The sequence below is a fragment of the Zingiber officinale genome, chromosome 9B (genome assembly GCF_018446385.1).
Source record: "Zingiber officinale cultivar Zhangliang chromosome 9B, Zo_v1.1, whole genome shotgun sequence".
NCBI lineage: Eukaryota > Viridiplantae > Streptophyta > Magnoliopsida > Zingiberales > Zingiberaceae > Zingiber > Zingiber officinale.
In genome coordinates, this window is record NC_056003.1 from 47490104 (window position 1) to 47562192 (window position 72089).

Below are 72089 nucleotides of genomic sequence, written 5' to 3' on the forward strand. Positions count from 1 at the left end.
ACCCGCGAGAGGACGACCGCTAAGTTAACCACGTACTGACAATGGATGCGTCAAAACTATGATAAGAAGATGATCCCCCATTTCTTCGAAGAAGGGGATTTGGTATAGAAAAGGATCAGACCAGTAGGAGAGGTAACTAAGTTATCACCTCAGTGGGACGACCCTTATAAGGTCATTAAAAAACTAGCGTCTAGTGCCTATTACCTACAGGGCGCTCAGGGTAGAAAGTTCAACAACCCATGGAGTACTAATTACCTTCAACCTTATCATGTCTGAAAATGTTACTCTTTGTACGAACAGTTATTTGAGAGAAAGATCCACGGTCAGGGAATGAGTACTACAGGCATATGCACAAAGTACCTGATCAAGTAAACTCGGCCAAGATTATGCTTAAGTCTTTTATGCCCTTTCTCCTTGTGCAAGCCCCAAGTAGAGCTCTTCTAGACCTCGCCTAATCGCCCAAGTTCGGTCTGGCAAGGATCTAAAAATCTCATTCACGATTAGCTCTTGTAGCTCTTAGCATAAGGAGTTCCTCTCACTTGAGCATGCAATAACTCGAAGGTACTCCTACAACGAGATCTAGCTTGAAGAGAAGTCATGAAGCAGGAATGAAAAATGAGGACAAAAGAACTAGAATAAGCCTTTATAGACAAAGGAAGTAAAAGAAAAATGAAACAACAAATGTGTTGGACAAGAAGTCACTTGAACTCTGAAAAAATATCATCGAACATTTCTTTGATGATTCGACGATAGTCTAGGAAATCCGCTGGAGGGTTAGATGATAGGTACTCTCCTTCTCTGAGCTGTTGGACTGCTCCTATCGTGCCATACATGAACGACCTGACAAAGCGATCTCCTACTTGGGAGCCAAATTCTGAAGAACGCAGGTATTCTTCTCAGCTTGTCCGAAGACAGTCGCTCTCCCTTGCCTTATAAGCTTCTAAGGTGATGGAAGAGTTGGATAGGACAGCTTGTGCTTGAGATAGCTCCATCTGTAAGGAACCTAGTTCTATGGTATGGGATTCCAAATCTTTTTGATATTCCATTAGGAGCAGGTCTTTGGCATTGAGCTCATTAGTCCAATGGTCCATCTCTTGCTTGTGTGTGAGCTTAAGGTTGTCCAGAGCCTCTGTCTGCCGGGTTGGTTCTGACAATGCCTTCTCCTTAAGGGCTAGCTCCTCATGATACCTGGCGTCGACTGTCCGGTGGATGGCTTCAAGCTTTTTCTTACCATCCCATAGAAGGCTGGACTCTAGTAAGGCTTCACTGCGATTTTGTTCTTGGGCTGCATTTAACTTCTTCAAAGACTCCACTTCCTTCTTGAGTTGGCACACTTCTGGAGTGGAGTCAAAAGGATGAGATTTCATGTCTTCAATGTGATCTTTCAGGATTTTGTTCTGCCAGTACATGTTCATGGACACCTGGCTCAAGTGCAACCCCTTGGTAAAAAGCTAGCCATAAAAAGGGTCAGTCAAAATCAGAAGGGAAGAGCAATAAAGGAAGGTGAAGGCTTACCGCAACAGAGTTTTCAAAGAATAGGTCCACTTGGTCAGGAAGTTAAATAACATCTAGTTGCTCCACAGATTCCTTCCAAGCGTTTGTCAGTTTTCCCCACAGCAAAACGGTGCCAGGATAAGGAAGGGGGTCTTCATGTAGACCCTGCTGGGAAGGCATAGTGGCATGAAAGCGAAACAGTCGCGACCTAGAAGAGCTAGGAGCAGTCCCGCTGGTAACAGGATGGGCGGAAGTGGAAGGTTGAGGAGAGGAAGTCCTGACAGGGGCAGCCGGTGAAGATCGCCTCTCTGGAGTGCTCTTCTCCTGATTGACCGGGGCTTTCCCTCGGTCAGGCATTATTTTATCTTTCTAAAGAACAGTAGGGCCACCCGAAGGTCTGGACTCTGAAGCGAGGGTGGAAGCAGGCCGATGTAACTGGGTAGCTGGGGAGGCTTTAGCAGGCCTGCGCCTTAGTTGACGTACGAGCGGCTGCTCGTCTAAATCTGACCCCTCTTCTGGGGTTGAGGGGTGACGAGTGTGAGAAGCAAGTGGAGTTTGCCGAGTAGGAACAAGAGTACAACAGATGGGTTCTGTCGCTTGAGGGGAGTAAGGACGAGAGGTAGAAGTATCTGTGGCCATCTAGGGAGTATTTGAAATGGAGTGCTGGATGCTTTGATCGGCCAAAATTATTCATCTGCGGTGATTTATTTCCAAAGCACTCAACGGAAGAGGCCTAATCGCAGACGCCCGGCAATAGTATCCACTGCAGAAAAGTAAGGATCAGAATGAGAAAGCATAAGAGGACTAAAGCTGGGGTAGTACTTACCCATAGAGTGCGGCAGCTCTAATGGCACGAAGCTTAGCTCAAATAGATACAGGACGTCCTCTGTCAGTAGCACACGCAAATCAAATTGCCAGCCCATTGGTTGCACTGATGCCTCTATAAATACGGGGTGTGAGTGATAGTCTCCCAGAAAAGGTGTAGAAGGGAGAGCGGTCTGGGGCCCGGTCGGCCATGCTATAGTAGAGGAAAAACGGAGGAAGAAATAGCTCTCCTTCCACTCTAGCTCTTAGGAGGGTAAAGGAGTGAAAAAGGTAGTCCTGGGGCGAGCCTGGAAATGAAAGAGGCCTTCACTGTGATGACGAGTGGTGAATAAACAGTGAAACAACAAGGAGTCCAGCGGATGTCACACAAGTTACATATGAGGACGAACCCACATAGAATCTAGATGGAATTAGGAGTGAGATAAGAAAGGAAAATGTGAAAATAATGGCTCACGTCGGAGAAAGGGTGGATGGGAAAATGAAGACCTACTATGATCTACTCCTTAAAGAAAGTCACATAACCTTGAGGAGGCTGGTAAAAGTGATGGATCTTAGAGGGTATCATAATATGCATGGCATAGATATTTCCTATGAGAAATGAAGATCGTCTAGATCTATGCCGCTAAAAGTCGACACTCCGAGAGCGTACCCAGACTCTAACGGATCCATGAAGATGTTACACAAGGGAGCGAGGAAGGCAAAGTCAAGAAGAGAGGAGAGAAGGGAAGATGCCTCTAACTATCAACGACAAGTCCCAAAGAAAGGTGAAGGAGACTATTTATAGCCAGCAGAAGGAGCGCAAGGTGTGGGGCCTTGACATCAGCACCAATCATACGATCATAGTAAAAGTGGATGGCGTCAGAAGGTTATGTCAGTCGTTGGATCATCATAAAAAATTACTCCAAAGTTTGTCTTGATTGGAAGAAGGGAAGCAGATACCCACGTGCTAGAAGGAGAATGGAAGCCTTTATGACATCAAAAATATACGAGGCTACAGTAATCTTGCTCGGGCAAGTAGGATGACTCTGGAATCACGAAACTTTATGAACAGACGGTCGATTGACAGTAACATAGGGTGACCTGCCCGAGAAAAGAGAGTGACTGATGTTCCTAGTTAGGTACGACCAGGGGGAGCGATCCTCCCTTGAAATAGTACCTGCTCGGGTAGATGGGTCGACCAGGCATCCACCGAGTGGTTAGACACTTAACTTATCACTTAGCCATAAAAGGGTAGTGCTAAAGGCCTTAGGTAGGCCTCGCAAACATTAAAGTAACACAGTTCGCTAACAACATATCCAATACAATAACCATAGTGCAAAGGTTCAATAGAAAATCCACGACATTACATCATATAATAGAGAAAGATAGCAACAGGATGCGCTAGACTATTCAAAAATAGGGAAAGCCTCCTCAGGTAGCACTTTGATTAGACGAGTGCGGTCTAGAAATTCTTCAGGCAGAATTGATCGGAGTAGACCTTTCTCTTGTAGTTGCACCAGAGCTCCTTCGCCACCATAGCATAACATCTGGTCTATAAGGTGGCCCATCTTAGCCCCGAAATCTTTGGAGGCTAGGAAGGAAGTCTTATGGGTTGTAAGGTGAGAGTCCTCCCCCGCTTGGTAATCCTTCAACTCTTTATGGACCTTGCACCTCTCATCTCAAGCTCCAGCCAATTCTTGACAGGCAGTCGCTGCCTCAGTCTTAGCTGCCGAGAGTACTGCCCGCAAAGACTTGAGTGTAGCCTGAGCTACATCCACTTGTTTCTGAAGGGCGGCTTCCCGATTAGCGCTGGGGAACTGGTCAGTCGTTTTAGCTGCCAACTTTGTCCACAAGGAGGAATGGGCCTCCTGGAGGTCCAGTAGTTGTGAGGAGAGGTTGGTAACCTCTGTGTCCTTCACCTCAAGGTCAGCCAAGATTTAAACTCACCTCAAGTCCTCAGACTTAAGCTTAGTAGCGTTGGTCTTCAGGGCGGCCTCCAGGGATTTCACCTTATCAAACTCGACACAGGCTAGATCTCGAGCGGCGCGAGTTTGGTCCTCTACCATCTGCAGGTGAGATTGAATTAAGCTCTCAGGGGTCATCAGGTCAAAAATGCGACTAGCGGTCGTAAGAGATGCCAACTCTTGAATTTGAGCCCTCAAAGACTCATTTTCCCGCTGGAGAGTAGCTACAAACTGAGAGACACTCAGTCCCATGATGCAAACCTATAGAAAACACAAGATTAGTAATGCTTCGAGGATACGAAGAGGGAGTAGATAAACTTACCGACACCAGCCGTTAGGAGAACTCATCTGCCAAGTCCAGTGAAGGGCATTTAAAATTAGTCAACAGTGTTCTTCTAGAAGTCGACCAAGGCATGCAGTTGGATCTAGCCATAGTTGGAGGAAGTGCTGGAAGAAGGAGCTATGCCCAGCACTTGGAGGGATGGTAGTTGAAAGGAGGAAGTAAGCACATACCGCCTCTTCTAGCGGTCCTTGGAGTAGGAGAAAGGAGCAGGAGCTGCTGACGACGGTTGAGCCACGGACGTTGGAGGTAGAGAGGGTGTGGAAGTTGTGGGTTGCCCCCCCCCGATCAGGAGGAGGTCTGGTTTGTGACTTGAGCAAGGACTAGAGAGGAGACTGTGGCCTCCGAGGAGGCAGGAGTGCTGGTCCGGGAAGGAGTATGGGTTTAGGCAGATACCTGCAGCAATGGTGGCCTCTTGGGAGAGGACTGGACTGAAGGAGTCACGCGTCACCTCTTGTGTTCAAGGCGTAAGGGGCGCTCGGCCGCTAGAGAAGAAGTCCTCTCACTAGACGCAGCGACGACAGATGGTTCCATTGAAGGGAGAGACTCCTCTTCAAGGGCCTCATGTTCTCTTGTTTGCTAAGAGGAGACTCCTACGGAGGCGCTGGCTTGGGGAACCTCCTGGCCCGATATGATCTCTTTTCTGTATTTCCGTAGAATATCACTGGGCAGAGTGGAGGAGTCGAGGGCGAAAGCTCTAATCATGATGACTTCTGTAAGTAAAAGAAAATACCTCAGTTAGTGAAGATATGAAGGAAGAGTCGTTTGATCTTACCAAAAGGTGTGTTCAAGGGAGTCCAGATGGGGCTCATTCCAAAGGTGTACAACACGCTTTCTAGTAGCAGGGAAGGGAGTTGGAGTTGCACCCCACCCAATTTCCCGGAAGCCATGAAACAATTTGGCCCATGCTGATGGTCACGTAACTCAGAAGTAGGGAGAAGGCTTGAATGCCACTAAGTGGGTCAAGCCACAGACTCGGGTAGTTGTATATAGAAGAAACGGGACTTCCAGCCTTTATTGGAAAAAGGCATGCCCTGGAAGAATTATACCCAGTCCTAGACTGCACAATAAAAATACTCGGCTCTGATCGTTTGAGAGAAAATAAATGATGAAAGAGTTGAGGAGTTAAAGGAATGTCGTACAGACAACACAAAATTACCATCCCATACATGACATAGAAGACATTGGGAGCAAACTGAGATAAAGGAATACAAAAATAGTGACTCATCGTCGAGAAGAAATAAGGGATGGAAAAACGCAGACCACCAAGAAGCTGATCCTTGAAGAAAGTCACAAAACTAGGGGAGGATAACAAGGATGGTTGCCAGGTCCAGGAATGCAAAGCTTATATGTTTCGAAAAGCTGCAAGCTAGCATGCACCAACTTAAGGTCATTCCTATCAAAATCGGAGCGTGAGAAAGCATACCAGGGGACTAAAGTCTCTCCGGCCATAATCGAATTGAAAAACGCAGGAGCAGGGGGGAGATGGAGAAGAAGCACTTACAAATGAGATGTATGAAGGGTGACATGAACAAGCAAAGAAGGAAAGGTTAGAGGAAGAAGAAGCGTCGATGAACAGCCACTTGAGGCTTTTAGGCTTTTAAACCACAAACCTTAAGGAGCATAGGAATGTGAGCTGGACAATTGGAACAATGTTGCATATGGTAGCCGTTGGATCAAAGGAGATGAAGCACCATTGAGTCCCATGCAAAAAGCATGTGTCAACCATCGTATCAAAGGAAATTAGTCTGGTGCATGTCATCTTCTTATGAAAGGGCATTTATGATAAAAAAGACAAGGACATCATGAGGCTAATTTGGTGAGACTGGTACCATGCCTTGAGGATAAAAAATTCTATGCGGCTACCTCGGGAAAAGGATTAGAAGGTGGCAGAAATCGCTGATCAGAACTTGGCGCCTCACCCCAACCTCGGAATAAGGAGAAGATTCAAATTTGGTCACAAAGGTTAAGTCCACGGGCGCATCTCCTTTGATCGCCAACGTCCTCTCGATCGACGTTCCAGACTCTCGCCTCAGTGCGAATTATAAGTGAAAATGCTTTCACGACCAACGACCTCTCGGTCGGCTTTTCAGACTCTCGCCCCAATGCGAGTTATAAGTGAGCATGCTTTTACGACCAACGACCTCTCGGCCGATTTTCTAAACTCTTGCCCCAGCGCAAGTTACAAGTGAGCATGCTCTCACGACCAACGACCTCCCGATCGGCGTTTTAGACTCTCGCCCCAGCGCGAGTTATAAATGAGCATGCTCTCACGACCAACGACCTCTTGGTCGATGTTCTAGACTTTCACCCTAATGTGAGTTATAAGTGAGCATTCTCTCACGAACAACGACCACCCGGTCGACATTCTAGACTCTCGCCCCAGTACGAGTTATAAGTGAGCATGCTCTCACGACCAATGACCTCCCGGTCGGCGTTCCAGACTCTTTCCCTAGCGCGAGTTATAGGTGAACATGCTCTCACGACCTACGACCTCTCGTTCGGTGTTCTAGACTCTCGCCCCAACATGAGTTATAACTGAGCATGCTCTCATGATCAATGACCTCTTTTCGACATTCAAGACTCTCAACCTAGTGCGAGTTATAAGTGAACATACTCTCACGACCAATGACCTCCCGGTCAGCATTCCAGCGCGAGTTATAAATGAGCATGCTCTCACGACCAACGACCTCTCGGTTGATGTTCCAAACTCTCGCCCCAGCGCGAGTTATAAATAAGCATGCTCTCACGACCAACGACCTCTCGGTTGATGTTCCAAACTCTCACCCAACGTGAGTTATAAATGAGCATGCTCTCACGACCAACGACCTCCCTATCGGTGTTCCAAACTCTCACCACAGTGCGAGTTATAAGTGAACATACTCTCACAACTAACGATCTCCCGGTCAGTGTTTCAGACTCTCACCCTAGCGCGAGTTATAAATGAGTATGCTCTCACAACCAATGACCTCCCGATCGGCATTCCAGACTCTCGCCCCGGTGCGAGTTATAAGTGAGCTTGCTCTCACGACCAACGACCTCCCGGTCGGCCTTCCAGACTCTTACCCCAGTGCAAGTTATAAGTGAGCATGCTCTCACCACCAACGACCTCCCGGTCAGCCTTCCAAACTCTTACCCCAGTACAAGTTATAAGTGAGTATGCTCTCAAAACCAATGACCTCTCAGTCGGCATTCCAGACTGTTACCCCAGCGGAAGTTATAAGTGAGTATGCTCTCACGACCAATGAACTCCTGGTCGACGTTCCACACTCTCTCCCTCGCGCGAGTTATAAATGAGTATGCTCTCACATCCAATGACCTCTCGATCGGCGTTCCAGACTCTTGCCCCAACGCGAGTTATAAGTGAACATGCTCTCACGACCAACGACCTCTCGGTCGGCGTTTCAGACTCTCGTCCCAGCGCGAGTTATAAGTGAGCATGCTCTCATGACCAATGGCCTCCTGGTCGACTTTCCAGACTTTCACCTCAGTGCGAGTTATAAGCGAGTATGCTCTCGCGACCAACGACCTCTCGGTCAGGCTACTAACTCCCACCCCGGCGCAAGGTATGACCCAACACTACTCTTGCAAACACTTGTCAACATCCTGAGCATTTGGATCGTCTTCATCTGTTCTAACATCGCCTGGCCAATGGCGATATTCTGACTCGCCACTTTCATTGGGCCAATAGTGGCACTGTGACAAGGATATAGGTTTCAGTCTTTGCAAAGATAATCAGCTACACGCTAGTCCCTTATATGCAGGCGGAGTCGCAAGCATGTTAGGGTCTAGTCAGTCGAACTTGAACCTCATTCGACTAGACTTAGAGGGGATGCTTGTGATATGGTGCATAAAGGTGGGGCCCGATAAGGCTAGGTAGTCAATAGTCAAGGGGACGTGGCAGTAAAAAGTCAAGGGGACGTAGCAGTCGATAGTCAAGGGGATGTGACAGTCAAAAGTCAAGGGAACGTGGTAGTCAACAATCAGGAGAAAGAGGGAGTTAAACCACCCCATGTCACTAGTCGCATAATTCCTGGTCAATCGTCATCAAGCCAGGCCCTCAAATCTGAGACATAAGACTGTTGGTTGCTACTCGGAAAACCTAATGGTTCCTCTGTACAAAAATTTTGTACAAGATCTGAACCTTTCCTGGCTACCATGTGTTCTTTTAAATTAAACTTGGATCGCCTGCGGAACTTAACACGTTTGATCCCAAGTTTAACTTATATGTTCTTTTAGGTTTACATTTGGATCTCCTGCGGAACTTAACACGTTCGATCCAAATCACCTAGGTCACAAAGTTGATTAAATATTAATTTCCAAATTTGGCTTCCAGGACTGCATGGCGAGGCACATGGCCTTCTTGGATATGGGAGCAACCACCACCGCCTAGACAAAGCCTTTTAAGGAAAGTTAATATTTAATTTCCTTAAATAACTCTAGGTTAACCAAAAAGAATAATCGAAGCACAAGTTAGAAAAGAAAACAAAAGAACACAACATCGAAAACTAATTCGAAACCTAGAATCACATACCTCTTGTATTTGGTATTTTTACAAAGAAATAAAACTAGTATGATGCGAAAAATAATTACTAGTTATACCTTTATTTGTGAACTTTCAATGACCTTTTGATCTTCTACCGTATTCCTCTTCTAACCTCGGACATTGTGTGGGCAATGATCTTCCGAGATGAGAACCACCAAGGCACCTTCTTCTTCCTTCATTCAAGTTTCGGCCAAGCAAAAACTTCCAAAGGATGAAGAACTTTTTCCACCAACCAAGCTCCAAGGGATGCAAGAAACAAGCCTCCTTTCTCTCCTTTTCTCCAAGCTAGATCCAGCCACTTCTACGTCTCCAAGAGGTGATGAAGTCTCGGCCACAAGAAGGAGAAGAGAGAAAGGGAAGGGGAACCTCTAGGGGCCGGCCACAACTAGGAAGAAAAGAGAGGAAGAAAAAGAATAGAGTCGTTAGCTATTAAGGCACCTCTACCCCCTATTTTATAATCCTTGGTCTTGGCAAATAAGGAAATTTTAATAAAAACTTCCTTAATTCTTTTGTCATGAAAAAGAAAAATTAATTAATTAAAAATCAATTTTCTTTTTCTAATTTTCTTGGCCGGCCACTTTCTCCCCAAAACAAGGAAAATTTTAATTAAAACAAGAATTAAAACTTCCTAATTTGTTTCCCCTTCATGATTGGTTAATAAAAAGGAAATTAAAATCTTTCTTTTAAACATGTGGATAATTTCCAAAAAGAAAAGTTATCTCTAAAAAATTAAAATCTCCTTTCAATCTACAAATAAGGAAAGATATTAAATCTTTTCTTAATCTTTTGTAGAAACTAATAAAAGAGAATTTTTAATTTTTAAACTTTCTTTTAAATCATGAACATGATTAAAAGGAAAGTTTTTACCAAAATTAAAATCAACCTTTTAATCTACAAATAAGAAAAGAGATTTAGTTCTTCTCTTAATCTTTTGTAGAATCTTATAAAAGGAAAGATTTAAATTTTTAAACTCTCTTTTAAATCATGTTATCAACATAAGAAAAAATTTTAAAATTAAAATTCCTTTTTATTTTAATAGGGCCGGCCACCTATGCTTGAGTTCAAGCTAGGGCGAGCCACATGAATTCACCCATGAACCAAGCCATGGCCGGCCCTAGCTTGGTCTCCAAGCTAGCTTGGCTGGCCCCTATAGGATGGGTAAGAAGGTGGGTATAGGTGGGTATAGTACTCTATAATTAAGAGGCTACGATAGGGACCGAGAAGAGGAATTGGTTTTGGTCTCCTGATAAAATTAAGCATCCCGTGTTCGCCCCGAACACACAACTTAATTTTATCAATAATAATTCATTCCACTAGATTACTATTATTGAACTACCGCACCAATCCCAAATTACATTTTTGGGTTCCTTCTTATTATGAGTGTATTAGTCTCCTTGTGTTTAAGATGTCGAATGTCCACTAATTAAGTGAGTTACTGACAACTCATTTAATTAATATCTTAGTCCAAGAGTAGTATCACTCAACCTTATCGTCATGTCGGACTAAGTCCACCTGCAGGGTTTAACATGACAATCCTTATGAGCTCCTCTTGGGGACATTATCAACCTAGAGTACTAGGACACAGTTTCCTTCTATAATTAACAACACACACTATAAGTGATATCATTTCCCAACTTATCGGGCTTATTGATTTATCGAACTAAATCTCACTCATTGATAAATTAAAGAAATAAATATCAAATATATGTGCTTGTTATTATATTAGGATTAAGAGCACACACTTCCATAATAACTGAGGTCTTTGTTCCTTTAAAAAGTCAGTATAAAAGAAACGACCTCTAATGGTCCTACTCAATACACTCTAAGTGTACTAGTGTAATTATATAGTTAAGACAAACTAATACCTAGCTACACGACGATCTTCCAATGGTTTGTTCCTTTCCATCTTGATCGTGAGCTACTGTTTATAATTTATAAGGTACTGATAACATGATCCTCTGTGTGTGACACCACACACCACGTTATCACTACAAGAAAATTGAGATTCTACAACACTTAAACGACAACGCTTTTTATAAAAAGCGTTGTCTATTTTTTTTAACAACGCTTTTAGTGAAAAGCGTTGTCTATTTCATTATTTTCTTATTAATAGACATCGCTTTTCTAAAAACCGTTGTCTATTAGTGATTTTTACGGGTCAAAAACAACGCTTCGTAAAAAGCGTTGTCTATTAGACTGATTTTTAGTGTCTACAACAACGTTTTATAAAAAGTGTTGTGTATGTTTAAAATCTCATCTAAATCTTGATTAATACAAACCATTGGATCTAAATCTTGATTAATATAAACCGTTGGATCTAGGTAAGGAGTAGAAAACCCGAACCCTTCTCCCAACTTCTATCTTCCGATCATTTTTTATCCCGAACCCTTCTCCCAACTCCTCATCTCACGCGGCCTTCTCCATCCAACGGCAAACCCCTCTCTGGCACTGCTTCGTAAGATCAAGGACAGGGGGATGGTGGTGAAGGATTGGGTAGAGCAGGCGGAGATCCTGCGGCACCGGGCGGTGGGAGGCTTCGTGAGCCACTACGGCTGGAACTCAGTGACGGAGGCGGCACTGTATGAATACCGCCGCTCCGCCCCCAAATCTTGGTGAGTCTTCCCTAATCCAAGCTCGCTTTCATGTTATGCGATCGTGTTTTCTTCTTCGCCGTGGAAATCTGTCTTCGATTCGCGTTTTGATCTTGACGCAATACGCGCAGATCGTTCATTTTAGGATAAAATCGTCGACCAATGTGGAACCCTAACCCTAGATTAGTTCCGGAGGGCCAAGATTTGAACTTTTTTGTTTGGCTGGCCGCAAATTTTACTGGGATGTTTTTTTTTATGGTTGCAGGAGGATGGATCTGAACCTCTATTTGGGTCTGCCTCGTTCTCCGCCTTCTCACAGTCGCGATCTAGGGTCTGATCTCTCACTCAACTCGTTGCCCTGGTCATCTCCTACCACCACCGTCGAGGAAAGGGGTTCTTCGATTCCTATGTCTGGCGCTATGGAACCATCGGAGTCGCATCCTCCGTACTCTCCCTCCCACAAGGAGTACAACCCTGAGCTGCTGGTTGCTCTTCCGAAGGATAGTGATGGCACTCCGTACTTGTGAGAATTTGAGACCTTTTGTGAAATTTTGAGATCTTTCTCAAGCTCCCTTCTTTGGTCTTGTTTCTTTTTCCTTCTTGTTGTCCTTTGTCTTGCCATTGCATTCGAGTCCCAAATCAGCAATATAAATTGATTAATCTATATGTCTCAGAAAAGTAGATATAAGACGACATTGACATGTTCAGTATTTGATTGAATCTTGCTCAAGAATGCTCTGAAGGAGATCCTACTGGTCCCTCTCAGATCTTTTATTCCCTTTTAGCAACGAAAACAACATGATGATTTTCTTGTCAGTGAGAAGCCATTCTTTTTCAGATCTCCAAATGCCTTGATCAATCAAGCTGATTCTCAACTTGGAGTGCTAGTACATAATCATCCTTGTCCAACTCAAGCAATCTCCAGGCAAAATCAATACCAAACTTGCATCGTGGTCTAATTGCATGCCAGAGATGATCTCTCTTCTTTTCCTTTTGCCGCTTTATCTTTCCCTTTCTTTTTTACCGTCACTGCTTGCTGCAAATTTCAGACATTCCTGGCCATGTTTGTGGCTCAAAGATCCCAAAAGCCAGCTTGGACTCGTCAATGGCCACCTCCACATCTCAGATGCCCACCACGCCCCCTCTCTCTTTTCCTCAGAGCAAACGTTGATCCTTGAGCTCGGCACAATCCCCTCCTCCTCGATCCTCTTGTTGCCTTGTTCCTAGGTATGCTTTCCTTTAGAAAAGCAACAAACAAAGATGCTCTCATTCCCTTGCTGAACTCCTGGAATCAATGGGAACAACTTTGCCTGCACACTATATAACCAACACTAATCTCATAATAGTTTTACTGGTTCCCTTTGTTTTCATGTGATTATTCGCTTCTCGCACACACAGAATCATCCTCTGCTTATTGCAACCTAGGAGTTTGTATGGAGGTAATTAATACTAGTGTGTAAGATATGATTTCCTAAAGTTTTCAGGACTTTGAGGATATAGAATCATATTCTTATTCACAGAACTCATGCTAATGTATGTTTCAATGGCACAGACTATAGAGCTAAAGGTGGACATGGTAGCATTACATGAGAAGAGATTGAGGAAATGTTTGTCCAAAGTGAAAGGTAAATAGTTACTTATAACATATATTTTAATGTGTATGTTTATCATTAATAATTTGTCTCTAATTTTTATGGTTCCTCGACAACAAGATGTCAAATAATGTGGTTACTATGTGATGTGATTTATGAGACAAATTGTTGAAGAAGTTGAAATTATCGAAAGAGATTCACTACGATCTATAGTAATGTTTACTTGCTTATGTCTCAAATTATTTGAAATAAACTATTTAAAATATGCAAAGTCAATGTTGATTTTTTTTTCCTCATTAATGTTCACAGTTCACACAAGCAGAGTATTCTCGAGAAGAAATTGATGAGGTGCGATCGGAGTTGGCAGAATGTATACAAGATCATATTTATGAGTAGGTGCGTTCAAGTTTATGTAAGTTCATTACCTTGTTTTAGCTAAGGCTTATGTAATTAAGTTCATTATCTTTAGCAAGAAGCAACTTTTTGCTTCTTTAGAATCCATTTTCAGCTATGAGATGCATTTTCAGCTATGAGATGTAATCTACCCTTGTTTGTTATTCTCAGTTTAATCTGTGATAAAGAGTCTTCTTGGTCATTAACTGAATTATATAAGCTGAATGCATTTTAGAATGGAGAAATACTGAGATGTGCTCCCTCAACTTCTAATTTTGACAATTGTTTGCTTAATTTTTTATATCAGTTGTAGCCATATGATAGTCCACTTGCTCAATTCTTCTGTTATTTCAATAACCTGGAGAGTTTAGATGAATCATATTGTCACGTCAACAATAATAATATGGTATACATGAAGGGATATAATGCATATGTTCTTAGCTACGATATATATGTCTATTCTCTATCGTGGCAGTATTAAAAATGTAAACACTTCATTCTGTTAAATTATGGAGAATCTTTTAAGTGGACTAATTGATGGTTTGATTGTTACAAATGAAATCATTTGTGCACACAATTTGGGAAATAAAAAGTCTTTATTGCAGATAGCTGCATTCATTCAGGTTTTGATTATAAATACTTTTTAATCTGAACATCCTACCTTTCACACGTTAATATATGCACTGCAAAAAATGTTAAGTACTGTATAAGTTCAATTTCCTGTATTATATGAAAAGTACTATATTTTCTGTTTTCCTATAATTGATTATAGTTTTAAGTTGACTGATTTGCTGTGATATTTGATAGCTCCACTCTGTTTTGCTTGAATTCTGGATTAATGCTACTTTTGTAGGTGGATACAAGACAGTCGAGATCAGTACACTAAGGAGCGTCTGGATTCAGTAATTGATCAGTACACTAAGCGTCTGGATTCAGCAACTACTGTACTATTTTGAGTAAATAGATTGTTGGCTACTTCAGTATTCAGTATTCAGTAAACAGATTGTTGGCTAAACAGATTGTAGCTGTTCAAAACAAATTTTTTGTGCTCTTTTGTTTTATATGTGAATATCACTATATACTTTGAAATAGAATTAGTGTTAATTTTGATATTTACTAGCTTCTCATGTAATAAATTACTAATATTATTTCAACGTCAGATTTCTATTATTTTGATGAGTTTGAAATCATTAACTGAGTTGATTATATGTAAAATTCGAATCTAGACATGGTAAAAGAAAATTAATAGTTTTGTAAATATAAAAATAATGATTTTTAAATAATTTTTTTTAAAAATTTTTTCTTTAAAACGACAACGCTTTTAAAACGTTGCAAAAAGTATTGTCTTTGTAAAAAAACAACAACTCTTTTAAAGCGTTGTAATAGTTGTCTTTGCAAAATATGACTACGCTTTTAAAGCGTTGCAAAAGCGTTGTCTTTTCTACCAAAAATAACGCTTTAAAAGCGTTGCAAAACGTTGCCTTTGCATAAAACGACAACGCTTTTAAAGCGTTGCAAAAGCGTTGTCTTTGGTACAAACGACAACGCTTTAAAAGCGTTGTCGTTGAGCAAACTTTTAACAACAGTGCCTTTAACAACGCTTTTTCAGGCACAAAGACAACGCTTTAAAAGCGTTGTCTATTAGCTTTTTTGTTGTAGTGTATGTACAATATAAATTAATTGAACAACTACATTTATCATAAATGTAGACATTTGACCAATGTGATTCTTATTTCTAGATAAATGTTTATACCAAAAGCTAGGCTTTTAGTATACATCCTAACAATCTCCCACTTATACTAAAAGACTAAGCTGCTATATCTGCTGCCATACATCTGATTCCCAACCCTTCAACATGCCTATCAAAAACTCTTGCCTTAAGAGCCTTAGTGAAAGGATCTTCCAGGTTATCACTTGATGTAATCTAAGCAGCAACAACTTCTCCTCGTTATACGATTTCTCGTATTGGGTAGTACTTGCGCTCTATTGTGTTTTACTTGTCTTATAGACTCATGGTTTCTTCGAGTTTGCAACTGCACCACTATTATTACAATAAATTGTAATAATCTTTGGATAAACCAGAAATCATATCTAAGTCTATCTTGAGGTTATTGAGTCATTCAGCTTTTATGGCTATCTCAGAGGCTGCCATATATTCAGTTTCTATGGTGGAGTCCAGAAAAACACCTATGCTTATCACTCTTCCATAGTTATGACTTTACCTCCTAAAGTAAATACAAAACTCCGAGGTTGACTTACTATTGTCCCTATCCGATTGGAAGTCAAAATCCGTGCAACCCACAGGGACCAAATAACTGCCTTGTAAGCTAGCATATAATCTTTAGTGCCTCTAAGGTACTTCAATATATGTTTTACTGCAGTCCAATGTCCTTGTCTAGGGTTACTTTGATATCTGCTAACTATGCCCTTGGCAAAACAAATTTCTGATCTCGTGCATAGCATACATTAGGCTTCCGACAGCCGAAGCATAAAGAACTGCCTTCATTTTCTCTATCTACTTTGATGTCTTCGGAGACATCTCTTTAGATAAAGTTACTCCATGCTAAAAAGGTAAGAAACCTTTCTTGGAGTTTTGCATGCTTAAAACGAGCAAGGATTTTTTTTTTCGATATATGAAGCTTGGGATAAGTAAAATATTCTTTTCTTGCGATCCCTTATTACTTTGATCCCAAGAATATATACATTCTCCCAAGTCCTTCATATCGAATTGTTTGGACAACCATACCCTTACTTCTGACAACACTTTGATATTGTTTCCAACTACCAAAAATGTTATTTACGTATAGTACAAGAAATACCACCACGTTTCCATCACACCTTTTGTATACACAAGACTTATCCGGTTACTAAATAAATTCATAGGTCCGGATTACTTTGATAAACCGGATGTTCCAAGACCTTGAAGCTTTGCCTCAGTCCATAGACTGATTGAGCTTGCACACAAGATGCTCTTTGCCCTTTGCAATGAACCCTTATGGTTGCTTTATATGGATGTTTTCTTCAAGACTTCCATTAAGGAATGTTGTCTTGACATCCACTTGCCAAATAGATAAAAGAATCTGGATAGACTTAAGCATGGCTACCAGTGAAAAAGTTTCCTTTTTCATCAAGCCTTGCTTTGAAAGTTTTCACCTTCCTGTCTATCCATCTTTTCCTATTGTAGACCTATTTTTACCCAATGGCTTTTACACCATCTGGTGGTTCTACAAGCTTCCAGATTTTATTAGAATACATATATTCTAATTCTGTATTCATTGCTCTTTGCCAAGATGCTGCATCTTTATCTTGGAGTGATTCATCATATGTCCGGGATTAGGCTCATGTTCATTTGGGATCAAGTCCAAAAACTCTCCCAAAACATGAATCTTTTAGGTTTGCTTGACAACCCTCCCACTACGATGAGCCACTGTCTGTAATTGTGTATCATTTATGATACGTGTTGCAGTTTCTTGTGATATTTCATCTTGTACAGTTGGTACTAGATTAGACATGTCCTTTATAATTTCTTTAAGAATAAATTTACTTATGGGCTTATGGTTTATTACATAGTCCTTTTCTAAAAATCGGTCATTAATGCTAACAATGACCTTCTGATTTTTAAGACTATAAACCTACTTTCGTTTCTTTAGGATAACCCACAAACAAGTGAATTCCTGTCCAATTTTATCAGTGTCTCTCATGTGCTAGACCACCCAAATCCGAATATGTTTCAGACTAGACTTACGCCCAATCTGTAATTCTATGGGAATAGAGAGTTCTGACTTAGAAGGTACTATGTTCACTTCCGTTTCCAGTGTATATCCTTAAAATAAATTTGGTAATTTTCTGAATAACTCATCATCGATCTAATTATTCCATAAGAGCCTTATACCTTCTTTCTACTACATCATTCTGTTGGGGTGTACCAGGTGCAGTTAGTTGAGATTAAATCCCGTCTTCTGATAAGTGACTCCTAAACTCTCCTAAGAGGTTCTCGCCACTATGATCTAACCGTAGTGTCTTGATACTTTTACCTTGACATTACTCCACATCAGCCTAGTACTCTTTGAACTAATCAAAGCACTTAGACTTGCGGCACATCAAGTAAATGTATCCGTATCTCAAATAGTTGTATATAAAATAGACGAAATATTCGAAACAACCTCTTGCCTGGATAATCAAAGGTCTTTACAAATCAGAATGAACCTATTCCTATATATCTTTGGCTCCAAACCCCTTAGACTTAAAAAGCTTCTTGGTTATTTTTCCTTCCAAGTAAGACTCGCAGGTTGGAAAATTTTCCTCTACCAGTGAACCCAAGAGTTCATCGATTATTATTCTTTGAATCCTACTCAAGTTAATATAACCTAGCCTTAGATGCCAAAGATATGTTTGGTTCATTTTGAAGGTTCTTTCTCTTATTAAAGTTAGAGGATGTGTTATCAATTTTCATTTATTGCATCGTGGGAGTTATTGGATTATAAATTGTCAACCAACGTACCAGAATAAATATATTTTCTATTTTCTTGATAACAACTTTCTTATCAAAAATAGACACAATATCTATTATTTAATAGTTTAGAAACTGAAAACAAGTTCTTTCTAAACTTAGTACGTAAAGACAATTTCTAAAATCCATATTTTATTCTTATCAGAGGATAAGCATCTCCCACTGCAATAGCTACCACTTTTTGCAGTAGTGCCCATGTAGACGGTGATTTACCTTTCATATAGTTATCGGGTTTCCTGGAACCCCTGCAATGAATTGCAGACATGATCAGTGGCTCCTGTATCTACACACCAGGTACCGGTAGATAATACCACTAAACATGTATTAACTAATGAATAAAATACACCTATCTTGTTCTTAATTCTAAGAGGACAGTCTACCTTAATATCCAAGTCCTATTTCCAATCATTATAATTGGGACTACTAAGTCTTTTCTATAGTATAACAACTAGGGGATTGACAAACATTTTAAATCCTAAGAATCACAAAAATATTTGGTCAAGACCAACACTTTTAAAATCCCCGTGAATTTTGTATGCCACGATAGTATGGACGTATACAAATTCAAAAGGAGATTTTGTCCATTAATTTTATTATCTCGTCATTTTATCTTTATGACAAATAAAATTAATAGTTGGTCTATCTTAGATCAAATATTTTGGTCAAAACTTTGAATTTAAAATAACATTGATTCTTCAAATAATATATTTAAATTCACCAACACCTCAAACACCGTGAATTTTGCATGCCACGATAGTGTGGACGTATACAAATTCAAACATTTGTAAGAGGAGGGTTTTACCCATTAATTACCTTGTCAAAAAAAAAACTTTATGACAAATAAAATTACCTCAAACACCGTAAATTTTGTATGTCACAATAGTGTGGACGTATACAAAATCAGACATTTGTAAGAGGGGTTTTAATTTTATTATCTTGTCAACTTATCTTTTTGGCAAATTAATAGTTGGTTTTGCTTTGGTCACACAAATAATAGCAGTGACTCTGATGGGGAGGATACTATTAGATGTGCCTAAGTGTATACCATTACTTGACACTTAGTCTATCAAATAAGATTGTGCCCCTTCCGATGGGGAAGATCACACGCTCTTAGCTAATTTCCTATAGTCATCCAAAATGGAAGTTTACTCTAGTGATCTGCAAACAAGCTCATCCGATATGGAGAAAGGCACTCAGAGCCAACGCGTAAGCTTGTTGCATCACTTATAAACCAATAATGGAGACCGTGGAATTTATTTAAAAAATAAATCCCTCTCCCACTTAGTTATTTAAAGTGAGGAATTTTAACTATGCTAGCCTACTTAACATGCATACTAACAAGCACACACATCACAACATAAAAAGCAATAAATAGAAAAACTAATTTTCAACTATTATGGATTTTATCTATTGCTGTCCTCCGTGTGTCGTCAACCCTAGCTGCTGCCATCTTTGGCCACCGCCACCGGGTCTAGTTATCGCATCCATCTTGCTCCTTGTTCCGCTGCACCTCTGGTCCTCAAAAGGTTCCACACCTTGCAAGATTCGATCCGCGACATAAATAGAATTTTACATTTTTCGATCCTATATTCCTCGAAGGAATGTATATGTAAACTAGATCGAACATAAAATAAAATTTACATCCATCGATCCTATATTCCATAAAAGAAATGTACATGTAACTAGATCAAAAAATAAAATCCTAATAAAACTAAATACAGCTCCTGCTGTATTTTATAATATAATCAAGCACGCACAATAAAATGCCCTTGACATGTCCAAGGGTCCAATCACACACACAATATCTATAAGCCATAATAGTTGGATCCTGCATCCACAAAGTTAGCACATCCTACTATTATCCTACCTAAATTATGTATGACATGTGCATAATTAAACTAATACCAAATACACAGAGGCAAAACCCTAGCTCTGATACCAATTGTTGGTTGCTACTCGGAAAACCTAATGGTTTCTCTGTACAAAAATTTTGTACAAGATCTGAACCTTTCCTAGCTACCATGTGTTCTTTTAAATTAAACTTGGATCGCCTGCGGAACTTAACACGTTTGATCCCAAGTTTAACTTATATGTTCTTTTAGGTTTACATTTGGATCTCCTGCGGAACTTAACACGTTCGATCCAAATCACCTAGGTCACAAAGTTGATTAAATATTAATTTCCAAATTTGGCTTCCAGGACTGCATGGCGAGGCACATGGCCTTCTTGGATATGAGAGCAACCACCACCGCCTAGACAAAGCCTTTTAAGGAAAGTTAATATTTAATTTCCTTAAATAACTCTAGGTTAACCAAAAAAAATAATCGAAGCACAAGTTCGAAAAGAAAACAAAAGAGCACATCATCGAAAACTAATTCGAAACCTAGAATCACATGCCTCTTGTATTTGGTATTTTTACAAAGAAATAAAACTAGTATGATGCGGAAAATAATTACTAGTTATACCTTTCTTTGTGAACTTTCAATGACCTCTTGATCTTCTACCGTATTCCTCTTCTAACCTCGGATATTGTGTGGGCAATGATCTTCCGAGATGAGAACCACCAAGGCACCTTCTTCTTCCTTCCTTCAAGTTTCGGCCAAGCAAAAACTTCCAAAGGATGAAGAACTTTTTCCACCAACCAAGCTCCAAGGGATGCAAGAAACAAGTCTTCTTTCTCTCCTTTTCTCCAAGCTAGATCCGACCACTTCTATGTCTCCAAGAGGTGATGAGGTCTCGACCACAAGAAGGAGAAGAGAGAAAGGGAAGGGGAACCTCTAGGGGCCGGCCACACCTAGGAAGAAAAGAGAGGAAGAAAAAGAATAGAGTCGTTAGCCATTAAGGCACCTCTACCCCCTCTTTTATAATCCTTGGTCTTGTCTAATAAGGAAATTTTAATAAAAACTTCCTTAATTCTTTTGTCATGAAAAAGAAAAATTAATTAATTAAAAATCAATTTTCTTTTTCTAATTTTCTTGGCCGGCCACTTTCTCCCCAAAACAAGGAAAGTTTTAATTAAAACTTCCTAATTTGTTTCCCCTTCATGATTGGTTAATAAAAAGGAAATTAAAATCTTTCTTTTAAACATGTGGATAATTTCCAAAAAGAAAAGTTATCTCTAAAAAATTAAAATCTCCTTTCAATCTACAAATAAGGAAAGATATTAAATCTTTTCTTAATCTTTTGTAGAAACTAATAAAAGAGAATTTTTATTTTTTAAACATTCTTTTAAATTATGAACATGATTAAAAGGAAAGTTTTTATCAAAATTAAAATTAACTTTTTAATCTACAAATAAGGAAAGAGATTTAGCTCTTCTCTTAATCATCTTTTGTAAAATCTTATAAAAGGAAAGATTTAAATTTTTAAACTCTCTTTTAAATCATGTTATCCACATAAGAAAAACTTTTAAAATTAAAATTCCTTTTTATTTTAATAGGGCCGGCCACCTAAGCTTGAGTTCAAGCTAGGGCCGGCCACATGAATTCACCCATGAACCAAGCCATGGCCGACCCTAGCTTGGTCTCCAAGCTAGCTTGGTCGGCCCCTATAGGATGGGTAAGAAGGTGGGTATAGGTGGGTATAGTACTCTATAATTAAGAGGCTACGATAGGGACCGAGAGGAGGAATTGGTTTTGGTCTCCCGATAAAATTAAGCATCCCGTGTTCGCCCCGAACACACAACTTAATTTTATCAATAATAATTCATTCCACTAGATAACTATTATTGAACTACCGCACCAATCCCAAATTACATTTTTGGGCTCCTTCTTATTATGAGTGTGTTAGTCTCCCTGTGTTTAAGATGTTGAATGTCCACTAATTAAGTGAGTTACTGACAACTCATTTAATTAATATCTTAGTCCAAGAGTAGTACCACTCAACCTTATCGTCATGTCGGACTAAGTCCACCTGCAGGGTTTAACATGACAATCCTTATGAGCTCCTCTTGGGGACATTATCAACCTAGATTACTAGGACACAGTTTCCTTCTATAATCAACAACACACACTATAAGTGATATCATTTCCCAACTTATCGGGCTTATTGATTTATCGAACTAAATCTCACCCTTTGATAAATTAAAGAAATAAATATCAAATATATGTGCTTGTTATTATATTAGGATTAAGAGCACACACTTCCATAATAACTGAGGTCTTTGTTCCTTTAAAAAGTCAGTATAAAAGAAACGACCTCTAATGGTCCTACTCAATACACTCTAAGTGTACTAGTGTAATTATATAGTTAAGACAAACTAATACCTAACTACACTACGATCTTCCAATGGTTTGTTCCTTTCCATCTTGATCGTGAGCTACTGTTTATAATTTATAAGGTACTGATAACATGATCCTCTGTGTGTGACACCACACACCACGTTATGTACAATATAAATTAATTGAACAACTACATTTATCATAAATATAGACATTTGACCAATGTGATTCTTATTTCTAGATAAATGTTTATACCAAAAGCTAGGCTTTTAGTATACATCCTAGCAAAGACAAGCGATCAATTCGTGAAAGATGGGTCCCTCGCCATAGTTTCAGATAAAACCTGGGTGGGTCGACACAGCTCATCCTCCTCATCAAGACTCAAGTCAGGTGGTACATCTAAACGGTCATTCCTAGCTGTCCGTAGCTAAACTCGGGCGGGACGGAAAGCGCTAAGCGACAACAATGTCAGGGAATCGTAACCTCCTGTCACAAAATAACTGTCATACGTCAGGGAATATTCTAATGGTCTACTATCATCTATGAATGTAACCTTCCTTCCACCAATAGGAGGTCACCGTACATCCTCTCTCACCCGAAGGCCCTGACACCCGACATGCTCTGACAACAGGCAGGCTCTGAAGGTATGCAGCGTCATATAAAAAGGGAGGTCCTCTTCCTTAGCCAGGGACGCTCACATACACACTCGTCTTCAACAATTCTTTTTCTTTACTACACTGTTCTTCTGGGGAAAAGGACATGACTTGAACGTCAGAGGGCCTGCGCCGGGGACTTTTACCCTAGTTTCTGGTCTCTAATACTCTGGGTGCTTGTCTGAGTGTGTGCAGAGTTCAGGTACTACCCATCCTCAAACTATAGATCAGGGAGTTCCACTTGGGGGTTTGCTTTTCGGACGTGCATACACCAGGTGTGTCAAAGTTGTCTCTTCATCAACACCAATGCCATCTGCGTCGGCCTCCATTTGACTTAGTTTTCGAACAAGATCATCGGTCAATAGACAATAAGAATATTTTTTTAAAAAATGATAAATCGAGTTAGCATGACTGATCCCGTTCTACGGAATTTTTTTATCGATTACTAGGATAAATCAAGAAGTGCTCATGACGGACGATCAAGAAGTCCAATATTTTTTAGCTGCACACCCCATTTAGAGAAAATTTTCTATAAATTCATCATAGCTGGGATCAAATTATGAATACTTGGATAATAATTTGAATACTATGTCGTTGCACCATAGCCACAGGGGCAACAATAAGCATATAAACCTAATATTGAGTTGTTGTCAATTAAAAAAATATTTCTATTTGATACTCGGGTAATAATTCTCCGTCACTTCAGCGGATTCAAACTAGATGGCTCCATTCCAATAACTAGTTAGGGTTTAGATATTGAAGTCAACCGTATGAGTATGGGAACTTGATATTTAACTTTGTCTCGAGACTATGCTAAGGGGAAAAGTAATAAATTGTCATATAAATATCCATAATCCCTTGCTCATCTAAATATAAATGGTTCAATCTCTAATTATGATACATTTATATTATTTTTCCTTTCAAATGAGGTGCATAATTATAAGATAATGAGCGTTTGAGCCGTCAACCATGAGTATTTTGTAATCTATCTTAATAACTGTTAAAAAAACTTCTTTAAAATTGGGCCCGTCATTCTAAATTTACTGTTGCCTATATATTTAACTTTAATCTAGTTTTTTTTCTACATTCTTATTGATTTTATTTCTTCACATCAGTGATAATTTAAGCATTAGAGTGGTTTGCATGATGACTCTCATGCGATGTCAATATGAAATTTGGGGTTCAAATTTTATTATAGTTAAGGCAAATATCTTCTCATGCGTCAATTATTATTTTAAGGCTAGTATCCATCTATGATTTACCTTCTCTATAATAGTTCTCGGATGAATTAGCAAGGGCGAGGGGCGATTGCTTCATTATTGATTTTTTGTTTTTAGCACCATGTATTTAATCTAAATATATTTAATCTTTTGGATTAATTAATTTAGAAGGTAATCGATTTGACTCATATAAATATCGTTAAGATAAATTCAAAAGTCCTCGTAATGAGTAGACTAAAGGTATTTATAGTTTGATCTCTAGTTATGATAAATTTATAGAATTTTTTTTCTAAGTGGAACATGCAACCAAAAGATACTGGACTTCTTGTCCATATACCTAAAGTACTTTCTAATGAATAATAAAAAATTTTATGAGATCGAATCGACTATTCTAAGATTAGTCAATAACCTAATTAAATTTATCTTTTTATATATATATAATTAGAAATCGAATCCTAAATATCTAAACGACTACAAGAATGTCGTGCCTCTACTTTAATATCAAGCACGTATCTTTTAAATACAGAGGCCATGACGATGATTTTATTAATTTTTCTCGACAGTGGGACTAGTAGTACTTATTATGAGATTTTTTTTATTATATATTAGAAAGTTCTTTCTAATTTATCTATTAGATAAATTTAGAATAAAGTGACCTCTGAAATATTCATCCACCAGGATTTAAACCTTATGAGCTACAGAAGTTGGGCCGCTCAGTTTCTAATAAATGAGATGCAAAATCTTTATTTTAACTCTTCTCAAAGGCAGTTTTAACTTTATTTTAAAAGTACCAAATGTGTTCCTAAAACTAGGGAACAATGGTTACATCATCCAAATGATTAATTAAATATGTAAAATTTTAATCTTAATTGTGATGGACTGTGAGAATTTTCTTTCAGAGATGATAAATTTAAGAACAATGGTTGTTTGGATAAATCTATATTATTAGGATCATGAGAGATAGAAGGGAGATGAATAGTTCGTTTCACATTCTTCGAATTTAAAGTTAAAATACAAACTTAAAGCAAGATAGACAAACCGTTAATACCTCCGATTTACTTGGTATCTATCTTCTTAACGCAACTAATCTAAGGGTTCACTTCTAACTATTCACTTCTAGTAAATATTCTCCTTCTCGGACCAAAATCGAAAGATTTTAAGGCAAAATTACACGGCTCCACGAATGAAATAGCAACAAGAGAGAAGTAAAGAAGAGTGCAAGTTTTAGCTTAGTTCTCCTTCTCTTGGTTACTTGAAGATCTTGTCGATGAGTGCTTGACATTGAAGATAAGCAGAATAATTGCAATGGAATAGTAGTCTTTTCTTGTGCCCTAAGTCCTTTTTAATTTAAACACCTCAAAATTAGACTGTTTCTCTATTTCTTTGTCTCCACCAATCGATTGATATAAACACACCGATCAATTGTTGACCGTTTAACTATCTGTTGAACGATCACTAACTCTCGATCAACGACTGAGATTATTTTATTTTGAATCTCAATCACCAATCGATTGACAATGCTTAATTAATTGACTAATTGATTTGACAGTTTTCTATTTTCTCACAAAACTTTTGTATGCTCTAAATTGGTTATCAATCGATTGATAATACGTATCAATTGATTGATACACCACTTGCCTAAATCCGAAATTCGGAGTTTACATTAATCAATTGTGCTAATCGATTGGTGTTGCAAAATCTAGAATTGAGATTTAGGTTTTAGTTCACTAATTAATTAGTATAACTCACCAATCGATTGGTGAATTCTAAAATAAGGTTTTTCATCCATAAACCCTCAAACGCACGCCTCCTTTTAACGTCCCAATTGATCTCATTTACCTTATGTTAGATGAATCCCTTGTTCCTTGAACTTTATGTCTGGAGCTTTCTCATCTCTAGGTCTTCATCTACTCTTGAATTCGATCTCGCAATTTGCTCGGGTTTCTTTCTTTTGCTAAGAATTCAGTTCTTGACCGTCTTTATTTTTCTTTGTTTTGCATCTTGTCTTCCAGCCTACATGAACTTTTTCTTACTAAGAATCTGATCCTTAACCTTCTTGACATTTCCTTGCATTGCATCTAGTCTTCTGACATATATAGAATTTTTGTAGCTAAGAATCCGACCATCGACCTTTTTGAACTTCCTTTATCTTGTGTATTCATAACTTAAGTGAGATTTAACATATTAAGCTAAACTTAAACAATTTGTAATCATTAAAACTTCTCATTTGTGGCATGATTGCATAAATATTTATGATTGCATTGCTAAGATTAGTTATTTAGATTATCAAAAATAATAAACAAACAAATAAATAAATAAAAGTACCAAATGTGAGTAAAGTTTTGGCTGTTTTTGAAATTTTAAAAGAAAATTACTAAAGATAAGCCACAATTTCATAATGATTCCATGGCCCAATGGATAAGGCGCTGGTCTACGGAACCAGAGATTCTGGGTTCGATCCCCAGTGGAATCGATTGTTAATATTATTTATTTTTTAAAAATCGGAAAAAGTAATCATTTTCGATGTATAAAATCCATCGCAACTCCTAGCCTAGTTTTTGATCTTTTTTGAAATCGAAGGTCCCACATATCGACTGATGGGTACAACGACGGGTAAGAAAATTTTAAATACTAAACCATGGTTGAAGACGTGTTGTCTCATCCACTAGCACTTCGCCACGTTGACAGATATCGACTACTTATTTCCTCCTGAGGGATAGAATATTCTTTCCTTATACGTTTACTGATCGCTTCGTCGTCTCCGCCTCTCTATCGATTTCTGGTCTCGATCGAGATCTCTCTTCAATGGCGACCATCAAGGTTCCGCCGATTGTCCCTTCCCCCGCCGAGGACTGCGAGCAGCTTCGCAAGGCCTTCCAAGGTAGTATTTTTCCAGCCCCTGAAATTTTCTTCCTTCACGTTTGCTTCGCCTCTCTCTCTCTCCATTCGATGTCTGTGCCAGATCGTTGACGGTTCTTTGATCGCCGTCTGATGCAGGTTGGGGCACGAATGAGCTATTGATCATAGCTATCTTGGCGCACCGTACGGCCGCCCAGCGCCGAGCCATCCGAACCGCCTACGCGCAGACCTACGGCGAGGAACTCCTCAAGTCCCTCGATGACGAGATCTCCGGAGATTTCGAGGTCCGTTCTCCTAGAAAATGATCCTTTTGGGGGGAAACGGATTATGATTTGTTTTTCTTCTTATTTTTCTCGGATCGGGGCAGAGAGCGGTGGTGCTGTGGACCATGGATCCGGAGGAGCGCGATGCGCAACTGGCCAACGAGGCAGTGCGTAAATGGAGCCAAAGCAACGTATTAGTGTTAGTCGAGATCGGGTGTACTAGGCGCTCCGAGGATCTGTACCAAGTGAGGCGAGCGTACCATGAGCGCTATAAGCTATCGCTTGAGGAGGATGTGGCCGCGCACACCTCAGGAGATTTCCGTAAGGTAAAATTTACTTATTTCTTAATGTTTGTCTCAGATGCTAAAAAATCTGTATGTTTTTGTTTCTTTCTACACGAGTTTGATGGCTGCAAATTTCACAATTTTCTCTCATTTTCTGCAACTGAATGGACTGTCGTCATTCCTGATATCAGTAAACTACTTCAGCTGTGCAGACAATTGTACCAATTTTCCTTGAAATTATATGTTTTGACACAATTTCCTCACCAAGAAAAGTATCACATTGAAAGACCTTTGTCATGTATGTAGTCTAAACTTTTGGCGAATAGTATGCTTTTTTGTTTCCAGATCCTTGTCAATTTTCTTCTTAGCTGAATCAGATCGAGTTGTATTTTTTTTAAGTAATCGGCTTGATTCCATCGAAAAAACTTAGCCCAATATAAGAACCTAACACTCAACAAGCATCCAATGGAGTCTTAATCAGCTTGAGGGCACATTGCCACCATTATGGACTGTCACAGATGGCTAGTTCAATTTAACTTGTTTTCAACCGGAAAAGCATTTTTACCAGTTTCTGTTACTCATTCTATCAATGTTCCCTTTATTTGTTTCAGCTGTTAGTGCCACTTGTGAGTGCATACCGCTACGAGGGGTTAGAGGTGGACCAGAAGCTAGCAAAGTCGGAGGCCAAGTTGCTTCATGAAAAGATCACGGAGAAGGCTTACGGCAATGACGAGCTCATCAGAATTATCACCACTCGGAGCAAAGTTCAATTGACTGCAACATTCAATCAGTACCATAATGAGTTTGGGAAACCCATCAACAAGGTATAAGTACTTTCTCTGATGAAAAATTTCGTCTTTGAGGATTATACTGTGGAGCTGCCTAGCTGTTTGCATTCTTAAACTTGAATTTTAGTGTCCTTGTATGATTTGCTGTATCCATCTTTTTGTATCTACTTTTCTTCCTATCCTGGTGTACTAATCTTTCCACACAAACTCTAAATCCTTCATGAAAACCACAATGTCAATGAACTTTATGTTTGAGTCCAGTAGATCCAACTTTATCATTGATACAAAATGAAAATCCTTCACAACTAATCTGAGTTGAATCTTTTGCATGTTTCAACATGAGGTACTTCCACTACAGTTTGCAAAGGTATCCCAAATCAACTTCTTCCTTGTTTCCTCTTTAGTTTATAACTTCTGAGCTCATTTCTGTACGCGCATTAATGAGGAAGATCTTGATGGTTGAAGTTAGTTTGTCAAATTCAGAGAATTTTCTTTAACCTATTTATATCAAAATGTTCGTCCGACCTTCTTATGCATTTTCGATTAAGATTAGCATTCATAAGAAATGTTTGATTCGTCCGCAAAGTATCAAGTGCAAGAATTCTTTTTTGTTTCTTGTGTGACCTTAAGTCATATGCAAAATCTTTCTTATGGTAATATAAATGCATTAATGCCTAGAAAGCTATTTCTTTAACCTGTTTCTTATTTTTTACTTGCACTTTGCCCTCCAGGACTTGAAATCTGATCACCAAAATGACTTCCTCGCCGCACTCAGGGCAGTCATCCGTTGCATATATTGCCCAGAGAAGTACTTCGCAAAGGTAATACGGAATGCAATCGACGGGCTGGGTACAGATGAGAATGCCCTCACTCGAGTAATCACCACGCGCGCCGATGTTGATCTGAAGGTGATCAAAGAGGCCTACTACAAGCGTACTAGTGTGCGGCTGGGCCATGCAATCAAAGGCGACACATCGGGAGATTATGAGGATATCCTCATTGCCTTACTAGGACATGATGATGTTTGAGTTTGAGAAAGCTTGGGGATGTTTTAGGAGGTTTTATATTTGATCTATTATCTGCTGATGGTTAGGTTCTTTCCCACTATTTCAATTCTACCGTATGGATAAGACCTATCATTTGCTTGATATGGTAATAATGAAACGTCAAATGCATAATTGGTTCATCAACAATTAGACTAAAAAATGGATTTTGTGCGGTGGTAAAGCACTTAGGCGAATTCCAACAGGAAAAAAACATTCCGTTAGTCTCATTAATTATCCGATTAATTTAGTTTTATAGAAATTTTTCATCTGTTATTAGAATAAATCAAGAAGTATATATGATGGTTAATTCAAAAGTCTAACATCTTTTGATTGAATCTTCCATTTGAAGGAAATTTTTTTATAAATATGCTATATACTTACGTGAATCCCAACAAGGATAATGTTTTGGAGGTCATTATATAAATTGAGTTTTGGATTTATCCGACAGACTATTCAGGAAGAAAGTCGTTTACTTTTTAGGATTAGTAGGAATGATCAAAAACAAAAAAAATGGACCAAAAATGAAATTATTTCAATGGAAAAAATAAAATCAATAAGCATGCAACACTAAATTGGCTAGATCCTTCTTTCGATGAAAGAAAGAAGAAAATGAAGAATACCTATTTATGCATATTGAAACTGTCAGCATCTGGCTCGTCTCGGGTCAGCTGGATGCTCGTCTCAGGTCAGCTGGGTGCATCTCCTGATAGAAAAATTGGATTGAAAAATCTTAACACAAAATTTATGTATTCTATTCAATTCTTAAGAAATTATAAATAGAATAGATAAAATTATGGAAGCGTACCAGAATCCATAATATGTAATCGATTTTAGGCAAGATTTTCAATTTACGGATTTTCCTTAGTATCCAGAGAGTTTTGACGATAAGGAAACAAAACAAAAGCATCATCTGCAAACTGGGACAATAATCCTTATTTATAGAAACATAAGTTTGTCTATTTCTAATTTGGCCCCTCAACAAATTAGAAATTGCACATGATATCCATATTAATTTATTCATAACAATTAAACCCTTAAATTATATTCCTTAATCATAAATTTGATCATATTAAATTATGATTTATTTAATTGATGACATTAGACATTTATAATTATAATTATGGTCTCAAAATTCTAACAATCTCCCACTAGACCATATGTATAAACTTCTAAATATTAACCTTAATGAGCTCATAACTTTTGTCATCATAGCTGTAGGGTTTCCTTAACAATCTAGTCCATTAATTATATAGACATAGGATCAATGTAGTCTTCGTTGTATCTTTCACAACTAAACCATCAATGGTCACGTACATCAATTTTTTTTATCAAATGGCATAGATCAATTATGAATATGTGGCATGAAAATTACATGCAAGGTGATCTATTCATGTCAATTTTCAACTATTCCTCCTTATAACCAAAGTGAGATAAAAAATTTAACTTAAGGTATACAAAGTGTAATGAAGTAAACATTGAACTTTATATCTGATCAGATAATCTCCAAATACATAAGTTTCATCAACATAATTAAACATATATAGAAAACATATATAGTACAAACTCCCACTAGATCTAGATTTCACCAAACTGAATAATATCCATATGAGTGGTATGCTCATAGAAGACATTGGGTGGTAAACTCTTTGTAAAAGGATCTGCTATCATGGAGTTTGTGCCTATGTGTTCTATCGAAATTTGTCCACTTTGTACTCTTTCTTTCACAACAAGGAACTTGATATCGATGTGCTTCGATTTTTATCGAGCTCCTATTGTTGTTAGAATACAATACAGCTGATCGATTGTCACAACATAACTTCAGTGGTCTTTTAACCTTTCCCAAAATACGTAGCCCAATGATAAAAAATTTTAGCCATATTCCATGATTAAATGCCTCATAACATGCTATAAACTCTGCTGCCATGGTGGAAGAAGCTGTTAGTGCCTGTTTGGCACTTTTCCAAGAAATAGCTCCACCGGCCAACATAAAAACATAACCTGAAGTGGATCTCATGCTATCTTGGCATCTCGCAAAATCAGAGTCAGAATATCCCATGATCTCAAGAGTATCTGACCTCTTATATGTGAGCATGTAATCAATTGTTCTCTTTAAATATCTCATTACTCTCTTTGCTACTTTCCAATGATCCATTCCTGGGTTGCTTAAATATCTACCCAATACTCCAACAATGTACGCAATATCCGAACGCGGACAAACTTGAGCATGCATAAGACTTCCTACAACCGAAGCATAGGGAATCTTTTGCATTTCTTGAGTCCCGAGGATTCCTTTAGGGCATTGTTTAAGACTAAACTTGTCTCCTTTAGCGACTGGGTATTACTTGGTTTGCAATCTTGCATGCCAAATCTTTTAAGCACCTTATCGATATAGTTCTTTTGCGATAATCCAAGAATACCTCGAGAACGATCTTGATGTATTTGGATTCCTAATACAAAAGATGTGTTACCAAGATCTTTCATTTCAAAATATCTAGATAGAAATCTCTTGGTATCATTTAACATACCTATATCGTTTGTGGCAAGCAAAATGTTATCAACATATAGAACCAGGAAGATATGCTTACTCCCACTGAACTTATGATACACACAATCATCTACCACATTTACCTCAAAACCAAATGAGATTATTATTTGATGAAATTTGTGGTATCATTAACGAGATGCTTGTTTTAACCCATAGATGGACTTCTTAAGTTTGCAAACCATACTCTTTGGATCTCCTGATACAAAGTATTCTGGTTGCACCATATAGATTGTTTCCTCAATGTCTCCATTGAGAAAAGTTATCTTGACATCCATCTGATGGAGTTCCATATCGAAGTGTGTAGCAAGTGTCATGATTGTCCTTAAAGAGTCCTTCGTTGAAACTGGAGAAAATGTCTCTTTAAAGTCAATCACATATTTTTTAGTATAGCATTTAGCTACAAGACGTGCTTTATACCTTTCCACATTACCATTTGAATCCTGTTTGGTTTTAAAAATCCACTTACAACCAATGTGTTTCACACCTTCAGGTAATAGGACAAGTTCCCAAACATTATTATCTTGCATTGACGTATACTCCTCATTCATTGCCTCAATCCACTTTTGAGAATTTGAATCTTGCATGGCTTGATGAAAGTTGATTGGATCATCCTCCGCCATATCATCATTTTCCTCATGTTATTGAAGTAGTACTATGTAATCATTCGAAATAACACTCTTCCTTTCTCTAGTGGCACTTGTTCTACATACACTGGTTCTTGAGGTTGTTGAGTTAGTTCTTCTGGGAGTTGATTAACAATGTCTTGTTGTTCTGGTATTGCATCCTGATCATTGACAGAAATGAAATCCTGATCATTATTAGAAGCAATCATAGGAATATAAACCATTTCCTCTTGAAGAGTAGTGGGAATACATTCCTTCTCAAAGATAAGGTCAGTTACTTTATTCTTCCCCCCAGACTCAATATCCTCAAAGAACGTTGTTGTTCCCATCTCAAAGGTGATCTTTAATTTGAGATCATAAAACTTATAGACCCGTGATCGCTCAGAATATCTAATAAAGTAGCTACTCACAGTTCTGGAGTCCAATTTCTTTTCATGTGGCCTATACAGTCTAGCCTCAGCTGGACATCCCCAAATATGAAAATGTCTGAGACTTGGCTTTTGTCTTGTCCAAAGCTCAAAAGATGTTTTAGTAGCTGTTTTAGTGGGTACTCGATTTAGAATGTAAGCTGCTATCTTTAATGTTTCTCCCTAGAGTGACATTGGTAAGGTTGAATGACTAATCATACTCTTTACCATATCCTTAAGAGTTCGATTACGTCGTTCAGCTACACCATTCATGCTTGGTGAGTCTGGCATTGTGTACTGTGGGGGCAATTCCACACTCCTCTAAGTATTGAGCAAAAGGTCTTGGACGTTGCTCACCTGGACCATCATATCTACCATAGTATTCACCACCACGACCAGATCTAACTTTCTTAATTCTTTTGTCTAGTTGATTCTCAACTTCATCCTTGAATGATTTGAAAACGTCCAATGTTTGAGCCTTCTCATAAATAAGAAATAGATATGCATATCGAGAATAATCATCAATGAATGATACAAAATATTGTTGACCATTCCAAGAATGTGTTGGAAATGGTCCACAAATATCTGTATGTATCAATTCCAATACTTCTGTAGCTCTATATACACCCTCTTTCTTTCTTTTGGCTTGTTTGTCCTTAATGCATTCAACACAAACATTTAGGTTTGTAAAATCAATGGAGTGTAAAATTTCATCTAATACAAGTCGTTCAACTCTATTTCTAGAGATGTGTCATAAACGTTTGTGTCATAAGACACCTGAGTTTTCATTATTAAATTTATGCTTAGTACCATGTGATTCCACATTCAGAGTTTCAATATAAGAAGTATTTATATCAAACATATATAGATTGTCATAAACTATAAGTGAACTGGTTCCAACAACAATAGAATTAATAGATAAACTGAACTGACCGTTTCCAAACGAACAACAGTAACCTAATTTGTCCAAATGAGAAACAGAAATCAAATTTCGTCTAAATTACGGTACAACAAAAGTATCTATTAAGTCTAAATAATAACCAATGTTTAACAACAATCTAAAATAGCCTATTGCTTCCACCTCAACCGACTTGTCATCACCCACATAAATGCATCTTTCAGCATCAGTTGGCTTTCGGTAGCTCAGGCAACCATGCATAGAAACACTGATGTTAGTAGTAGCACCAGAGTCTAACCACCAAGTGTTTCGAGGTACTGAAGCTAAATTTACTTCAGAACAAACCAAATTGAAAAATATACCCTTTTTCGTATGTCATGCATGGTACTTAGGACATTCTTTCTTGACATGATTAGGCTTGTTACAGAAGAAACAGCCTTTCTTGTCAGTATCCTGCTTTTGTTTCTTCACATAAGGATCTTTAGTAGTCTCATTCTTTCTTTTCTTGCCCTTATCTTTAAGGGTGCTTGCCAAATAGACACTTTCAGCTTTGATTTGCTTCAACCTCTCTTCCTCTTGAACACAATATGAAATGATCTCATTAAGAGTCTATTTCTCCCTTTGATAGTTCTAATTGATCTGAAACGAACTAAACTGGTTCGGAAGAGAAATAAGCACTAAATGCACAAGCATGTCATCCGACAATTCAAGATTAAGTGCCTTCAATTTTGATGCAAGGTGGGGCATTTCCATAATATATTCCCGAATATTTCCCTTGCTTTTATACTTCATGGAAATCAAACTCTTTAGAATTGTACTTGTTTCAGCTTTATCGCTTTTGGCAAAGCGCTTTCCAATCTCATCAAGATATTCCTTAGCTTTGGTGACACTATTAGACACTGCACCACTAAAAGACTCAGGTATGCCACGCTTGATGATCATAAGACTCATGCGGTTAGAGCAATCCAACTTCTCATATTTAGCCCTCAGTTCAGAGGAACTAGTATCTGTAAGAGCAGTGGGTTGCTCTGTCCTAAGCGCAAGATATAGATCCATGCCGCCAAGAACAATTAAAATGTTCTTCTTCCAATCCTTAAAATTTGTACCATTAAGGATCGACACTGAACTTAAGTTAGCAGAAATAGCAACAACACTTGCTGAAAAGAGAACACAAGAATTATAACATAGATACATGCTCATTTTGAATCAATTAAAATAAATGATAAATCTCATCTAAAGATACCTAGTGCAATAACAATTTCAAGTCTTTGGACAATAATATTAGTTACAAGTGGTACTCTTGTTGTAATAATCAAACACTAACAATAATACATGATAAATAATAAACCTATCTTTGGATCGATTTATTATATGCATGAAACATAACAAATAAAAACCTGATAATTGTTACATGTTTATTATCACAAGTAAATGTATAATTTATTAAGTATAAATCTTTCTTTGGGCCGATTAATACTCATATAAATATACCCATTTACTCTTTATTTAATATCTCAATAATATCTCAATATTTCAAATAAAATTAAATTCAAATAATAGAGGTCACTTTGGTAATATAAAATTCAAATTTAATTTAATTTAAAATAATAAATATTAATAAAACACATATAATCCAATTAAATTAATATTATAAAATAAATTAATTATTTAATCCAAATAATAAATTTAATGGATTATATTTAATGGGATAAATTATATTACTTAGGTGTAATATTTTGATTCCTCAGTAAAACATGCACCATTTTTTTTTAATGTCAAAAATAAAAAATATTAAAAGTGAGAAAAAAACGATTCCTTCCTAAATGTGTCCTCACTCCACGTTCCACGTACATGGCCCTCACGCCATGTACATGGCCTTTTTTTTTTTGTTTGAAAATCATTTACGAAGAAACGAACCGTTTCTTCGCCAGCTTCGCCACACACACCCATGCCACACGAACTGCCACAACCACAGTTGCCGACCACGACAGCCAACCGACGGAATCCCAGGGCAGTCGGCAGCCCTTTCCAACGCCGGACGCCAGTCACGAAATAGCGAGAGGCGGTCACAACCAACTCGCCGGCCAACTGTAACACCTTATCCTGCCTCGGAAAACTACCTCCAGCATGATGTTGTCACCGGTGACCCAATATTGGTCATACGCACTCGCTCGCGATGAGCAAAAAATACGAGAAGCGGCGTTTAGCGTGTTGCCTTCCATCTTGGATATCGTCGCCGGCCTAGGAAACCAATTGCAAGCAACCTCCCATAACGCCTTCCCTTCCCCGATGGAATTTGCGATGCAGTCAAAAAATTTTCCAACCGATTGGACACAGAATAGTGCCGAAAATCACGATGAATAAAATCGCAACATAATATATCATGAGCCAAAACCAAGATTGCACAAAACAAAACTTTGTACCCAAAAATAAAAATTTTCCTTAAGAATTTGGAATAGAAGGCTCTAATATCAATTGATAGAAAAATTGGATTGAGAAATCTCAACACAAAATTTATGCATTCTATTCAATTTTTAAGAAATTATAAACGGAATAGATAAAATTACGGAAGCGTATCAGAATCCATAGTATACAATTGATTTTGGGCAAGATCTTCAATTTACAGATCTTTCTTAGTATCTAGAGAGTTTTGTCGACGAGGAAACAAAACAAAAACATCATCTGCAAACTGAGACCATAACCCTTATTTATAGAAACATAAGTTTACATATTTCTAATTTGACCCTTTAACAAATTAAAAATTACACGTGGAATCCATATTAATTTATTCATAATAATTAAACTCTTAAGTCATATTCTTTAATCATAAATTTGATCACATTAAATTATGACTTATTTAATTGATGACATTAGATATTTATAATTATAATTATGATCCCAAAATTCTAACATCTCCATGACCCAATCTTGAACTAACCAAATCTCATGTTGAGTCGCCTTGAGTCACATTCAGCAAATCTGTCGAATTGTTGAAGGAGTTGAGGTGTTGCAGGAGCTCGAGCTTAAATGGGTTGAGGTGCTGCGAGAGCTCGAGCCTGAAGGGATTGAGGTCGTTGAACAGTCAAAGCAACCCGAGTGTTGAAGAATCCAAGCCCGAGTGCTTAAGCCCCCGACTGTCGAGAACCGAGTACTCGGGCGCTCATGAGCTTCGAGCCTCGAGCCCAAGTGCTTAATCACCTGAGCATCTAGAAGTCAAAGACTCAAGAGCCCGAGTACATGAGGGTTTCTATACAAAAGCCAATTTAGTATGGTTGTTATTCCAGTGATGCCGGTTGCAAAAGTATATGCCCTTTGATGAATATAAAAGAGGTTCGCTCTTGAAAAAATACGATAAAAAATTTTCATCGTTTTTTCTCCGTATAAAGGTAATGATATCAACGTCATAGAGGTATGATAATGTTATTCCCCGTTATCTCGCCTATTTACTCTTCTCTTCTCTTCTCTTCTCTTCTCTAAGGTCTGACTTAAATGTCAGGGATTTCGTCGAGATCCCCCAAGGCCCCTTCTAACCCTCTTCTTTTGAGCGTAAAACATCAACCATCTGGAGGTCATCCTAATCCCAATCCGACAATCAACCTCTTCCTCGTCATCGGCTCGTCGTCCTGCACATGCCACTGACTTGTCAGAACTCTCTACCGGTGATCAACCTATCCCAATCCGAGTCGGATAATATACAAATTATATCTGATCACTCGGTTCATTCAATGAATACAAACACGCACACAATGAAACTGAACGCTATAAAGATCCAATAGAACAAAATGAAACAGAGGGTAGCTTCCATAACAGTTCTCCAAGGACAAGATAGATTCTAGGGCAATTCAACTTTCAGATGAGGATCGAAATACTCAATGCTTAAACCAATCAAAAAAATAAGCTTTACCTTTTCTAGTTACCGGCTCAGGCGTAACTTCACAGATGCCTTGGTTTTCTAATCTTCTTCTTCATCGTCATCAACTGCTTCCCTTCCATCATTTTGTACATCACTTTCACTCACAGTATCCCACTCTGAGTCTTCAGCATCTTGCTCCAAGACATCTTCATTTACACCGTCAGTGTCGATACCACCATGCTTCATGGCCGCCTCCCTAAACAGCCATGCTTCACGCATCTGTTTCTTCACCAACCGTTCGGCATAGTCAGGTACCTTATTGTGCCTCATCGAAAGATCAGGATCCTTGCATTCCGAGCACTCATCGATGAAAAGAATGGCATCCAACAAGCTCTCTTTTGCTAACCCAAGCATATCATAAGCTTGTGCTCTCCTCCAGAGGCTTTTCGCATGCCGATTAGGAGGATTATGCAGACATAAAGCTCGTGTAGCATCACTAATAGCAGCCAGTGGTTGCTGCAGGAGAAGATGACACTGAGCTCGGTTGCTGTACAGTACAACTCTCTCCTTCTTCGACTTCATGGGGCACAATGCGACTGCTTCTGAGTACTTTGAGGCAGCCCCTGATATGTCTCCTGAGGAGAATAAAGAATTCCCTTCAAGTTTAACAACTAATGCGGCAGCTTGTTTGATTTGAAGATCCTCCTTCGGCATGGTCTTTTCCCACTTTAGTCTCTGCCTTGAGCTCAAAAGCTCATCAATTAGTTCTTGCGTACGAGGACTGATGTAGCTATGAGATGCCCCTTGTGCTTGCAAACATTCTTGGAGGATGTTAAAAATGGTGTCTCCTAATCTTTTATGGTCCCCGAGAACACTAAGTTCTGCTAAATCTGTGAGTGCTGGAGCTGCTTTATCTATCACCTGTTAAATGGAAAAAAAAATCAGTACTAAAAGTTTTATGGAAGAGAGAGTAACAGTTAACACTAGATGACCATTGGATAAATCTTAAATCATGTGTAGCAACAGATCTGTAAATTGCAATTTACGACATAGCAACACAATCGGTAGCATCACTCAAGAAAGAGAGGGAAAAAGGACTTGAATTTTAAAGCATGCATAATTTCTCATGATATTGAAGTAGACTTGATAATAAAGCAAGCAAGCAAGCAACAAGAAGAAAGTAATGTTTCATGGCATAGAGGGCATATGCTATTTTCTTCTTAATTTCTTTACCTTGTTTGAAGTATTCTGATCTTGCAGTAACCAAAGAAGACAGTCAATAGCCATATACTGCCAGTCATCGGACGACCGAGCAATGTTACACAGTGCTTTAACAATACCAGGACAGTTGGCAACAGGACCCCTGCCAAGCTTGTGTTGACAAATTGTCCGCAGCAAACCAATACCTGCAGGTGAATTCTCGTTAACCAGTCCTCCCCACATGCCTGGCAATTTAGCCAAAAACTCTGGCTTGCATATGTCAAAAAGAAACTCTGGCTTAAAAGCAAAGCAGTTAATAAGCTGAAGAGACCAGCATTGTAACTGGCTAGCCCATTCCTCTGCCTTCCTGGACTCCATTTCGACACCTCCCATACCACGCGTAAGCAAATCACAATGATAGCTTATCCTCTGATCCACAAACTGGTAAAAATGTGAATAGACAATCTCTAGAGAACTTGATGCGAGCTGAATGGCAAGCTCCAGGACTTCATGGTGATTCGCAACTGCAGGAAAAGTACTAGGATAAGTTGCCAAGTGCCCCAGTGCTCTTACTGCTACTCTTTGCTCGACCCAAGTCAATCTACCACTTAGCAGCTCGACCAAGGGAGGAATAACCATCGCATGAACTGCTCTCTCAGTGAATTCTTCCATATTCATTGAGTAGGACCCAATTATATGAGCAGCATAGTATGGGATATAGATGTTCTGGTCATCTGAAAGCCAACGCCTATTCTTTAAGCCTTTCCAGATCAATGCTGCCATGCATTCAAAGATTCCTAGGTTGATGAACTCTGGATCATTTGGATGAGCCATGGCACTGTTCCACAGACCACTAATAGGAAGAACTTGGCCATCATCGTCCTGGGAAGGAAGTTCTCTGAAGAATTTTAGGATACTCAACCTGCGCTTGCTGGGATTGGTTTCCTTCATGACACAGAAGAAGCAACCTGGATAAGGGCAATCAGGTTGGATCTTATCCATGATATAAGCAACCTGCTTCAGTATAACTCAATTTTAGGAACCCAAAAAGGCCTGCTTCAGAAAATGTCAATGTGTTAAGCCCAATAAATATCATTTGAAGGACAAAACAGAGGGAAAAAAACACAAAGAAGAAAGAAAGAACATTTGATGAATAGAGGAAGTATGTGAGAGGAGAAAACGAGAGCATGAAGACATGACACTCACACATAACTTCCACTAGATTCCTAATTGGAGAGTACACAAGATTTAATTTCCACGAAAAATTTACGTAACACTAGAAATTGTAGATAAATGCATCAAGCAGTCTGTTGGATCTCCCAAAACTGATCATAAGTGCTCCATCCGGAATCAATCTGATCAGCCATCCTTGGCTATTGATGCAAGCAATCTTGTAGCCAAATCCTGAAAAGCCCCAATTGCTCTGGGCAAGGATGGCAACCAAACACAGTCATCACTCTATGTGACAAAGGACTGGTTCTTGGGGTCACTGTGATTGCAAATGGTGATCCTCACAAGAGCTTCAATCATCCCTGTTGTCAGTTTAGCGTCAAGCAGAAAAAAGAGGAAGCTTCTCCTCCTGTTTCTCTATCTTCTTCTAATCATAAGTTATCAAATGGGCTAAGGTAAGTATTCTATTATTTTAGGTAGATCAAAATTCACAATCACATAGTCACTTTTGGAGAAATATACTTCTTTTTCATTTATCTTTGGGTACTTTATAATCATTCGAAATGATTTGAATAACCATTCCATTTTTCTAACCATTATCCAGATTGGCCTTAACCTAACCAGTACAACCACCAATTATTCATCGAATACTATAAGAACTTCAGACATAAAATTGAAAAGTGCTCCACTTCCAATTGAATCAACAGTAATTTAACAAATCCCCTCCCAAAGGGAAACGCTGTTATGCAACCATAGTTAATTCACACAATTCACATAGGAAGACGATTGATAGCTATTACCTTCTAAGAATTAGGGTTGTAAATAAACCAAGCGTTTGTGAACAAGCTTGGTGTCCGGCTTGGTAAGAGCTTGTTTATGTTCGTTCAATACACAAGATCAATTAAACAAGCAAACTTGAACAGCTTGTTAAACTAAACAAACAAGCTTGAACACATATGTTTCAACTCGTTAACGTTTGTGAACAACGTTCTGAACAATATTCACGAATTATATTCATTAATAAAACTCTTATCAATATACTAAATAAATAATAAAATAAAATAAACAAATAAGTTTGAGTTATTAAGCTCAATAACCAATCAAACAATCAAACAAGCTTGAATTGAGAGCTCGATAACATATAAACGAACCAAGCTCGAATCAAGCTTAAGTCAAACTTGAATTGAGAGTTCGATAACATCTAAACGAATCAAGTTCAAGTCAAGCTTCAAACAAGCTCAAGTTCATAAAAAATAAGCTAAGCCAAGCTTGAATAATCATTTTAAAGACTTGGTTCATTTTAAGCTCGGCTTGACTCAGTTACCTTATCAAACAAGCTTAAACACCTTAAAACTCAGTTCGGCTCGACTCGTTTACAGCCTTACTAAGAATACCGTGATTAGGCTAACACTACAACTTGAATATTTTTGAGAATGAGGAAGCAATGCAATACTATCTTCATTAATCCGGAAACAACCAGATAGAAGCACATCCGTCAACATCTATTGGTAATGAAGATTCAAAAAAGGCGACTCCTCCCTTTTCAGAGAAAAGGAATCGATAGTCCAAAACCCTAATTGCAAATCTAGCGAAACCTAAGAAAAGAAGCCATCTTATGCACAAACGGCAGTTCTTCTCCATTTCACTTGAAGAAAAACTTGCCGAGAAGTGAAGTGAAGCAAGGGATTAGTGTTCGATTTACCTGGGAATGGAACCAAGGTCTGATGAAACACGCCCCTACAACGGGGCCGATATCGGTCTGCACGTAGCGAAATAATCAGAGTTCGCGTATTAGTCGCCTCAGATCCCAGTCATTCCACCCATGAGAGAAGGCGATCGAGCGCGGGAAGAGAAGGAGGAGGGGAGAAAAAGGCGGCGAGACATCGGCGCGTGCATCTCTTGTCTGCAACTGCGCTGCAGCGGCGAGGATGCCACTCGCTCCACCATCACGGCGACAATTTATTGGGATTCCAGTCCTTGAAATTCACGTCTTTCTAATATCGTCCCTAAACAATCGATTAAATTCACCAATTTTATTCATTTGAGCTTTGGAAAACAATTTTTAAATATTGCAGGGTCTGAGTGAAATTATGTCTCCTTCCTATCGTAATAGATCCCTTCACTGCTGCAATTTAAAGATTCCAGCCTGGCACGTATGTCCGCTGGCACTACTCCATTGGTCACTGCACGTGGGCCCCCAGCGCAGACACCTTCCGCTCTCCAAATTATAGAAAAGAAGATAAATTAGCCAACTTATATCAAATGACTAAGAATCAAAAAGAGTGGAAGCTTTTATTTACGAGAGTACTATAAACTTCAACTTATTATAATAGTAATTTATAACACTATCTATCCTTTTAATTTTCTATAATTTTCTAAAATTTAAAATAAATTATTCATTTTATTAAATTTAGAGAATTAATTATCACTATACACTCTATCAATATTTTTTTTCTTTCTCATCTATTATTTTTTTATTATTTTTTCTTTCTCCCTATGAAATATTTATTTTTCATTACTCAATCTATTTCCTTTATTTATTCTCTCTCAAATTAAATAATATTTTAATATTTAGGGAATAAATGTTATTTTCTAAATTTAAAAAATATTATTTATGAAATTTAAATTTTAGAAATGGATAAGATAGCTGATAAAAGAATTTTTTACGTAAAATATAAAATTTAAAATAAATTGTGTGTTCAGTAAAATTGACCTAAGTTTATGCTATAATAATACTATATTATAACAAATACAATTTATAATGTTATAATATAAATATTTTCATCTCTAATCATGGTATGATATTAGTTATGCATTATAACTACTAAACAATTTATTTCTGATCCATACTAATCGATATTACAAATGAACTAAATCGTAAAATACAAAATGAGCCACTAAATTAAAATTGGATTGGGTTCGAACTAAATTTAATGAGTAGGTGGGAAGATAAGAATTACATTGGTTCAAATTGGGATTTATTTAGAGTTGATTTGATCAAGTTATGACCGAACTAATTTTAAGATTTAAATGGATTCGATCGATTTTAAAATGAATTAGATTATTTTTGAAAAACCTTCTCTTTCATTGCCCCCAAGCACAAGAACTCTCTTTTCTTTTCCTTTATCTTCTTCTGCAAATAGGAAATGCTACATCAACTGCTGCCCTCTTTACCTCTTTCAGTAACAAGAGTATCCCTCGACCCTCGTATCCTGTTCCTCTCCTCGAGTTGTCTAGGATTTTATTGGCACTGCAAGAATAACCCTATTTTATCTTGCCTTGTTCTTTTTGTGTTATTGTCGACCTCTTTGAAGTTAATCAATGTTGCTAACAAAGAAAGTAAAGCACTCCTCTTTTGTTTCTTCCTCCCTATCTTTTTTTCTCTGTTTTTCTCAAAAGTAACAATCTTTCTTTTGTTTTTCCAATGAGCATCCCTTTACAAGTAGCTTTTTTCCCACTTTGTCCAACCACAACAACAATAAGAGGAGTAAATTGTTCCTCTCTTCTTTTATATTTCATTAATCGAAGTAGAGTTGTAAAATATAAATTTTATTTTATCAAGTTGTTAGTTAGAATGATTATTTAGATTGGAATAGAGGTCATATATATATATATGTGTGTGTGTGTGTGTGTGTGTGTGTCTGTGTCTGTGTGTGTGTGTCTGTGTGTGTGTGCGCGCGCGCGTGTGTGTGTGTGCGCGTGTATGTGTGTGTGTGTGTGTATGTGTGTGTGTTAAATATTATGAGGAAGCGGGATCACAAATGATTTTTCGAGTTTAAGTCATAGATAAGTTCTCGAAATCGATGGATCATTATTTAAACTAGAACCAATGACTAAATATTTTATATTGTATTAATTTTTTTTAATTTATTAAATTCGCCCTCTCTGGCTGTAAATCCCAGCTACACCACTGATCATAACTACTATAACCATGTAATTGTAATGACTATAATTATGTAGCATTTACGAGATTATATAGTAATGATGTATAAAGCTCTTGTTAACGTGGAATTTTAGAAAAAGATCTATGATATATAGTCTTACCATACTTTATTAAAAGTTCTTTCCAAGACTTGAATTAGTGACTTTAATATCACATAACAACTTTATCATTACGTCAAGATTCCTAGTGTGAAATACCAGAAGGAGGTGTCATACAAACTTTTTCATGAAGATCACCATTTAAAAATATATTCTTAATATCCATCTGAGATATTCTCTATCAATAAATAGAAGCAATAGCAATCAGAGTATGAACAATCATCATTTTTGTAATAGGAGCAAATATTTCTTCATAATCCATGTCATACTCCTGAGAATAACTTTTGGAATAATACTTGTTTTGTATCGTTCGATAGATCCATCAGATTTAGTTTTGATCATATATACCTAACAAGAACCAATAGTGTGTTTTCTTAGTGGCAACGGTACTAAATCCCATGTATGAATTTGATGTAGAGCGGCTAGTTTCTTCAGACATAGCATTCTGCTAAAATGGGTTACGAACAACTTCTCTATAAGATACATGCTCAGAAATGTTGGTCCCGTGTAGGCCGGCTAGAGGGGGTGAATAGCTTGCAATATAAATTAAAACTTTCTCTTGCTTCTAAACTTAGAAAGGATAAACACACATTAGTTAATTAAGATAAACATTAAATAAAAGAGGCAAAGAGTTTTACTTGGTTTACAATCGGGGAGGTTATTAATCCAAGACAATTAAAGCTCCACTAAAGAAAGTCTCCTTCGGTGTAGGTAGAATAGTCTCTTATAACTTTGAAAGCTCAGAAAACTAAAATACGACTTGAAAGTACAGTAAATAAAATACTGAGTGTGTTGTTGTTGTTAACTTCGAAAACCAATGCCCTATTTATAGTACACTGGTCAAACTAGCCGTTTGCTGACATGGCAACTCTCGGACGCTTGGAGCCGGTCCGGGTGCCTGGATATGGTTGCCTCAATCCACTCCGCAATGGCTCTTTGTCAGCTACTTATCGGCTTTCGGGTGCCTGGACTTGATCTAGGCGCCTAGAGTCTGTTGAGGTGGACTCCAGCTCTGATCCTCTTCACAATGGGTCGCTGACATAGCTAGGATACCCCGGGCGCCTAGACCTAGTTCGAGCGCCTAGAGTCCGGGCACCTAGACCTAGTCTAGGCGCTTGGATAGAGTCAACTCAAGTTGACTTGTCCAGTCGCTTGGGTGATCTTCTAGCCGTTCAGAGTTGATCTTACTCGAATCCAACTCCGACCTTCCCCTCGAGCAGTTTTTCTCGTGTGTCCTTCTCATCTGCCAGTGTACTCTTCCACAGCACCTCATATCTCGGATGCACCAAGCTCATCGACTCATTTTTCATATCATCCTTCTCGCTAACTGCGTCTTCTGCTTGACTTTTTGTATTCCTAAGTTCTTACTCACTTAGACACAAGACATCAAAAACGCAGAACTTAACTTAATTTGGTTGATCATACCAAAATCAACACGAGATACATACAAGAAAGACAATGAACAAATGTAACAAATAAAGTAAAAGAATGAGAATAACATAAGTAAAAAAAATCTGGTAGTTTAGTAGAATTACCAACACGAGTAGATTGACGATGGTGGAGAGAAGATCATCTGCAATCTCAGAAGATGATTAGGTAGTGGTAAAAGGAGGAGCATGTGTGTTGGTTGATACTGTTGTTGTACGAGAGTACTAAACAGTAGTAAATTGCACCAAAATAGCAAGCATGCAATAAACAGGTAAATAAAAGAGTAAGATTCAGAAATTGATATCTTCTGGTTGAAGCGTCGGCGTGCCGACTGTCTTTAGAGAATTTATTACCGCCCACGGTGCAGAGGCTCTCCGGCAAAATCCTCCCAAGATCCGACAACCACTCGCGTCGTCAGTAGGTGCACTCCAAGACGAACGGCGCACTCGGACTCAACCTCAGATCGCGGAACCAAGCCTCAGGACATACAGAGAGAGGGAAGAAGGAGAAGAGCAGAATGTTCGAGTGATTCTGAACGAGGAACAGAGGTGCAGTATTTATTCACTTCGAAGCAGTAAGCACTGCTTCGCCAGCGAACAAAAGCGTCAAGCGTCGATTCTGCGCGGTCGCGCGGGATACTGCTTCGCCAGCGAACCAAAGCGTTGGTTCGAAGTGCGTCTCTTCCTCACGCGCGGGACAGAACCAAACCCCCCGGGACAGAACCAAACCAAACCAAAGACTGGCAAAAACAAACTAGGCCGCCTGCAAGCGTGAGGCCCACGAGCTGGGGATTTACACCCCCCCTGCGCGCGATGATCGCGTGCGTCGCGCCCGGTTTATGGATTTCCGGCTCGAACCCCCCGAAACCACTTGATTTGGGCTCGGCCCGCGCATGCGTGTAGGTCCCCTTAACTTTGCTAAGCAAGGATGGAAGGGATCCATATATAAGGTCTTCCAACTTTCTTAGCTTAGCAATGTGGGACTAAATGCGTTCACATATGCATTACCATAACAACTAAATCAAGAAAAATACTTTGAATTAAATATAAAACTCAACAATCCTCCACTAATTCAAATTATTTTGGTCAAAAACACAAAGACTTGTCCTGAGGTTTGGTTGCAATGAGCTTTTAGTGAAAATACCTTCCGGTTTGAATTTTCACCTAAGTATACCAATCTTATTCACATAGGTTTGAAATGAACTCAGTCTTGAACTTAAACCTTTTATATGTGAAAATCAATTGGTAACAACTCATCACGGGCGACGGTTGAATCCTTCTGGGTTGGTCCATTACGGCCATGCCACCGAATCTTGTTTTATAAGTGCTAAGGAGAGTTGCCTAGACCCCCCACACTGTGGCCCTACAGTTACACTTACATAGGTGAGTTTTCCAAGGATGTACTGCGAGCATCCTGTCATTAAGACCTTGAACTCATTAAGAGCTCCTAAGCTCATCCTTACTAGCAGTCAAGCATCTATCCAGGGAAGAGACTGTGAGATTACATCTCAATCAATTTGATGCTTATGGTTCACTCTTATAACATGTTTATACCACATTGAACCTACTTCTTGGGATCTCCAATCAGATAGGTTGGGTTACCGTTATAGATAAAACCAGGATAGGCCTCAGTCCCATTCCCTTACTGGATATCTTGATTTTCTCATAATCAAGTCCTTTAGTGAGTCGATCAGCAATATTGTCTTTTGAACTTACAAAGTCCAATGACACCACTCCAAGAGACACTAACTCACGAATAGACTTTAATCTTATTCGTACATGTCTCTTCTATTTTTGGTTATACTTGGAGCTTCTAATCTGAGCTATTGTTGTTTGATTATCACAGTGTACTGAAATAGAAGGTATTAGTTTTATCATCAAGGGAATTTTAGAAAGAAGACCCTTAAGCCAATCAGCTTTAGTTACTGTGGTATCCAAAGCACACAATTCTGCCTCAGATGTAGAACGGGTTATAATCGTCTGTTTAACAGACCTCTAAGCAATTGCACCACCTCCAAGTGTAAAGACATAACCAGTAACGTCTTTACACTCAGCAGTGTCAGCTATCCAACTAGCATCACTATATCCCTCTAGGACTGCAGGGAATCTCCCATACCACAAGCCCAAGGATATAGTGCTTTTTAGGTATCTGAGTACTCTGTCTAATGCATCCCAATGCGTTCTGTCTGGACAACTGGTAAACCTGCTCAATTTCGTTATAGCAAAAGAAATATCAGGTCTAGAACAATTTGCTAAATACATTAGACTACCTATGATTTGTGAGTATCTTAATTGAGACACTGCCACACCACTCTTATTCTTGTGGAGAGTTTTTGAAGGATCATAGGGTGTAACGACAGATTTAACTTGGCTATAGCCATATTTCTCTAATACTCTCTCAACATAGAGTGACTGAGAAATTGCTATTCCATCAGTTGAACGAGTCAACTTTAGCCCTACAATCATGTCAGCACAACCCATATACTTCATATCAAACTTACCACTTAAGAGGGCCTTAGTCTCATTAATAATAGAAAGGTTAGAACCAAAAAGTAGAATATCATCTACACATAAACATAAGATAATACAATTATCACCTTTCATTTTAGCATACACACATTTATCAGAGTCATTCATTTCAAAGTCAAACGATAGCATAGCTCTATCAAATTTTTCGTGCTATTGCTTTGGGGCTTGCTTCAAACCATAAAGAGATTTGACTAAGCTACAGACTTTATTCTCATTTCCAGAGACTACATGCCCCTCAGGCTGATCCATATATATCTCTTCTTCAAGATCTCCATTAAGGAATGTCGTTTTGACATCCATTTGATGGACCTCAAGATGATATATGGATGTCAATGCTATTAACACTCGGATTGTAGTAATTCTGGTAACAGGAGAATAAGTGTCAAAATAGTCAATCCCTTCTTTCTGTTTGAATCCCCTAGCAACTAGGCGGACTTTGAATTTATCTACTGACCCATCAAGATTTAGTTTTCTCTTAAACACTCATTTACATCCTATAGTGGTACACCCAAGAGGTAAATCTACCAACTCCCAAGTGGCATTAGAGATAATAGAGTCCATTTCACTTTTAATGGCCTCTTTCCAGTGCTTAGCTTCAGGAGAAGTCATAGCATCTCTATATATCACAGGGTCACCTTCTATATTATAGGTGATAAAATCTTGGCCTAAATCCGTAGACACACGTTGCCTCTTGCTCCTCCTCGGTTTTGTATACTCACTAGATTCATCTAGTCTAGAGTGACTTGAGGAAGGTGTACCTACTACGGATAATGAGACCTCTACGACAGCAGGTTTATCTCTAGTAGGAATACTAGATATATACTGAGGTGTTCTCGTCTTCATAGGAAATATATCCTCAAAAAATGTAGCATCGCGAAGTTCTACAATAGTATTTGCATCTATTCTAGAAATTTCAGATTTAATAATCAGAAACCTATATGCAATACTATTTTGAGCATAACCCAAGAAGATACCATCTTCGATCTTTGGACCAAGTTTTTTTCCTTCTTTGTTCAGGTACTAGTATCTGTGCAAGGCACCCCCACACTTTAAGGTATTTCAAACTTGTTCTCCGGCCTTTCTAAAGCTCATATGGGCTTTTATCCCTTGACCTCATGGGGACTCTATTTAACACATGACATGCAGTGTATAGAGCCTCCCCCCACATGAAGTTGGGTAACCCAGAACTGCCTAATATGGAATTAATCATATCTTCAAGGGTTCTATTTTTTCGTTCTGCTATACTGTTGGATTGAGGATTATATGGAGCAGTTACCTCGTGAATTATAGCTGCATCTTGAAAAAAGTTTTGAAACAGGTTCGAGGTAAACTCTCCACCCCTATCAGACCTTAACCTCTTAATAGATTTATTTGTTTGATTCTCAGCTTCAGATTTAAAAATCATAAATTTATATAAAGCTTCATCCTTATTTTTTAGCAAATAAACATAACAATAACGAGAGTGATCATCAATGAAGGTAATGAAATACCATTTATGGTCTCTCGTTATTACACCGTTAAACTCACAACAGTCAGTATGAATCAATTTTAAAATATCAGAATTTTTATCAACTGATTTGAAGGGTTTACGGGGTTGTTTATATTGCACACAAACTTTACATTTTTTCTTATCATTTATAGCATGCTTAGGAATCATGTCTAAATTCATCATCCTTTTTACGGTATTAAAATTGACATGTCCTAATTTGTCATGCCATATATCATAAGACTCAATGTTATATGAACAACCAATATCAGTAGATTTATTTAAAGTAGTATTTTCTACATTGAATTTAAATAAACCTTCATTAAGGTAACTTTTTCCAATAAATGTTCCTAAATGTAATATTACAACTTTATTACATTTAAAGTTCAGCTTATAACTAGTGCGGACTAACTTTGACCCGCTAATCAAATTCCGACGGACCGCTGGAACATGATGCACCTCATGCAGTGATAGGACTTTTCCAAAGGTGAACCTCAGGTCAACTTGTCCTATCCCAAACACCCTGGCTGCAGAATGGTTCCCCATGGTCACAGAAGTGCCTTTAATTACCTGATAAGTAAGGAAGGTAGAGCGATCAGCACAACATTGCACATTAGCACCTGTATCAACTAACCATTTATTGGGTTGATAGATCAAGTTTAGTTCGGGTTTGAATGTAACAAACCTATTGCTGGTGCCGTCACTAGCAGTCACAACATTTACTTGTGCCTTGGTGTTGGACGTGTTGCTTTGGTTTTTCTTCTTGTCCTTTTGCTTAGGGCAGAATTTGGCATAATGTCCAACTTGTCCACATGCCCAGCACGACTTGATTCCATTTTTCTTTTGAATCTTTGTTTGGGTTTCATCTTGTTCTTCATTTTCTGATTTTTGAATTTTTTCTTATCAGATGAGACTACTACGTTTTCCTTTGGAATAAAATCCATAGACATTCTTTTATCATCATCTTTATGTTGCTTCCGATGTTCTTCTTCGATATTTAAGGCAATCATCAAAGCTTCTAGAGAGATTTTACCTCTTATATGTTTAAAAGTCATGCCAAAATCTTCCCAACTTGGAGGCAATTTTTCGATGATAGACAAGACCTGAAATTTTTCGGGTAATGACATATCTCCTTCAGCAAGACCATGAATTTGAACTTGGAATTCATGTGTCTGCTCAACCACAGATTTGCCTTCAACCATTTTGAAGTTTAGAAATTTTGTCACAGTGTACTTTTCTAAACCAGAATCTTCGGAATTGTATTTTTTATCCAAAGATTTCCACAGTTCTTTAGCCGAAGCCGTTGAGCAGTACACATCAAATAGTGCGTCTAAGAGGGCAGACAGGATTCTCCCATGGCAGAGATAATCCCTTTGCTTAAACCTCTGTAAGGCAGCACTATATGCAGGTTCCTCTTCATCAGGTGAAGGAGGATCTATTTCTATAACGGAGAATAGCCCTAGCGTAGTAAGCCAAAATTTCATCCGTTGTTGCCAACGTCTGAAGTTTTGCCCGAAAAATCTCTCGGGTCTAGCGCTAGCCTCATCAGAACCCGTTACCCAATCATTCATCATGCCTATTGATGCTGGTAATAAATTCTCTAAAATTGTTGTTGTACGAGAGTACTAAACAGTAGTAAATTGCACCAAAATAACAAGCATACAATAAACAGGTAAATAAAAGAGTAAGATTCAGAAATTGGTATCTTCCGATTAAAGTGCCGACTGTCTTTAGAGGATTTATTGTCGCCCACGGTGCAGAGGCTCTCCGGCAAAATCCTCCCAAGATCCGACAACCACTCACGTCATTCGTAGGTGGACTCCAAGACGAACGGCGCACTCGGACTCAACCTCAGATCGCGGAACCAAGCCTCAGGACACACAGAGAGAGGGAAGAAGGAGAAGAGCAGAATGTTCGAGTGATTCTAAACGAGGAACAGAGGTACAGTATTTATTCACTTCGAAGCAGTAAGCGCTGCTTCGCTAGCGAACAAAAGTGTCAATTCCGCGGGATACTGCTTTGCCAGCGAACCAAAGCATTGGTTCGAAGTACATCGCTTCCTCACGTGCAGGACAGAACCAAACCTTGCCAGGTGCGTCGGTTCTGGGACAAAACCAAACCAAACCAAAGACTGGAAAAAATAAACCAGGTCGCCTGCAAGCATGAGGCCCACGAGCTAGGGATTTGCACCCCCCCTTGCGCGCGATGATCGCGTGCGTCACGCCCGATTTATGGATTTCTGACTCGAACCCCCTGAAACCACTTGATTTGGGCTCGGCACGCGCATGCGTGTAAGTCCCCTTAACTTTGCTAAGTAAGGATGGAAGGGATCCATATATAAGGTCTTCCAACCTTCTTAGCTTAGCAATGTGGGACTAAATGCATTCACATATGCATTACCATAACCACTAAAACCAAGAAAAATACTTTGAATTAAACACAAAACTCAACAGATACTAGGAATATCGTTCCGGTTCCTCTGTACAAAAATTTTGTACAAGTCCTGAACCTTTCCTAACAACCTATCGTGTTCTTTAGAAATTAAATTTGGAATCGCAAACGGAACTTAACATTATTGATTCCAAATTCAACTTATCTGTTCTTAGTGGTTTAGACTTGGATCGTAAACGATGCTTAACATTATTGATCCAAATCCATCCATGTTACAAATTCAATTAAATATTAATTTCAGAGATCGGCTTCCAAGTTAAACATGGCAAAACACTAGACTTTCTTGGGTATGGGAGCATCCACCACTTCCTAGACAAAGCCTTTCAACGAAATTTAATATTTAGTTTCCTTATAGTAACCCTAGGTTTAACCAAAAAGAACAATCGAATCACAAGATCGAAAAAATAAAAGAAACACAACTTCGAATCACAAATCCGAAAATCTAGAATCACTAGCCTCTTGTGTTTGGTATTTCAAAATCCATACAAAGAAAACTAGTATGACGCGGAATAGAATTACTAGTTATACATTTCTTTGTAAGCAACAACCTCTTGATCTTCTATCGTATTCCTCTTCTTATCTTGGACGTCGTGTGGGCGACGATCTACCAAGACGAGAACCACCACCACCACCTTCCTCCTTGCAAGTTTCGGCCTCCAACCTTCAAGCTCCAAGGGATGCTAGAACAAAGCCTCCTTTCTCTCCTTCTTCTCCAAGCAAAATCCGGCCACCACAAGAGCTCCAAGAGAGGGTGCCACCGGCCACTAAAGAAGAAGGGAAAAGGAAGACTAGGGGTCGGCCACACCAAGGAAGAGAAGAGAGGGAATAATATATGTTAGGTTATGAGGTGAGGCACCTCTACCCTCTCTTTTATATTCCTTGGTCTTGACATATAAGGAAAGTTTTAATAAAAACTTCCTTATTCTCCTTGCCAACAAAAGGAAATTTAAACAACAATTTCCTTTTTAAACTTCAATGGCCGGCCACTACCTTGAGCTCCAAACAAGGAAAGTTTTAAATACAAAATTAAAACTTCCTAATTTGTTTCTGAATATTTTTAAAATAAAATTTCTCTTTAAAAATTTTCATTATGGTTAGTTATAAAAGGAAACTTTTATAAATTTAAATTTCTCTATTAAACATGTGGATGATTGCAAAAAGAAAAGTTTTCTCCAAAATTAAAATCTTCCTTTCAATCTACAAATAAGGAAAGATATCAAATCTTTCTTTTAATCTTTTGTAGAAATCTATAAAAGGAAAAAATTATAATTTTTAAAACTCTCTTTTAAATCATGAGCATGGTTGTAAAAAAAGAAAGTTTTATCAAAAATTAAAATCTTCCTTTTAACTACAAATAAGGAAAGATATCAAACATTTCTCTTAATCCTTTGTAGAAAATAATAAAAGGAAAGATTTAAATTTTTAAAATCTCTTTTAAAACCATGGTTTTCACATAAGAAAAGATTTTAAAAAATAAAATTCTTTTATTTTATTTTTGGCCGACCCTCCTAGCTTGAGCTCCAAGCAAAGGCCGGCCACTACCCATTAGCCTTGTTTTGGCCGGCCCTAGCTTGGGCTCCAAGTTAGCTTGGCCGGCCACCTTAAGATGGGTAGAAAGTGGGTATTTGGTGGATATAAAACTTTATAAATAAGAGGCTACAATAGGGACCGAGAGGAGGAATTGGTTTTGGTCTCCCAATGAAATTAAGCTTCCCGTGTTCGCCCCGAACACCCAACTTAATTTCATCAATAATAATTTATATCACTAAAGAATTATTATTGAACTACCGCACCAATCCCAAATTACATTTTAGGCTTCTTCTTATCATGAGTATGTTAATCTCCCTGTGTTTAAGATGTCGAATGTCCATTAATTAAATGAGTTACTGACAACTCACTTTAATTAATATCTTAGTCCAAGAGTAGTATCGCTCAACCTTATCGTCATGTCGGACTAAGTCCACCTGCAGGGTTTACATGACAATCCTTATGAGCTCCTCTTGGGGGCATTATCAGCCTAGATTACTAGGACACAGTTTCCTTCTATAATCAACAACACACACTATAAATAATATCATTTCCCAACTTATCGGGCCTCTTGATTTATCGAACTAAATCTCACCCATTGATAGGTCAAAGAAATAAATACTAGATATATGTGCTTGTTATTATATCAGGATTAAGAATACACACTTCCAATAACAAAGGTCTTGTTCTTTTATTCAGTTAATATAAAAAGAACTTACATTAAATGGTTTAGCTCAATACACTCTGAGTGTACTAGAGTAATTTTATAGTCAAGATAAACTAATACCAAATTACACTACGACTATTTCAATGGTTTGTTTCTATCCATCATAGTCATGAGCAACTATTTATAATTTATAAAGAACTGATAACATTATCTTCTGTGTGTGACACAACATACCATGTTATCTACAATATAAATTAATTGAACAACTACACTTAGCATAAATGTAAACATTTGACTAATGTGATTCTTTATTTCAAAATAAATATTTACAAAAAGCTAGGCTGTTAGTATATACTCTAACAATGTGGAACAGATATCTCGGGAACCAAAGTACCAGATTTAGTTGAGTTACCAATAGGAGTTGTGGGTAAAGCTTCCTCAATGTCGGTATTGAAAGGATCAATATAAAATAGATCTGACTTTGTTATATTATGAGAACTAACAAGAAAAGAAAATAATGGAATATGCTCAAGAAACATAATATGACGAGAGACATATAATTTTTAACTAATGGGATCAAAACAACGATATCCTTTTTGGTTAACACCATAACCTAAAAAGATACAAAGAGTAGACCGAGAGGCTAACTTATTACGTTGACATGTGGACAAGGATGAGGCAACTACAACCAAAAACATGCAAAGAGGAATAGATAGAAGTATGCCCATATAATTTTTCAAAAGGTAACAAGCCTGAATTGTGTGAGGTTGAAATTCTATTAATTATGTGAATAGCGGTAAAGATTATTTTCCCCAAAAGGCACTAGGAACATTGGCGGACAATAAAAATAAATAGATTGTTTCAACAAGATGCCCATGTTTCCGGTTAGCCACACCATTCTATTTAAGAGTATTTGTACATGAGGTTTGATGAATAGTATCATCATAAGTAAGTAAATGTGAAAAATGATTTGAAGTGTATTTATCCCCTAAATCACAATAAAAATACTTTATGACACTAGAATGTTGAGTTTTCATAAGAGCTCTAAAGTTATTAAAAATAGTAAGATAATCAGATATGTGTTTTATAAGATAGACCTAAGACCCTCCCCTTTTTGTAGGAATAGGAGAGGATCCTCATAGATCATAATAGATAAAATCAAATGAGAAAAAGAAAAAGAAAGATTTTTAAAAAATAGAAAGGGAGAAAATTTGGCCACTATACAACTACTACAATTAGAAATATTAGAATTTTTTAAAGGTCCTAATACTCTTATAGAAGCTAAAAATTACAAACAAAATGTTGAAACATGACCTAAATGAGACTGCCACAAATAAAAATTAGAAGATGAACAACTAAGATGAAAAGATGATAAATCCACACTCGAACCTACAACTTCTAGTACTTTAAGTTAATCTAAAACCTTGAGTCCTCCTTGCCTACAACTTAACCCAATTAGCCTATGAGATCGCGGGTCCTACTTATGAAGATTGTTTGGCCTATAATAAATAATGAAGTTACTATCAAAAGAAAAGGTTATATGCCCTATAATTAGAATAATAAATAATGGTCTACAACCAGAAGCTATGTGTAAGATAACAAGCAGATTAAGTTGCAATGACAAACTACAAATTGCCATTATCTTTTACATATTGTTTTATTGAAGTAATTATTACTTAATTGGATGTTGTATATTTTAATCTTGTTAGATGTGTTTCATACATTATTTCTAACACATGCATAGTGCCAAAGAGTTTTCCATAAATTATATGCCTATGTAACCATAAAAAAATTAGAGAACATTATTGCTAAAAAATAGAGAAAAGTATCAAAATTGTTGAGTCAAATAAATTTTCCAGGCATTGTCATGCATTATTTACTTTCTTGATAAACATTGTTATACCTTACCATTTGTGAGAATCCCTTTAATGGCTATGGTAGTGATGTAATCATCAACCACAAGAGTATCTAAAGTAAACAAGATAACCAAATTCTCTTCTTCCATCTTCCTACATTGTTCTTTGCAAGCTGAAAAATCATAAATTTATTCCTTTTAAATGGGAATCAAATCAGAAGACAAGTACCTCCAGGAAACTATGCTGTGTCGTGGGGATCTATAAGAACTTTCCTTGCAAGCGAGACAACTCTGCCTCCATCCTGTATCTAGTGGAAGAATGCAGGCCACGTGAGCAGGTCCACCAGATCATTGTCCTCCTCATCCAAAAGACCTCAGGGAACCTGAACGAACGCATCCCGTTCATATACCCAACTAGATTATTTGGGAACTAACTGTGCCCAAATTGGAGGCCGAGACTCCTTGAACGGTGGTGAGGCTCAATGCAGTTGAGTGATTTCAGTGTCCCTAACTATGACCTTGCACCGAACAATGACGGAAGGGTCCATACTAGATTGGAAGGTCACTATGGCCGAGATACGCTTCTCTTCCTCCCCCTATCATTACTCCAGGATGAGCAGCGAACGACTGCTGTAAGTAGCCCGCCTCGCGAGCAGCCCACTTCACGAGCGGTTGAGGCTCCCATGAAGACGAAGGCAATGAACGTTTTGGCGATGAAGAGAGGAAGAGGGGAAGAGGAATGGTTTGGCCATGAAGACAAAGGCGCGCGGTAATGTTTGAGCATGAACATGTTTTAGGTTTAAGGAATATAACTTTAGAAAATAAATATAGGAAAAGTAATTAAAATAAGTATAAAGATCTTTCATGGACAAAAACCATGGTCGTAATTCACATAATGTATTGTTTAAAATTTATAAATTTTTAATAATATTAAATTTATTAAGTAAAATAAATTAAATTTATTAAGTTTAAGTTTGCATGTTATTAAAAAAAATATATATGTGTGAGCAAATTTTTTTTTAAAAGATAACGTCATTGTCTTCGATCTCAAAATATGCACATAGACAACAGCATAATAAAACTATTATTTATTACAAGCCCGAATAAAAGAGGAGAGTTGCGTTAAACTGCCAGCCAGTGTTAAAACTATGACCAATATTCAATGAATGGATCTATTAAACTATTGTTTTAATGCTAGGTTGTTCCCCGGAAGGAACATGTTGTAGGATCCGACTGTAATGTCTCAGTAAGGATCGTTATATCTCCAGAACTCGAGTGTAGTGCTAAATATGCAAGAGTTTACATTGTAGGGTTCGACTGTAACTTATCGACAAGGACCGCTATATCTCCATGAGAACTTAGGTGTAGTGTCAAATAAGCAAGAGTTCTCACGACATAAGTAGGTTAAGAACAAATATGATATAAATATTAATAATCTAAGATTTGGAACATGGAACATAGAAACCCTCACTAGTAAATCATGGAAGTAGTAGAAACGATGATTAGGAGAAGAATTAGTATTTTGTGTGTACAAAAGATAAAATGGATATGCTAGAAGGTCAAACTAATAGAGAATTCGAGTTTTAAGTTATGGTACACAAGAAAGAGTAAAATAAGAAATGAAGTGGTATTGTTGTAGATAATTAGTTAAAGGATGAAGTTATAGAAGTAGTTAGTGTTGGATCGAGAAGCGCTAGAGGGGAGGGGGGTGAATAGCGCTCGTGGCTATTTCGTTCGATTTAAAACTAATCGAGATAACGCAGCGGAAATAATAAAGAGAAAACACAGAAAGACACAAGGTGGTTATTTGGTTCGGAGCCTATGGCGACTCCTACTCCAAGGCCCGTGATCGTTGATCGCTTCCGGTGGGCAACAACTATAAGCTCGGAAAAAGTTATTACAAACTAAGTACAATGTAAAAGTAATAAAGAAACTTTATACCGATAACAGAATACTGAAAACTAAAGCTCCGGGTTGTCGGGATGTTGTTGTAGCACTTCGGGATCCTCTCGTTAGCAGCTTGTAGCAAAGGAATAGCTTAGAATCTCATATCTCTAGCTGCTAGTCGAGACCCTCTTATATAAGGTGTTCAAGGCGCCTCTATTAAGCTCCAAGGTGCCTCCAACACGTTGAGTCAGCCGCGTGGATCAACGCTGAAGAATTCACCGCTTATCCACTTGAAGGCGCCTCCTTGCCAGTCCAAAGTGTAGGACCGTTAGATTCGATAGAGGGGGGGTGAATATCGATTCGAAAACTTAGAGTATAAACGCAGCGGAAAAGTAAAATAGACACAGATGTTTTTTTTACTTCGTTCGGAGCCTGTGACGACTCCTACTCGAAGGCCCGTGGTCCTTGACCACTTTCGTTGGGCAATCACTAACAAGTCGAAATATGATTACAGAATAAGTACAGGAAATGCTAGTGAAAATAAAGCAATACCGACAAGGAAATTAAATCAAAACGGAAGGAGCACTTTGTCAGAGCGTTGTTGGCGTCGCACTGAACGTCGAGCAACAAGACCAGCAGTAGAAGAGTTCTCAGTTTGATTGATTCTGAAGCTCCTGCCTGGTGCTTCTTTTATATGCTGTTCCGGACGCCTGGATTCCTTCCGAGGGCCTGGAATGTGACGTAACTGCTCAAACCATGATGCTCCACGTGGCGACGACTCGGCTGGATAGAATTCGCCTTCCGGGCGCCCGGATCCCCTCCGGGCGCCCGGACCACCTTGTTCCAGAAAAACTCCTTTTTCCTGCAAAACAAAGTTAGTCCGAGGCAAATATACATCATGTAAAATAGATTGTTAGCACAGTTAAAGTTCAATAGATGGATAAAAAGAGTATGACTTAGATTCCGTCTTTCCGAGACCGGAATCTAGTCACGATCTCGACTTAGATATCCGAAATGGATCTAAGCCGGATCGACGCCTAATGTTCCCTTCCCGGGAACGCGTCCTCATAGTCACTCCCTTCCAGTGACTTACCTTACTTACCTGCCAGACGTCCGGTCAGCCCGTCGACCCGTCTGGACTTCTCGCCAAGCGTCCGGTCAGCCCGTCGACCCGCTTGGACTTCTCGCCAGCTATCCGGTCAGCCCATCGACCTAGTTGGACTTCTCGCCAAGCGTCCGGTCAGCCCGTCGACCCGCTTGGACTTTTCACCAGCTATCCGGTCAGCCCGTCGACCTAGCTGGACTTCTCCTGCACACTCGATCAAAGTGTCAGACAACAACAAAACTAACTTAACCTATTTGTCATTCATCAAAACCTGGGTTAAATCGTTAGTGCTAACCGCACCAACAATCTCCCCCTTTTTGATGGAATGACAACCTGATTAAGTTAGTGAAAACATATGCAAGAAACAACATGCATTTATGTGGTTTTTAAGTTAGTTTGTATTTTCAATTATGGTTTAGCTAACTTAACCACCTAATCCTCCCCCTTTGGCATTCATCAAAAATAAGCAAGGGTAAACAATCATAGTGAAGAGTTACTGTAAAATGTAATCAAATTTTGAAACATATCTAAGTTTGGTTCAAAAATTGAAAGATAAAAGTACAATTTTTAACACCAAGTTAAAAAAAATAGTCAAGTTGACTTAGGGGAGTTTAAAGTTTTAAAAACTTGTTTAAAGCATTAGCTTTTAGCTTTTAGAAAAATTGCTAAGTTTAGATAGTCTAATTTTCAAACATAAGTGTATAAGGTCTAAATTTCAAGATCAAGTTTAAATTTTCAAAACAAGTTTCAACTTTGAAACGCTTTTCAAACATAAGTTTTCAAAACCAAAATTCCAAACTAAGTTTGAAAAATCTATTTTTTACAACTGATTGAAATTTATTTTTCAACACTAAGTTTGTAAAAGATTCAATTTTCAAAATTAAGGAAAATGATTTTGAGAAGCTTAGTTTGTAAACTTAAGTTTTGAAAAATCTAATTTCCACAATTTTCAATAAAAACGTAATTTTTTTTTAAACTAATTTTTGTAAAATTTACCTTTCAAATCAAATTGTCAAAATTAAGTAAAATCAAATTTTAAGAACTAGATTCAGGACAATTTTCAAAGTAAAGTTAAATTAAATTTAAATCTTTACTTTTAGTTTTCAAAGGAGTTTGGTAAAAGTAAGATCTTATTTTTAGAATGTTTTTGTAAAATTTGTTTTCCAAAATCAAATTTTCAAAGTACTAGTTTCAAAACCATGGTTTAAAATACTTGAAAAATTCAGTTTTCAAAGACTAAGTAAAAAGGATAAAAAGTTTGTGATTTAAAAAAAATTTCACAATTTTAAACAGGTTGATTTTGAAAATTGATTTTTAAACTTTGATTTTCAAAATTAAGTTTAAAATTCGATTTGAAAAACTGAATTAGTTTTATTTCTCCCCCTGAACCTGACATAAAGTTTTGAAAATATTTGCTAAATATATTCAAAGTAGAAAAAAAATTGAGGTAGAATTTTCTAGAGAGATTTTAAAGAGAAGATTAAAAAATAACACTTAAGGAGATAATTAAAAACCTCCCCCTGAATTTGATACTCCTTTAATTTATTAATCCTCCTTATTTATTACTCCCCCTTAATATAAAATTTCACAACCGTAACATATTTTCATACCTAAGTGTTTTAGGCGATTGTATAATTATCTTTATAAAATTGTTCATTTAAATTTGACTAAACGTAATTAACGTTAGATTCAGTTGAAATGAGTTAACCTTTAGTGTAATGTTAAGTAAGATAAGTTGTTATTAATTCAATAATTAATCAATATTAATAATTTATTGATTAAATTTTGCTTGATTCAATAATTTAATATAATCTAAATTTTGTATTAATTGATGAAGGTGTTAGTTATAATTTAACTTTTCATTTACTTCCTTTTAAGTTGGATTAACTTAGTTTAAAGTTGGTAGTAATTTGTGTTGGTGCAACATCCCTCAGGTCAAGGTTGACCTGGTTGACCAAGCTGAGTCTTGGTTTGAGTTTAGATGTTCGACAATAAGAAATTGATTGAAGAAGAGTCAAGTAGGTCAAGGTTGACCGGATACTTGGCTGGGAAGTCCTAACTGGGATGTTAGGTAGAATGGAAGTCCTGGTGAGTGAAGCCAGGCAGAAGGGAAGTCCTAGTGAGTGAAGCTAGGCAGATTGAAAACCCTAGTGAGTGAAGCTAGGTGAAAGTCCTGGTGAGTGAAGCCAGGTGAAAGCCCTAGTGAGTGAAGCTAGGCAGATGGAAAACCCTAGTGAGTGAAGCTAGGTGAAAGTCCTGGTGAGTGAAGCCAGGCAAGGGAAAATCCAGATGGATCAAGAACGATCGGACATCTGGTGTTGGGAAGTCCAAGTAGGTCAAAGGATTGACTGGATACTTGGCACGAGGAAATACAGATAGGTCAAAGGGATTGACCGGACATCTGGTGGAAGTCCAAGTAGGTCAAAGGGATTGACCAGACACTTGGTGGGAAGTCCTAGCAGGTCAAAGGAGTGACCAGATGCTAGGCATGATGTACCAACAGGTCAAGGTTGACCGGATGTTGGTTTGAGAGGCTTGGAACTTGGTTTTGGGCAAAAACCAAGTGTTGGATCGATCAGTGGATTGATCCAGGAGCTGGATCGATCAGTGGATCGATCCAGGCCTTTTCTAGCGAACAGAGAGCCTCTGGATCGATCCGTGGATCGATCCAGATGTCCCAATCGATCAGTGAATCGATCGGGACGATGCTGCTTCGCGCGATAAGCGCTGGATCGATCCGTGGATCGATCCAGGCATTACTCCAGAGCACAGAGGCGCTCTGGATCGATCCGTGAATCGATCCAAAGCCTCCCCGATCGATTGGGAACATTCGAATCGATCGGGATCCGACCGTTATCGTCGATAAAGGCCGCAGGCGCACGATTCCTTCGGCATCTCTTCACCGATTCACTCCAGATCTCTCGCCAGCTCCTCCACAGCACTCACAAAGCTCAGATCGCCAGTTCTTGAAGGATCTTGGAAGTTCTCCAAGTCAAGAGGCGGATCAAAGCCAAGAAGAGAAGCTAGGGTTAGGGTTTACACTCATTGTAAGCTTGTAAGCTTGTATTTCTTGTATCCTTTCCCTCTCTTCTTGTATTGAGTCTTGTAGGGCTTCTCCGCCCTTGGTAGTTATCATAAAGGAGAGTTTTATTAGTGGAGGGTGTGTGTGTTGGTGTGGATCCTTGGATTAGTCACCTCTTGTGAGGTGGATACCAAGTAAACCAACCGTGTTAGCGTTGTGTGATTGTTTGTGTATTTTCCGCTGCCATATCTTTGAAGAAACAAGCAACGCCGAGCACCGAGCGAACGCGACGAGCTATTCACCCCCCCCCCCCCCCCCCTCTAGCTATTTTTGGTCATAACAATTTGAAGTTAAACTCGTTATTAAACAAGGTTAAGTAAGGTTCAATTTAAGTCAAACTTTAATTATGTTTTAAAAAATAATTAATATTTTAAAGGTTGATAAAAAAAATGACTTAGAGTAATTTTAATATTTTTACTAAGGTTAAACCTAGGCTCTAATCAAATCAAGCTTAGTTCTCAAATAAAGTTAAACTTAAATAATTAAGTTCTACTTATTAATTACATAATTAAGTTTAAAGTTAAAGTTAACGGAATTTAAGTTTTTAAGTTAGGTGTCTAAGTTTTAAATGAATTTAAAAGAATGATAATTATTAATATTTTTAAGGGATTTCTAACAGGATTTTAAAATGATTTTTATAATTATTTAATGACAATTAATAAACGTTCAATTCAGTTTTGATTTTAGATTAAAATTAATATCAGTGATTAATTTAGGTTTAAGTTTTAAGTTTAAGTTAAATTTTTAAGTTTTAATTTAAGTTTTAATTTTCAGTTAGGTTAAATTAAGTTGAAAAGTAATGTTTAAATTAAGTTTTAATGAGTTTTAATTTAAGATCTAATTTTCAGTTAAGTTAAATTAAAAAATAGTTTTAAGGTTAAAATGATGTTTAAGATTAAAAATGAGTTTAAAGTCAAAATAATCATTTTTAAAGTGAAAATAGTCTATAGAAATAATTTATTATTATTACTATTTTTTTAAGTTAAAAGAATATTATTATAGTGAAAAAATAAAAAGAATTTTTCAAAATGATACATAATTTTTAAAATAGTTTTAAAATGATTTTTAAAATAGTTTTAAAATGATTTTAAAATAATTTTTAAGTTAAAATAATTTAAAAATATAATTTTTATATTAAAAATAATTTTAAGTTAAAATAATTTTTAAAATAACAATAATTTTTAAAAGGTTTTAAAAGAACTTTTAAAAGAATTTTTAAAGTTTTTAAAATGATTTTTAAAAGAGTTTTTTAAAAATAATTTTTAAAATGTTAAAATAATTTTTAAAAGAATTTTTTAAAGTTTTTTAAAATGATTTTTTAAAATAGTTTTTAAAAGAATCTTTAAAAGAATTTTTTAAAGTTTTTTAAAATGATTTTAAAAAGAGTTTTTAAAATAATTTTTAAAATGAATTTTTTAAAGTTTTTAAAATGATTTTTAAAAGAGTTTTTAAAATAATTTTTAAAAGAATTTTTTAAAGTTTTTAAAATGATTTTTAAAGGAGTTTTTAAAATAATTTTTAAAATGTTTTAAAATAATTTTTAAAAGAATTTTTTCAAGTTTTTAAAATGATTTTTAAAAGAGTTTTTAAAATAAAAAAGGTTTTAAAATAATTTTTAAAATAATTTTTTAAAGTTTTTAAAATGATTTTTAAAAGAGGTTTTAAAATAATTTTTAAAAGAATATTTTAAAGTTTTTTAAAATGATTTTTAAAAGAGTTTTTAAAATAATTTTTAAAAGAATATTTTAAAGTTTTTTAAATTGATTTTTAAAAGAGTTTTTAAAATAATTTTTAAAATGTTTCAAAATAATTTTTAAAAGAATTTTTTAAATTTTTAAAATGATTTTAAAAATAGTTTTTAAACTTATTTTTAAAATGTTTTAAATAATTTTTAAAAGAATCTTTTAAAGTTTTTAAAATGATTTTTAAAAGAGTTTTTAAAATAATTTTTAAAATGTTTTGAAAGACTTTTTAAAAGAGTTTTTTAAATTTTTTAAAATGATTTTTAAAATAGTTTTTAAAAATAATTTTTAAAATGTTTTAAAATAATTTTTAAAAGAAATTTTTTAAAGTTTTTACAATGATTTTTAAAAGAGTTTTTAAAATAATTTTTAAAATGTTTTGAAAGAATTTTTAAAACAGTTTTTTAAATTTTTTAAAATGATTTTTAAAAGAGTTTTTAAAAATAATTTTTAAAATGTTTTAAAATAATTTTTAAAAGAAATTTTTTAAAGTTTTTACAATGATTTTTAAAAGAGTTTTTAAAATAAAATAGTTTTTAAAGAAGTTTTTAAAATAATTTTTAGAGAATTTTTAAAATAGTTTTTAAAGAGTTTTTAAAATAAAATAGTTTTTAAAGAAGTTTTTAAAATAATTTTTAAAGAATTTTTAAAATAATTTTTTTAAAGAATTTTTAAAATAGTTTTTAAAGAAGTTTTTAAAATAATTTTTAAAGAATTTTTAAAATACTTTTTAAAGAGTTTTTAAAATAAAATAGTTTTTAAAGAATTTTTAAAATAATTTTTTAAACAATTTTTAAAATAGTTTTTAAAGGGTTTTTAAAATAAAATAGTTTTTAAAGAAGTTTTTAAAATAATTTTTAAAGAATTTTTAAAATAGTTTTTAAAGAGTTTTTAAAATAAAATAGTTTTTAAAGAAGTTTTTAAAATAATTTTTAAAGAAGTTTTTAAAATAATTTTTTAAAGAATTTTTAAAATAGTTTTTAAAGAAGTTTTTAAAATAATTTTTAAAGAATTTTTAAAATAATTTTTTTAAAGAATTTTTAAAATAATTTTTAAATTTAATATAATTTTTAAATTTAATATAATTTTTAAAGTTAATTTAATTAAAATAAATTTTAAAGTTAATTTAATTCTTAAAATATTTTTTTTAATAAAAAAATTTTATTTTTAATTCGAAATTTAATTTTTAATTAATTCGAAATTTAATTTTAATTTGAAATTCAATTTGAAATTCAATTTGAAATTCGAAATTTAATTTTAATTAATTTTAATTTGATTTGAAATTCAAAATTTAATTTTGATAAATTTTAATTTAATTTGAAATTTGAAATTTAAATTCAATTTGAAATTTGAAATTCAGTTTTAATTTAATTTGAAAATTAATTAATTTAATCCTTATTCATCTCACCCGATCTAGATTATCAGTCAGGGAATCTTATAATTTTGTGAGATGAATTAGATTTAATTACAGAGTTTGGTTTAACTTGTGTTAGATTCAGGTTTAGCTTTAGTCTCAACAAATAGGCATTCTTCGGATAAACTTCTAAGCTTGTTGAGTCACCTGGACATCATTAGAAGTAACCAACCTTTCGAGGTTTTCCGAATAGTCCTATCCATGGAGCTTAGTACTAAACCTTGGTCTAACTAGTTAGGATCCATTTAAAGGTAGCTTCGGTCGGTTCCACTTGGCTAAATGCACCAGATTGAAGCCATATCTTTCTAGACATGCGATGCCCAAGCTTCCCCAACGTACTATCATCAAAAAACTTCACCAGTACCATGATTCAAGTTAAATTGGGTCCCTTTTTAACTAATCCTAATTACCCTGCCGGGTTAGTTTATTTGGGTTACCTTGTCGGGTAAGTTAGTTTTGGAGGTGCCAGTTATTCCGGAGCCTCCCCCTCAATTATTGGCCTTTAATTTAAGATTTTTATATAATTAGAGTTGGTTTTAGTTAAGTTTTAATGTTTAATTTGTAATTTAAATTTAAGTTTTTAATTTTGAATTAATTAAATTGGTCAAATTATCTTTCTTTAATAGCTTATTTTTAAAGTTTAAGTTTTTATTTATTTTTAAATTTGAATTAACTAAACTGTTTGAATTATATTTTCTTAACGGTTTATCTTTTAGCTTTTTATTAATTGTTAATTTTGAAATTTCTAGATTATTTTTGTTTAATTTGTTATCTTTAACATTTAATTTTAAGTTTGTTAAATTCCGTTTTGATTTTATCAAAGTGTTTGATTTTATCCTTATATTTTCTTTATTTTTTTAAGTTGATATAATTAGTCGAATTTATTAGATTATTCTTATCGTTAAAACTTAATTTTTTATTAATTAAATTATCTTGGGTTTGGATAGGATTTTCTAGATTAATTTTGTCTAGATTATTAAATAATTTATTAATTTTATCTAGATCAATATTGACCTTGTCATCTCTATCATTTGAGTTTTCAGATTTGTTTAGGTTTAAGTTTGAATTTTTTAAATTAATTGGATTTGTTTTATCAGATAATATCCTAGGGGTATTTTTGTAATTATTGTCAACTACATTATTTTCACATATATTTTTAGAAATAACCAGATCAATGCTCATATTTTTTAAACTACTATTAGCAGGGGTATTTTGGTAAATATCACTAACCTTGAGCGCAACCCCTAATTCAGTAAGCTTTTCGATTGAATCTAACCCGAGTTCGGATTCGATTTTTACTTGATCCTCGAGCTCCATCGGCTCCTCGTGAAGTTTGATCAATTGGGTCCAAAGCTCATGTGCATCTTTGTACTTTTCTAGTCTGCATAAAACATTGTTAGGTAAAACATTACAAATGATTTTACTTACATTTGTGTTTAGTTCTGAGTTCTGAGAAGGTTTTCTCAATATCAGCCAATAATCAATGTCTACGCTTCCTAAGAAGCATTCCATTAAGCGCTTCCAGTAGTTGAAGTCTTCATGATCGTATGGTGGTGGTTCGCAGGGGTTCCGTCCTTCTTGAAGAGTCATTATTCTTGCACACAGAGAAACAGAAAAAAAATCCCAAGACTTGGTCTTGGATTAGCAGTGCTGGAAAAAATAATATTTCACTATTTTCGGAAAAAAATAATAAAATATTATTAAAATATTAATAAAATATTTTAAAAAAATATTATTTCAAAATTTTGAAAATGTAATATTTTTTAAATACTAAATAATGGTGAAAAGATGACGATGTATTTTTCAAAAACCATTTTGGAGGGAAAAAATGAAAGGCGTAAGGTTTAATTTTAAAGACAAACGATATCTAATTTTTTCTTTCAAACAGTCCCCCCTTTGCCTGATTGGTGGTTGCACCAAATCAGAGCGGTACCTGCTCTGATACCACTTGTAGGACCGTTAGATTCGATAGAGGGGGGGGGTGAATATCGATTCGAAAACTTAGAGTATAAACGCAGCGGAAAAGTAAAATAGACACAGATGTTTTTTTTACTTCGTTCGGAGCCTGTGACGACTCCTACTCGAAGGCCCGTGGTCCTTGACCACTTTCGTTGGACAATCACTAACAAGTCGAAATATGATTACAGAATAAGTACAGGAAATGCTAGTGAAAATAAAGCAATACCGACAAGGAAATTAAATCAAAACGGAAGGAGCACTTTGTCGGAGCGTTGTTGGCGTCGCACTGAACGTCGAGCAGCAAGACCAGCAGTAGAAGAGTTCTCAGTTTGATTGATTCTGAAGCTCCTGCCTGGTGCTTCTTTTATATGCTGTTCCGGGCGCCTGGATTCCTTCCGGGCGCCTGGAATGTGACGTAACTGCTCAAACCATGATGCTCCACGTGGCGACGACTCGGCTGGATAGAATTCGCCTTCCGGGCGCCCGGATCCCTTCCGGGCGGCCGGACCTCCGGGCGCCCGGATCCCCTCCGGGTGCCCGGACCACCTTGTTCCAGAAAAACTCCTTTTTCCTGCAAAACAAAGTTAGTCCGAGGCAAATATACATCCTGTAAAACAGATTGTTAGCACAGTTAAAGTTCAACATATGGATAAAAAGAGTATGACTTAGATTCCGTCTTTCCGAGACCGGAATCTAGTCACGATCTCGACTTAGATATCCGAAATGGATCTAAGCCGGATCGACGCCTAATGTTCCCTTCCCGGGAACGCGTCCTCACAGTCACTCCCTTCCAGTGACTTACCTTACGTACCTGCCAGACGTCTGGTCAGCCCGTCGACCCGTCTGGACTTCTCGCTAAGCGTCCGGTCAGCCCGTCGACCCGCTTGGACTTCTCGCCAGCTATCCGGTCAGCCCGTCGACCTAGCTGGGCTTCTCGCCAAGCGTCCGGTCAGCCCGTCGACCCGCTTGGACTTCTCGCCAGCTATCCGGTCAGCCCGTCGACCTAGCTGGACTTCTCCTGCACACTCGATCAAAGTGTCAGACAACAACAAAACTAACTTAACCTATTTGTCATTCATCAAAACCTGGGTTAAATCGTTAGTGCTAACCACACCAACACAAAGCGCCTCCAAGCACTGGTCCAAGGCGCCTCCAGCTCCGTCCGAGGCACCTCCAGCACTCTTCGCAGCCAACTCACAGTCTGCACCCGAGGTGCCTCCAAGCTCCATGGAGGCGCCTCGGACACTGTTCATCCGAGGTGTGATTTGCTCTTTTGTTCCTACAAAATGTGTTAGTCCCAAACACATACCCTACAAAACAAAGTTAGCACATAAAAGCTATGAATAAGATATTGACAATTTCTGAACTGTCCGGATTTTACTTTGGATTTCTAACTGGAAACCCTAGGTCGACCCGACGCCTATTATTCCCTATGCGGGGAACGCGTCCTCACCTACTCCACTCAGGAGATTTACCTGATGCCAGCACAATCCTCCAGATCGACTGGACTTTTGCTTGGCGCTCGATGCTTCCGGACTTTCTGCTGGACGCTCGCTCCCTGACCCGTCCAGTCTTCCACCTGGTTCACGACACCAGGACTTTCCACCTAGGGTTACCACCCCCTAGGACTTTTGCCTGAAGCACTCGACCCGCCATGACTTTCCGTATAGGGTTACCACCCCCTATGACCTAGGGTTACCACCCCCTAGGGTTTTCCATCTGCCTAACCGCAGCTAGGACTTTTGCCTAAGTACACTTAGGACTTTCTGAAACACTCATTCAAGTACGTTAGACAACAAATAATCTTAACTTTGAACTCTTTGCCATTATCAAAACTCGGGTTTGATCGTCGGATGCATCCTGCACCAACAATCTTCTCCTTTTTTATTATGACAACTGAAATTCAAAGTTAAGTAAAAAAATACAATTAAGATCAGCATAAATAAGCACAAGCATAAATAAAGCATAAGCACATACAAAGCTCCCCCTTAATAGAAGCTCCAAAAAAACTTTCAAAGGATTTTTCTTTGAATTTTCTTTAATTTATCTTTGAATTTTCTACTCTCCCCCTTTGCCATATATCAAAATAAAAAGGAGAGTAAGAAAGAATGATAAATGACCTTAGCTAGTTTTGAAAAACAAAAGTACTTAGGTAATTTGAAAAGCTTTTGAAAAGTACTTAGGTAAATTTGAAAAAGGCTTTTGAAAAGTACTTAGGTAAAACATAAGTTTAAAACTAAGAAGTAATTTACCTAATTTTTCATCTCATCCATTCTAGGTTAACATGCACGTTCAGCTTATGAGTGAGCGTGAGATGGAGTTGTCTTTGCATTTGATATTTAAAATAAGTTTTGAATATCAAATAATTTAAAATGATTTTTGAATAATTTTCCAAATAAGTTTTAAAATGATTTTTAAATACTTTTTAAAATGATTTTTAAATAATTTTTAAAATACTTTTTAAAATAATTTTTAAATAATTTTTAAATAATTATCAAAATGGTTTTTCAAATAATTTTAAAAATGATTTTTAAATAATTTTTAAAATGATTTTTAAATAATTTTTAAAATGATTTTAAAATAATTTTTCAAATAATTTTTAAAATGATTTTCAAATAATTTTTCAAATCATTTTAAAATAATTTTTCACATAATTTTTAAAATCATTTCAAAATAATTTTTAAAATAATATTTAAAATGATTTTTAAATAATTTTACAAATAATTTTTAAAATGATTTTTAAATAATTTTTAAAATGGGTTTTAAATAATTTTTCAAATAATTTATAAAATGATTTTTAAATAATTTTTCAAATAATTCTAAAAATGATTTTAGAATAATTTTTAAAATTATTTTAAAATTATTTTTAAAATGATTTTTAAATAAATTTCCAAATAATTTTTATAATAATTTTTCAAATAATTTTTAAAATGATTTTTCAAAAATATTTTAAAATCATTTTAAAATGATTTTTCAAATAATTTTGAAAATGATTTTTAAATAAGTTTTCAAATAATTTTTAAAATGATTTTTAAATAATTTTTCAAATAATTTAAAATGATTTTTAAATAATATTTCAAATAATTTTTCAATTGATTTTAAAATAATTTTTCAAATGATTTTAAAATAATTTTTCAAATAATTTTTACAATGATTTTTCAAATAATTTTTAAAATGATTTTTAAATAATTTTTCAAATAATTTTTAAAATGATTTTTAAAATGATTTTTCGAATAATTTTTAAAATTATTTTTCAAATAATTTTTAAAATGATTTATAAAATGATTTTTCAAATAATTTTAAAAATGATTTTTAAATAGTTTTTCAAATTATTTTTAAAAATATTTTTAAATAATTTTCCAAATAATATATAGAATGATTTTAAAATAATTTTTCATATAATTTTTAAAATGATTTTTAAAGAATTTTTAAAATGTTTTTAAGTAATTTTTCAAATAATATTTAAAATAATATTTATATAATTTTTTAAAAGATTTTTATATAAATTTTAAAATGATTTTTAAATTGTTTTCTAAATAATTTTTCAAATGATTTATAAATAATTTTTCAAACGATTTATAAATAATTTTTCAAATAATTTTTAAAATGATTTTAAAATAATTTTTAATATAATTTTTAAAATAATTTTTAAATAATTTTTCAAATAATATTTAAAATGATTTTTAAATAATTTTTCAAATAATTTTCAAAATAATTTTTAAATAGTTTTAAAATAATTTTTCAAATGATTTTAAAATAATTTTTCAAATGTATTTTAAATATTTTTTCGTATAATTTTTAGAATGATTTTTAAATAATTTTTCAAATAATATTTAAAATGATTTTTGAATAATTTTGCAAATAATTTTTAAAATGATTTTCAAATAAGTTTTAAAATGATTTTTAAATAGTTTTTCAAATGATTTTTAAATAATTTTTAAAATCATTTTCAAATTGTTTTTAAAATGATTTTTAAATAGATTTTTAATAATTTTATGATGATTTTTTAAAAAGATTTTTAAATAATTTTTCATATAATTTTTAAAATTATTTTTCAAATAATTTTTAAAATTATTTTTAAATAATTTTTCAAATAATTTTTAAATAATTTTTGAATTGATTTTTAAATAAAATTTAAAATGATTTTTAAATAATTTTTAAAATTATTTTTTTAAAATGATTTTTAAATAATTTTTCAAATAATTTTTTAAATGAGTTCTTAAAAGGTTTTTTAAAATGATTTTAAAATAATTTTTAAAAGATTTTTTTTTTTTTTAAAAAAAATATTTTTAAGATGATGATTTTTTTTTTAACTAATTAAGTTGATTCATTTGATTAAATTGAATTTAATTAACTTGAATTTATTTGAAGATTAATACTATTGATTCAACCTAGATCCATCTCACCCAATTCTAAGTTATCAACCATGTAATCTTAAGTAATTTTGTGAGATGGTTATTTTGAATTTAGATTATTTCTAAGGATTAATTTACATTTGACTTAAACTTAGGTTTTTCAACTAGTCAATTAAATACACATTTCTAAGATTGGTTCCCAAGTCGTGGCGAGACACTCGGTCTTCTTGGGTATGAGATCATCCACCACTTACTAGACAGAGCCACTCAAAGAAATTATATATTTAATTTTATTTTTA

At 36.3% G+C, this 72089-nt stretch overlaps 2 protein-coding genes and 1 non-coding gene across 3 annotated transcripts; 2 read left to right on the forward strand and 1 right to left on the reverse strand.

Annotated features, from left to right (window-relative positions):
• The first annotated feature begins 26727 nt into the window (after positions 1-26727).
• Positions 26728-26800, forward strand: TRNAR-ACG. Its single transcript has one exon. It is a non-coding gene; the product is annotated as a tRNA-Arg (tRNA).
• A 263-nt stretch (positions 26801-27063) lies between these two features.
• LOC122022361 (annexin D7-like) lies at positions 27064-29711 on the forward strand. The gene is made up of 5 exons (XM_042580329.1): positions 27064-27208; positions 27325-27470; positions 27554-27775; positions 28345-28557; positions 29253-29711. The coding sequence occupies exons 1-5, from the start codon at positions 27133-27135 to the stop codon at positions 29547-29549; spliced, it is 954 nt and encodes a 317-aa protein (XP_042436263.1). The 5' UTR covers positions 27064-27132; the 3' UTR covers positions 29550-29711.
• Positions 29712-37787: 8076 nt separating this feature from the next.
• LOC122024208 lies at positions 37788-42208 on the reverse strand. Its single transcript, XM_042582770.1, has 3 exons — positions 41966-42208; positions 39127-40146; positions 37788-38814 (listed from the first exon to the last, which is right to left on the reverse strand). The coding sequence occupies exons 2-3, from the start codon at positions 40093-40095 to the stop codon at positions 37993-37995; spliced, it is 1791 nt and encodes a 596-aa protein (XP_042438704.1). The 5' UTR covers positions 40096-40146; positions 41966-42208; the 3' UTR covers positions 37788-37992.
• Between the last annotated feature and the right edge of the window lie 29881 nt (positions 42209-72089).

Excerpts from the sequence above, each read along its gene's own strand:
- LOC122024208 (XM_042582770.1), bottom strand. The coding sequence starts at position 40,095 with ATGGATAAGATCCAACCTGATTGCCCTTATCCAGGTTGCTTCTTCTGT. Across the intron at positions 38,815-39,126 it reads ATCAGAATACTTCAAACAAG|GTGATAGATAAAGCAGCTCC; the intron begins GTAAAGAAATTA and ends TCCATTTAACAG.
- LOC122022361 (XM_042580329.1), top strand. The coding sequence starts at position 27,133 with ATGGCGACCATCAAGGTTCCGCCGATTGTCCCTTCCCCCGCCGAGGAC. Across the intron at positions 27,776-28,344 it reads CCTCAGGAGATTTCCGTAAG|CTGTTAGTGCCACTTGTGAG; the intron begins GTAAAATTTACT and ends TATTTGTTTCAG. Across the intron at positions 28,558-29,252 it reads TTGGGAAACCCATCAACAAG|GACTTGAAATCTGATCACCA; the intron begins GTATAAGTACTT and ends TTTGCCCTCCAG.